This window comes from Quercus lobata, chromosome 9 (genome assembly GCF_001633185.2).
Source record: "Quercus lobata isolate SW786 chromosome 9, ValleyOak3.0 Primary Assembly, whole genome shotgun sequence".
Lineage (NCBI taxonomy): Eukaryota > Viridiplantae > Streptophyta > Magnoliopsida > Fagales > Fagaceae > Quercus > Quercus lobata.
The window spans coordinates 2,584,045-2,655,647 of record NC_044912.1 but is presented as its reverse complement, the minus strand read 5'-3'; the positions used below and the strand labels follow the sequence as shown (position 1 = coordinate 2,655,647).

General features: G+C 36.4%; 5 protein-coding genes and 2 pseudogenes across 9 annotated transcripts; 4 read left to right on the top strand and 3 right to left on the bottom strand.

Annotated features, from left to right (window-relative positions):
- Window positions 1-13,956: 13,956 nt before the first annotated feature.
- On the top strand, window positions 13,957-17,476 carry LOC115962114 (protein DMR6-LIKE OXYGENASE 2-like). Its single transcript, XM_031080998.1, has 4 exons — window positions 13,957-14,253; window positions 14,355-14,602; window positions 16,720-17,065; window positions 17,249-17,476. The coding sequence occupies exons 1-4, from the start codon at window positions 14,014-14,016 to the stop codon at window positions 17,474-17,476; spliced, it is 1,062 nt and encodes a 353-aa protein (XP_030936858.1). The 5' UTR covers window positions 13,957-14,013.
- Window positions 17,477-18,240: 764 nt separating this feature from the next.
- Window positions 18,241-26,597, top strand: LOC115962115 (annotated as a pseudogene).
- A 385-nt stretch (window positions 26,598-26,982) lies between these two features.
- LOC115959087 (metal tolerance protein 1-like) lies at window positions 26,983-30,072 on the bottom strand. Of its 5 annotated transcripts, none has more exons than XM_031077387.1 (2): window positions 30,002-30,072; window positions 26,983-28,517 (listed from the first exon to the last, which is right to left on the bottom strand). In XM_031077387.1, exon 2 carries the CDS (start codon window positions 28,515-28,517, stop codon window positions 27,228-27,230), a length of 1,290 nt encoding a protein of 429 aa, XP_030933247.1. In that variant the 5' UTR covers window positions 30,002-30,072; the 3' UTR covers window positions 26,983-27,227. The 5 variants fall into 5 exon arrangements, with proteins under 5 accessions (XP_030933247.1, XP_030933249.1, XP_030933244.1 ...); XM_031077389.1 differs by having other exon boundaries at window positions 30,009-30,066; XM_031077384.1 differs by lacking the exon at window positions 30,002-30,072 and adding an exon at window positions 29,896-29,928.
- A 5,263-nt stretch (window positions 30,073-35,335) lies between these two features.
- On the top strand, window positions 35,336-42,699 carry LOC115960044 (annotated as a pseudogene).
- Window positions 42,700-49,960: 7,261 nt separating this feature from the next.
- LOC115959100 (50S ribosomal protein L11, chloroplastic-like) lies at window positions 49,961-52,368 on the bottom strand. The gene is made up of 4 exons (XM_031077402.1): window positions 51,940-52,368; window positions 51,619-51,791; window positions 51,452-51,515; window positions 49,961-50,267 (listed from the first exon to the last, which is right to left on the bottom strand). The coding sequence occupies exons 1-4, from the start codon at window positions 52,196-52,198 to the stop codon at window positions 50,056-50,058; spliced, it is 708 nt and encodes a 235-aa protein (XP_030933262.1). The 5' UTR covers window positions 52,199-52,368; the 3' UTR covers window positions 49,961-50,055.
- Window positions 52,369-54,627: 2,259 nt separating this feature from the next.
- LOC115960499 (40S ribosomal protein S19-3-like) lies at window positions 54,628-57,703 on the bottom strand. The gene is made up of 4 exons (XM_031079430.1): window positions 57,545-57,703; window positions 56,108-56,198; window positions 55,763-55,946; window positions 54,628-54,969 (listed from the first exon to the last, which is right to left on the bottom strand). Exons 1-4 carry the CDS (start codon window positions 57,626-57,628, stop codon window positions 54,897-54,899), a joined length of 432 nt encoding a protein of 143 aa, XP_030935290.1. The 5' UTR covers window positions 57,629-57,703; the 3' UTR covers window positions 54,628-54,896.
- A 10,842-nt stretch (window positions 57,704-68,545) lies between these two features.
- On the top strand, window positions 68,546-69,844 carry LOC115962210. The gene has a single exon (XM_031081108.1). The coding sequence runs from the start codon at window positions 68,633-68,635 to the stop codon at window positions 69,809-69,811; it is 1,179 nt and encodes a 392-aa protein (XP_030936968.1). The 5' UTR covers window positions 68,546-68,632; the 3' UTR covers window positions 69,812-69,844.
- Window positions 69,845-71,603: the final 1,759 nt, after the last annotated feature.

The following is a 71,603-nucleotide window of genomic DNA, read 5'->3' as shown; positions in this document are numbered from 1 at the left end:
TCCAACATCTTGTAGAGTTATAATTCAATTGACTAACATTTGTGCAAAATTTTCAAAATTTTATGGGCAAACTTTTGGAATATTTGATGAAATGTTAGATTTAATGAGACAAAAATTTGACAAATATTGGGGAGATATTCCTTTGATTTTTGGAATGGCTATTATTCTTGATCCTAGATTTAAGATTGAAGAGTTGAATGTTTTTTTAGAAATAATTTATAATGATGAAGTTGAAAAAATTCAAAAGACCATACAATCATTTCAAAATTCAATGACACAATTATTTGATTATTATGGAAATGCTTATAAAAATTCTGAAATTGGTGCCCAAACACAAAACACAAGAAGCTCTTTGTCCTCTACTAGTTTTCTAGGTGACCAGGAAGAATAAAATGCTTATCACATGGTTAAAAGAAGAAGAGAACAAGCATCTTCAGTAACATCAGGTGGGTTATCGGAATTTCAACGTTATTTAAATCAACCTTTACTTGAAATTGATGAAGAAGGATCATTCGATTTATTGGGTTGGTGGAAAACAAATCAAAGTAAGTATCCCATACTTTCCATTATGGCTCGTGAAATATTTTCAGTTCCTATTTCCACGGTAGCATCGGAAGCATCTTTTTTTGCAGGTGGTAAAGTTGTATCTGACAAGAGATGTGGTCTTAGTCCCGAGACTGTTGAGGCACTTGTGTGCTTAAAGGATTTGAACTTAGCAGACACAAGACGACAAGAAGCAGAACAAGAAGCAAAATTAGCAGAGGCATTTAAGTGATTGAAGTTAGAAAGGCCCGAGTGGATGCCAAGAAGTCCACCACATGACCAACAATCCACCACTTCAAGATAATGCTTGGAAAATAGTTAAAAAATTTATGTAACAAGTTTTTCAATTTTTTTCTTAGATAAAATTTTTGATGTTTCAACACAAATAGATTGGGAATTGCAAATGATAGACAAGTGTGTGGGTGCCAACCTAGTTGGGATGTACACATTTTGTAGTGATGCAACTATTTTCAATCTAATATATTCATGAAAATTTCAATGTACTTATTTATTCTTATCAATACAAGTTAATTAATCTTATTTTAGTACCTTTTTAAGAGGTATGTCTTAGGATTTTTTTTAATAGAATCTTTTTAGTAGATTTAATTGTTCAATTTGATAGTTTGTAATAATATATAATTATAATTTTTTTGGTTAAATTTTTATAATCCCATTGAAGACCTATTAAAAATGCACATGGGTAGCCCATTAAACCCATCTCACTAGCCCAACCCGCTAAAGCCCAAGTGGACATTGCCCATGGGTAGGGCCATGGGCTAGGTTTTTTCATCCAGTCCGGCCCGACCCAGCCCATTGACTAGTCAACAGCCCATTAAGCCCAGCCCATTAGACCCATGGGCCAAGTAAAAACGGGTCAGGTCGGCCCAGCCCAACCCATTGACGAGGCCTACCTATTTATGATACAACCCAAAATTTACTCAACCCATCTAGTTGCCACCCCTACTCACAATATAATTGATACTTGATAATAGAGTGTGTACCTCAGTATCTACACATTCATAATGTAATGTTTCTACCCAAAAAAAAAAAATTACACATACATAATGTATAGATCTCACAAATGAGTAAGTTCCACGTGTTGTAACTGAGAAGTTACATTTATCGAAAAGCATGATAACTTTTTGTGCCCTTAAGCTTAAAAACCACCTTGGTCATTGGAAATGTTCTCTTAAAAATATTAATCCGAGATTGGAACTTTTCAAAAAGCCACTTAGACAATTGGTCAAAGCTTAGTTAAAGAAGTTCCTATAATATAATGTTACTCTCTCCGTCCCACTTTGTTTGTCTTGTTTGAAAAAGTCAAACTTTTTAAAGGAACATCATTTATTGTCTTGTCTACCTTTTAAAAATATATAAGTTTCCAAAATTACCCCTAAATAAATTTATCAAAAAATTGAATTAGTAAATTAGTAGGGGTATAATAGGAACATTAGTAAATTAATGACTTTTATTTTTAGAAATAGGACAATATTTTGGGACATTCCAAAATGAAATAGAGAACAAACAAATTGAAACAGAGAGAGTAATAAAATATATCAATAGCAACTTAACAAGACTTCCATTACGTTCATCGAAAAAAAAAAAAAAAAAAAAAAAACAAGACCTGGCTTACTCTGTTACTCATTTCTTTTTTTCTCCTACCCCACCCTTGAAAATAGTTTGCTCTTTCTAGCTGAATGCTGGTTAGTTGGACCTAAAATTCTGATTTTTACCTACCCCCTTTAGACATTGAATTTTTTTCCTTTTTTTAAAGAGAACTTTAGAGTTTAGACATTGAATTGAATAGTGATTTTTCAAAGGTAGATACTGATTTGAACCTTAAATATTAATTTAAAATAAAACCTTGAATAAGAAAATTTTAAAAATGAGGTGCATCAATCTTACCAAAAAGAAAATTAGATAAAAAAAAGTATATCAATTTTATAATATTATAGTGAATGAACAAGTTAGTTCAACTATTAAAACTTCTTATTATTAAATAAAAGATTTAAGATGAGAACGATCTTATCAAAAATCTTATAATAAGGTCAATACTTTACAAAAGAATCTTTTAAATATGTAATTTGGAGGAGATACTTATTATATTATTTGTGGTAGGCAAATTAGAGGGGTTATAAAAGAAAAAGTCTAGGATTACAAAAAATTTTATTACTTTTTGCCACCACGGTAATATAATAAAATGTAATTAATAAAGAAAAATAATAAATCTTTATATAAATAATGATTAACTACTCAAAAAAAACTGTAAACAAAAAACAAAGAATTGTAGAATAATTTGTCGTTATAGAATTTAAGGAAAAAGAAAATGGTATACGCGTGGGTGGGTGGGTGATGTCATGTAGATTAGGTCATGCAAAAGGGAATGGCCTTGTACGTCATCTCTTCTTAAAACACATGCCTAGTGACTACTGGCTACTGGCTAGTAGTAATCCAATTTAGATCCTTGTCGGAGTCTAACTCAGCCTCACTCATTATAATTACGTATATATCTTGTCATTGATGAAGGAGGGCCAGCCCATACCGTCTCCTCCGATTTATTCAAACGAAACGCACCGTCCAATTACTCCAGTCAACTCCTGACAACTATATATATATATATATATATATATATATATATATTTAAGGCTCTCTCAGGTCTCAATGGCAATCAATCTTTATAGCAGTGGGCAACACACGGAGTTATGCCGACATGATATGTGTCCGATTTTGCGGCGACTTCCGATCGTGTCAACTCCTCATAGTTTAGACTAAAAACACAATATTTTTATAATAAATCACAGGTAGTTAATTATTATTGGTTCAAATTTAAACTTAATATTAAAATTATTTTTTTACCCCAACAATAACAATCAGTAATAATCTGTCACTTAAAATTTGTTATAAAAATATTATAAAAATGTTGTGGACGTATCATTTTTCTAAAACCACTTCTTATATTATTTTTTTTTTTGTGCATTAGAACACATATGATATGAGATATATATGACTAGATTACCATATGACAGTACATAGAATATTGGATTTGGTTTCAATCACATCTTGTTTATACATTCTCCTCTCTCTCTTTTCTAGTAAAAGATTTCGGTTAATGTATGATCATTCCTTTTTTTTTTAATCCACTTTTTTATTTATTTTTTTTAAAAAAATAATTTACTAAAATATGCTCTTAAATGCCATAGTAAAACCTATAGTAAAAATATCTAAAATTCTTCAAATATTTAAAATAATTTGTAGATATAAAAAAAAAAAATCCTTTTTCTTTCTATATATATATATATATATAATTTCAAAGACATACGTCTAGAATTCATGTATTGGTTTTCTTGTTTATATTCTACAAAGAATATACCCAGAGAAAGTTTGCTTCATACTATAAAGATTAAGTCCAGTACCACAACTAGTTTTATAATTTTACTACAATTTTGTCACGTGACAACTTATAAGTGGTGAAATTATGAGTCCATTATTTTTTTTCCACCACTTATACCTCATCAGATAGACAGATTGTGGCAAAAGTTTTAAAAATGATTGTGGTAGTAGACTTACTCAATAATAAATTTAAATTGGCCGGCAAGGAACTTTAGGAACATATGCCAACGAGAGCTTGATCCAATAAAGAACTAATAAATAATACAAAACCACATGACTCCTTAATTAATTTAACGATTGCTAAATCATTCCACTCTTATATATCTAATAATCAAAATCTTCAAATGACAATACGTCTTAAGCTTTTAATAATTAATTTAAAGGCTTACTTTTTTAAAAAAAAATCAAGCTATTTACCCTATTTATTCATTGTCTTCTATACTTGCATTTGCAATTGTTTTTTTTTTGGATAAATTTTACTAAACTACCCTGAGATTTGGGTTAATACCACTCAAGTCCACAACTTTTAAAAAGTGACCAACTTGGTCCTTGAACACCATTAAGTCTCTAGACGCCGTTTAAACCCGTAGGTTGTTCTCAGTCTCTCGTCTCTCTTTCCACTTCTCTCATCCCCCTCACAAACCCTTATCTTCTCTCTCATCCCTCTCTGACTCTCTCTTCTCTCTCTCACCCACAACGGTAAGCGGCTGAAGACTTCCTCTCTTAACCTTTGGCCATGGCTGAACCCATGTTTTACTATTAAGATCTTGCACTCTCTCTCTCTCTCTCTCTCAAATCAGTGCCATGAAGACAGTTGGCTAAGGATTTTCGAGCTTCTCCTTACCACTATTGCTATTGTTCCTCGTTGAAGGCTCCGATTGAGTACTACCAACACTAGCTTTGGTGTTCCTCAGCAATATAAGAAAAAAGTTTGTATTTGTGCTTTTGTTTGGGTTTGGGTTTCTGTGCCAAACGTCAAATGTTTGGTGGAGACCCATGAGCTCTACCACTGCCACATGTGACAAATCACACCAACAAGGCCACCACTAGTGGTTGCATGTCTTTCTCCTCATTCTTCATTGGTTTGGGTTTTGGTGAATTTAGGATTGAGTTTTCTTATAGTAATGAGGATTTGATGATTTTTTTTTTTTTTTTTCATTTGGGTTTTAAATGAGGATTTTGGGTATGATCATTTGTGAATCTGTGGGTATTTTCTGATTTAAGTTTTGTATCAAAATGGGTCTAATATAGTGTTTTTTTTTTTTGGGTATGTATGATCATGAATTTGTGTTTGTAATTTGAGATTTTTGGGGGTTTCAAGTTTTATATGGCTGTGTGTATGTTTGTGTTCTATGACACGATGTAGCCATGTAGTGTGATTCTTACAAACTCAAAGATCTTAGCATGAGCTAGGCATTCAGTAAAGGAGAGAGAGCATGGGAGAGAAGAGGTAAGAGAGAGGAGACGCTAAGAATAATCAACGGGTTTAAACAGCGTCTAGGGACTAAATGGTGTTCAAGGACTAAGTTGGTCACTTTTTAAAAGTTGTGGACTTAACTGGTATTAGCCCAAACCTCAAGGTAGTTTAGTGTAATTTACCCTTTTTTTTTTGGTGCCAAAGATTTAGATTGTGTTTACATGCCCTGAACTTTGCGGAAAGCATAAATTGGCCATGTATGCCATTGTGATTTTAATTGTTAGTCCTACAATAATCCCACTTTTTGTATTCTTGAAAGGGAAAGGTTAAGGGGGGCCAAAGATTTAGATTGTGTTTATGTGCCCTAAACCTTAAGGAAAGCGTATATTGGCCATTTTTGCCACTGTGATTTTAATTCTCAATCCTACTCCAACCCCACTTTTTGTATTCTTGAAAGGGAAAGGTTAACGGGGGACCAAAGTTTAGATTGTGTTTACTTGTCCTAAACCTTATGAAAAGCATATATTGGTAATGTTTACCACTATGATATTAATTCTCAATCCTATCCCAACCCCACTTTTTGTAGTTTTGAAAGGGAAAGGTTAACAGGTATCATAAGATATTTATTAAGGATGATTTATTGTGAGATTCAGCTAATAAAAATTGGTATAAATTAATGAGGGGACTGAAAAAACCCCATCTTTTGTATTCTTGAAAGGGAAATATTAATGGGTATCATAAGACGTTTGTTAAGGATGATTTATTATAAGGTCCAACTAATAAAAAATTAGTATAAATTGATGAGGGCATTGAAATATTACTAAAATAGTAAGTGGAATTCAAAAAGTTAGTTTCATTGGCTCTACACCATATAAATCTAGTAAAAATTTTGATATAAAACAAAATTAATGTAACATAAAGTAAAGCTAGGAAAAATTTTGATATAAAACAAAATGATGTAACATAAAACAATTTCTTAATGCACCTTATCTTACGATGCCCCACTAATACTACCCTTTAGTTGGGTTTGATGGATGGGGATGTAGGTATTCTCTTTTCTTGCATTATTACGTAAGCATATCTTTTTAGTAAGTATTACATTTATTTGTAGAATCAACGAGTTTTTCATCATTCACACGGGAATCATAATAATATACATTCAATAAGTTTTGGAATATGACAGTTTTTACTTTTTATTTTTATTTTTTTTGTAATGGTTTTTATTTTTAATTTTTTTTTCCATTTGATAGATTTTTTTGTAATAGTTGATGTAAGGACTCAATTTATAACGATCCCAAATTGATGTTAGGTTCGAACGTTAATGGTCTAAACAATAAATTTGTATGGCATGGATATCAAAGAACTAGGTTAACTCTAAAAGAAAAACAATTAAACCTCACGTTTATAGATGGATTAGCACTGATACAACGATCAATTTCTCCTTGAAACAAGTTTTGTTCTTTAGTTCATAAGGTTTTCTTCTAAGTACTCTCTGTTTAGAAGTTCCGATCTTTTTTTTCAATGCATTCTTCCATGTTAGTTTCTGCCCTCTTGGTGTCATCTTCACCACCCACGTGTAGGTTGGGTTCGGGGGATCCCTTCTTGTCCTATCCAATACCTTCTAGAACCTCCAACTAGCAGCTGTAAGACTGCCTCATCACTGTTCAGGTATCACCTCCACATTAATGCGGCCAGAGAGTTGGTTGAGAGGCAATTAATGCGGAGGTAGCTGTTGTTAAAGATATTTGTTTACCTTTTCTTTCTTATCCTTGGTCTCATGTCCCACTTTTAGTGGTAACGTAGCTCCGAAGTGTGTTTGTAATAATGTGGTGCTCAGGTCGTCCTCGGACTCATATTGCCGAGAAAGATTTTGTCCTCGGACGAATACTGAACTCTTCTCACGTGATATCTACTCTTCTTTTCATTTAGCTACCCTTATAACCTGATATGAGCCTCCTTGGACAGTTTTACGTCCTCGGATGGGCCACAGGCCCAATTAACACGATTTTAATAATTTATTGATTAACTGGCCCCCACAGTTGACATAATTAAAATGATATTAGTAATTTCTTTATATAAGTGATGTTGGTCCAATGATAATTTATAACATCGATAACTATTAAAAAATTCCATCTCAAAAAAAAAAAAAAAAAAAACTATTAAAAAATTTGTGAAAATTATTATGGATCTTGTATTGTAGTAAACCATCAATTGTAAATACATTTTATGAAAATTTATCAACTCTTCATACATAAAAGATGAGTTTTGAAGAAAAATTGTATTCCAAATTTTGAAAGTATACAAGGTGACAAGTTTACTCTATAGTATATACATGTACAAACAAATATCCAAATAGCATCTTTCATTTATGTTATACTTGACAGCAATTTTTCTCATAATAAAATTGCTTTATTTTTGTCTATATAGTAATATTTTGAAAATTTTTATTTTTCTCTATAAATGACCAAATTGTCTATCAAAAATAGATAAAACTTTAATCTCAATAGAATAATGAAATTTTCAAAGAAAATTAAATTCAACATATGCCAATAAAAAAAAATAAAAAAAATTTCCTTGCCTTCATAGTCAATGGACTACACCATCAAGTCATTTTCTCTATAGATGACTAAATTGTCTATCAAAAACAAATAAAACATTTCAATGGAATTGTAGAAGCCCTATTTGTTACGATCCCAAGGCAGTACTAGGCTCGTACGAAAAGAGGCCCTCACAATATCATTTGTAGAGAGTGGGCTTCAAAGGTATGACCTTAGGCATAGATGATCTGCTTGGTAGTAGTTCCTATGGGAAATCCTGCATGGGCGGGTTTTTATTTCCCTAACTAAACCCCATCCCTTTTTTAGCCGAAGTTCCCCTCCCCCTTAGAGCTTTTTCTCCTCCTTTTATACTGGTGCCCCCTCCTCCTTTTTTGTGTCCACGTGTTGATTTTACTTTTTGGGTGCAGGCCTGTCCAGTCGACCTATACCTAGAGTGGTTGGGAGTTGCTGGAAAGGCGCATGGGCATGGGCATGGGCCTGTCAGACGCCGAATTACGTATTACTGTGTTGGCTGTTTTTTTCCCTGGCCCTGCCCCTACACTCATTTCGTTCCTCTCTTTGGGCATTTAGTGAAGTGCCGAGGAGGAGGCCGTCCTCGGCAATGGCTCTCCTCGGCTTGGGCCGCAGACCTTGAGATAAACTGGGCCTGGGCCGGGGCTACACTTTCTTTGGCCCCACAATAGCCCCTCAAAAGCCTGCTGCCCGACTTTTAGTTGGGGAGGAGGGTTTTGATAATGTTGGGCCTACATCATAGCCTACTCTGATTCTGCGCTCCATTAATATTTGCAACTTCCCTCTTACATGGGGACGTGTCAAACTAAGAAGCATTCCCTCACCTACTCATGCGGGGTCCTTTGACACCCCTATGCTCGAGGTGCTCCTTCACGAGGATCTTCAAATCCTACGGTCAAGAATGGCGTTGGAACTTGAGCCCACCGTTCCCTGTCTGTAGCCTTCTTTGGAACTCTACATACATTAAATACCTCCTCCTTTCCCTTTAAATAAGTAAGACAGTAGGTCACCCCTCTTACATACAAACCCATCAATCTTCTTCACAACCGTAACCCTTTAGCCATAATCACAGTCTCCATACTTAGCGTTCCCCACCTTTGGTGCAATATGCTTAAGGCATGTGTAGGGGTGAAGAAACTACCCCCTCCGCAGAGGCGCCAGACTCCTCCAAGGCTCAAGGCGATGTGGTCTGGACAAGGCGGACACAGACTCAAGGTGATGTTCCATTTTGGTAAGGTGGGGATGATATCTCCCTCTCTTTTAGCCAAAATCCGAAGCAGGTACTGGCCGCGTCAGATTCTTGACGCGTCAGAAGTAGGGTTTTCCGCCATCAGCGCCGTCTGCTTTGTCGCAGACGTGGTTCTACGGGGGCTCCTCCACCTCTGGCTCTCTGCACCGTTTCTTCAGATGGTGTTAGCCTGAGGTCAGGTTCCCTGCACCTTTTCTTCACCGGTGCAGGCCCCAAGTTGGGTTCTTTGGCTGCCTGAGTTATGAGCATGTAAAAGTGTCGAGGAATAGTTTCCTTAGACAACATCTTGGAACAGCAGTCAATCTCTCCTCTGCACTTTTTTCTTCGGCTTTTCTTCATTCTATTGTATCTTTTCTTTTTACTTGTGTAGTCGGCTTTTGTATAAGCTTATTTCAGCTTTTCATTGTACACTGTACTACTTCTTTGTCTTAATAAAAGATGAGTTTATTTCTTTCTAAATATCTTTCCTTTCGGCAGCAATTACTTTGCGAATGAATATTAAATATACGCTTGCCTTTGATGATACTTGAAGCAGAAAAATGCCTTAAAACAAACTCCTACTAGTTTAAACTTACTGACATTATCAAGTATAACAATGGTAATCCTCAATAAATTAAACTCTTGGAACTAACCGGGATAACGGCTAAGCGCTGCGCGATGCCTACTAGACAAATGTCCGAGAACGATAAACTCTAAATAATTCATCCGAGAGGGTAGCTGAGCAGTGAGGGACCTCAATCGTGTTTTTGATAGCATATTGCACTATATTGCATCAATCCCTTTGGTACTGAGGGTCCGAGGGTAGAATGGGGAATCCATTCAGTGTAGAGATTAACCCAACTGTTAATGGGGAGTTCTCCTCGGATAGATTCTGAGGCCCATGTAACGTAGTTTTTCTTTTAAGTAGTTGGTTTCCCCAGAGGCTTGGGTCCGAGGACCATACAAGGCCTTGGTTCTGTCCAAAACTTGTACTTTTGCGTCTAAGTAGTTGGTTTCCCCAGAGGCTTGGGTCCGAGGACCATGCAAGGCCTTGGTTCTGTCCAAAACTTGTACTTTTGCGTCTAAGTAATTGGTTTCCCTAGAGGCTTGGGTCCGAGGACCATACAAGGCCTTGGTTCTGTCCAAAACTTGTACTTTTACGTTTAAGTAGTTGGTTTCCCCAGAGGCTTGGGTCCGAGGACCACGCAAGGCCTTGGTTCTGTCCAAAACTTGTACTTTTACGTCTAAGTAGTTGGTTTCCCCAGAGGCTTGGGTCCGAGGACCACGCAAGGCCTTGGTTCTGTCCAAAACTTGTACTTTTGCGTCTAAGTAGTTGTTCTTGGGTCCGAGGACCACGAAGGCCTTGGTTCTGTCCAAAACTTGTTTTTGCGTCTAAGTAGTTGGTTTCCCCAGAGGCTTCCGAGGTTAGTTCCCAAAACTTGTAGGCGTCTACCCCACGGGTCCGAAGCAAGGCCTTGGTTCTGTCCAAAACTTGTACTTTTACGTCTAAGTAGTTGGTTTCCCCAGAGGCTTGGGTCCGAGGACCACGCAAGGCCTTGGTTCGGTCCAAAACTTGTACTTTTGCGTCTAAGTAGTTGGTTTCCCCAGAGGCTTGGGTCCGAGGACCACGCAAGGCCTTGGTTCTGTCCAAAACTTGTACTTTTGCGTCTAAGTAGTTGGTTTCCCCAGAGGCTTGGGTCCGAGGACCAGGCAAGACCTTAGTTCTGTCCAAAACTTGTACTTTTGCGTCTAAGTAGTTGGTTTCCCCAGAGGCTTGGGTCCGAGGACCACGCAAGGCCTTGGTTCTGTCCAAAACTTGTACTTTTGCGTCTAAGTAGTTGGTTTCCCCAGAGGCTTGGGTCCGAGGACCACGCAAGGCCTTGGTTCTGTCCAAAACTTGTACTTTTGCGTCTAAGTAGTTGGTTTCCCCAGAGGCTTGGGTCCGAGGACCACGCAAGGCCTTGGTTCTGTCCAAAACTTGTACTTTTGCGTCTAAGTAGTTGGTTTCCCCAGAGGCTTGGGTCCGAGGACCATGCAAGGCCTTGGTTCTGTCCAAAACTTGTACTTTTGCGTCTAAGTAGTTGGTTTCCCCAAAGGCTTGGGACCGAGAACCATGCAAGGCCTTGGTTCTATCCAAAACTTGTCTTTAAGGGAATGAAATTCTCGGCCGAGCCCCTTGAACCATCTACGTGGTTGACGCTATAAGTGTAGCCCCTAGTCAAGGATCATAGCCCCTATCGAAGCTTTACGCTAGAGCACTGTAAGTGGCTGGTAGAAACGACACGGGTATTGTCTTAAACCATCCTTTATGCCAAGACACAAACCTCCCCACAGACGGCGCCAATTGTAGGAGCCCTATTTATTACGATTCCAAGGCAGTACTGGGCTCGTACGAAAAGAGGCCCTCACAATATCATTTGTAGAGAGTGGGCTTCAAAGGTATGGCCTTAGGCATAGATGATCTGCTTGGTAGTAGTTCCTATGGGAAATCCTGCATGGGCGGGTTTTTATTTCCCTAACTAAACCCCTTCCCTTTTTTAGCCGAAGTTCCCCTCCCCCTTAGAGCTTTTTCTCCTCCTTTTATACTGGTGCCCCCTCCTCCTTTTTTGTGTCCACGTGTTGATTTTACTTTTAGGGTGCATGCCTGTCCAGTCGACCCATACCTAGAGTGGTTGGGAGTTGCTGGAAAGGCGCATGGGCATGGGCATGGGCCTGTCAGACGCCGAATTACGTATTACTGTGTTGGCTGCTTTTTTCCCTGGCCCTGCCCCTACACTCATTTCGTTCCTCTCTTTGGGCATTTAGTGAAGTGCCGAGGAGGAGGCCGTCCTCGACAATGGCTCTCCTCGGCTTGGGCCGCAGACCTTGAGATAAACTGAGCCTGGGCCGGGGCTACACTTTCTTTGGCCCCACAGGAATCAAAGTAAAACAACACGTATTTACCAAATAAAAATGCCATAATAATAATTTTTTTTTAAAAAAAAATAAAGAAGGTTCCTTACCTCTATAGTCAATGACCTAAATCATCAAATCTCTTTTGAGGGGAAGGGGATTTAAGGAAACCTCTTATTTTCGAGAACCCAAAATTTTAATGGATAAATTTGTAACAAATTTTGAGGCAACTCCCATAATTGCTTGCAAGAAAGAAATCAAGAATAATAAAATATGAAAATTGTTAATTTATTTCCCAGACTTATTGTTACTTAAACAACGTTCCCTTATGTGTTGATCAATCGTACCTCCATTAGTGTGATGGATGATTAAGCTAATTTAAAGAGTTGAAATAAGGTTGGTTTGGGTTAATTAAGTCTAAGGTTGGTTTGGATTTTTTTTTTTTCTAAAAAAAATTAAGATATTTATTTTTTTAAAATTTTTTATAGTTTATTTTTAATACAATTATACTTTTTGTTAGTAATATTCTACCCGAGTACAACTTGCTACCAATTCATCTAATTAAGTCCAAGTAGTTAATTAGTTGGATTCATTAATACCGATAAACAATGAATAAGCATAATAAGAACAACCACACAAACACACAAAGAAAAAAGAAAAAGAAGAGGAATTGTTCATGAAGTGAAAATCAAACCCCAAAAAATAAACACTGTGACCTAGCCCAATCTCGTCAAATCTACTATGAATAGATTGTGATACAATTGAGACTTACATGACCTCCAATACATATAACCTGACTTGTATATAAGCTCCCAGCTTCTTATTGCAACCGCTTCCTCATACTTTGTCTTCATAGTGATTTGTCATCTTAAGTTAAGATGTTGACCATTAAATCAAGCTCTCAGTTACTTTAAGGGCACTTGAAGATTTGTGGTAGTCTTTATGATTTCAATGTCTCGCTCCAACAACACAAACAATGATCTTTGTGTTTTGAGTGATTTGATTATTATCTCAATGGTTTTATCGATTTAGTGAGGGTTGGAAGACACACTAGGGTTAAACGGTGTTTTCATTCGATTCTAGATGCCATCTTCCTTCTCTAGAGATTATAATTAAGGTATGGTTTTAATACAAATAGGGTTTGAGCTAAAGATTTGCACAAATCTTACTTTGGAAGCAAAGCAGGGAAATTCCCATAATTAGATTTTGTTCAACTGGGTGTCTAACAAATATCTCAGTCGCGAGAGTTTTTGCTAGACTTTTACTTGATCAAAAATTGACTTATTCCATTGAATTTTGATTTTGCTCGACCCAAATTTCGATTTCCCTCAATCATATAGCTTGATTAGCGCTCTTTTTCCAGTTCCAATTGTCACATTTATTACCCAAAACTTGGTACATGTAAAACCCCAAAATACATAAAAATTTACCAACACTAAATAAATATCCTAATAGTTTTTACATCCCAAAAAGTTACCAACACGAACTAATAAATATCTCTTGTGATCTTTCGGTGCGAGCATGTGCAACGACCAGTAAGATCTAGAATTGAACAATCAGTACAAACAAATTAAATACGAACTTTTCGTATCAACGTGGCATCACTATGAACAGAGAGCAGAAAAAAAAAAAAAAAAAAAAAGACAGCAGAATCATCTATTTTCTTCAACCTTTCGATTTTCCCAAACATTATTAGTATTTTATAAATAAAACAAAAATAGAGATTCTCAAATTTACTGCAGAATAACCAGAAAAATTAGAAAACTATAAATTCATATAGTATGCCGTCACATGTTCTATGTCAGAATGTGATGTCATTGTTGATTGTGCGCGTTATATGTGTGTGCGACTGTGTATCAGTTAGTTTATATATAGGTTCACAATGTTCCCTCTCCAACTCACAAAATCAGCAAATTTGCATCATTATAGATAGCATTACCAATTGGCAATTGGCAATTAGCAATTAGCAAAACATGGCAGCCACCACCACCACCACCACCGCCACCAAAGTACTTCTAACCGACCTTGCTTCAAGTGTGAACCATGTTCCCTCAAACTACATTCGACCCATTTCCGACCGACCAAACCTCTCTGATGTTCAATCCTCGGATGCCTCCATTCCTCTTATTGATCTCCAAGGCTTACAAGGCCCCAGCCACTCCAACATTATCAAACAGATTGGCCAAGCTTGCCAACAAGAAGGTTTCTTTCAGGTACTTACTCTAATCCTTTGTTATTATTGTATTTGAACTTTGTTCTTACCTTAATATATATATATATATATATATATATATTCTGCTGAACTTTTTGTCAGATTAAAAACCATGGAATACCAGAGACACTGATTAGTACAATTATGGACATAGCAAGAGAATTTTTCCGATTGCCAGAGAGTGAGAGAATGAAGAGTTACTCAGATGACCCAACAAAAACCACCAGGCTTTCTACTAGTTTCAATGTAAAGACTGAGAAGGTATCAAACTGGAGGGATTTTTTAAGACTCCATTGTTATCCTCTTGAGCACTACGTGAAAGAATGGCCTTCGAATCCTCCTTCCTTTTGGTAAGGTGGATCACTCGGACTCATATGCGTCCTCGCGTTAATTATGTGTGCCTCTTACCATTACTTTACTTTTAGTTTATTAATCAATTTAAAACTTGGTTAAAACTTAAAAATATGATTTTGATCCTTCCCCACATATAGCCACAGGTTTCGGACTAGCTTATGTCTGAGCATCCCTCCATGATTGAATCCTTTTATCTCCTTCTTCTGTTATTTTCTTATTAAAAAAAAAAAAAACTTTTAATTTCGTACCTAAAGTATATATATTATATTAATTTAGTGTGGCCTTGCAAATTGGGACTGGTTGAAATTTTTTTTTTTGTTTTTACATTATTTTATTTTTTCAATTAATTTAGGATGGTTTGGTAGAGGAGTTTTAAGGAATGTTGTTTGTATTTTTATGAAATACATTTGAATAATAAAATGTGTGAAAATATATGTAATGTTGTGTAAAAATTAAAAATATGTTGTTTAACTACTCTACCAAATAGGGTCTTAAATTTTAACTTTTTAAACATATTTTTAGAATACATTTAATATAAAAGTTACCAAAAAAAAATTATATTTTTAATAAATACCATGCAAATAAATGAGTGAAAACAACTAATTCCTAACATGCATTTTGTTACTGCTTTTCACTTTTTGCTTTTTGTCTTTTTTTTTTCTTCCAATAATTTAAATTTTAGTTTTTTTGTTGATGTGAGAATAAGCTAGATTTTTTTCTTTTTGTTATACTTTAACATAAAACTTACTAAAAACTAGGATTGTAAAAAAAATATGTTTAGACCTGATTGACCGACTGGAACAGTTTTCTGACGTATCCAGTTTGGTTCTCCATTTAAAAAAAAAAAAAAAATCTGGGTTTTGATTTGGTATCAGATTTACAAAAAAATAGTCCAAACCAAGCAAACCAATTCTATATACATATTTTTTTTTCATATTATATTATATATATTTTTAAAAAAAAACCCAAATAATCTAACTTTCTCATTCTATTTTAATAAAATTGAACATATATTTGGGTTTTTAAAAATCAATTAGCTTCTTCTCAAAAAAAAAATAAAAATCAATTAGCTTTTTTTTTAAAAAAAAAAAACCCAAAATTATTAGCAAAAACCCGAAAAATTGGAAACCCAACAATACAGGCCCAAGATCAAAATTCGAACCTAATTGATCAGGACCAATTGGACTCGAACCAATTGAAACCGATCAATTGTCTGGTCATTTTTTTTTCAAGCTTTTCATAGACCGAACAGACAAATTTGGTTGCAAAAAATGCAAAAAAATTAGACTATGCCATTCCATTTTCACCCTTACCAAAAACTATATCTTTTAATAAATACAATGCAAATAAGATTATAAAAACAAGCAAAAACTAAATGTAGTTGTGATAAATATTTTGAAAACTTTTCAATGTCACCCTATAGTCCTTACCATACGATATCCCTTTATTTCCTACTGGTCCTTGTATTGTGAAAATGACACTATTTTTCTTTTTTCCTTTTTATTAATAATCCAACGAGACACGTTTTTTTTAGTAGAAGAACAAAACACGTTAAGTCACATAAATATAAATCCCCCAAAATTTTAAAACAGATAGCACTACCTACGTAACGCACACGCATGTAGTAGCACCACATGCGTAATCGGTGACTTCAATTTCTCTAATTTTGTCAAAAATACTGTGGCCACTGGCGAACACGGTACATCAACAATACAACGTTGGTGAAAAAATACCCGTCACATCAAAAATGGTCCTTTGCACAGTAAAATTAATAGAAATATTTTTCAAATGGCCACAAGGGTTATACAAGGCTAAAGAAGTAGTAGTGTACTGCAATGGTGCACCTTTTTTCGTGTATTAGAAGGAAAAATTTATAGTCCTAAAATTTTCGTGATTGATGGAAAAAAAAAATGGTATGTTCATGTAAAAGTGATACCACATCAAAGTTGTGGCACAAAAGTTGTGAAATAATTTATAATTCTAGAATTACTCTTATTATGATGACTATACTTTAATTGAAAGTTCGAAAGAATATTCCATAATGTGAAAAAAAACCCATTATATTTTTAGATTTTGATTACAACTGTTTATGTTGTTTTTTAATTTTATATAGGGAGGATGTGGCTGAGTATTGCACCAGTGTTAGAAGATTAGTGCTAAGGTTGCGAGAGGCCATATCAGAGAGCTTGGGCCTAGAAAGAGACTGCATTGAAAAGGCTTTAGGCAAGCAGGGTCAACAAATGGCATTGAATTATTATCCACCTTGTCCACAGCCAGAGCTTACTTATGGGTTGCCTGGTCATACTGATCCTAACTTAATCACAATTCTTCTTCAAGATGAAATCGCAATTCTTCTTCAAGATGATGTGCCTGGATTGCAGGTCTTAAGAGATGACAAATGGATTGCTGTCAATCCTATTCCCAATACCTTCATTGTCAACATTGGTGACCAAATGCAGGTACAATTACACCCTTAGCTACTTTCTAATTCTGTTGTTATTATTTTACTACATGTTTGATTGAACTTATTTTCATCTCAAAAAGGAATATATACTTTTTTAAAAGGATTTAATTAATCGAGTTATAATTGAGGTTTCTCGTAGTTACTTAAATAATAAATAAGAAACTTTTCATTGCATCAGGTACTTAGCAATGATCAATACAAAAGTGTGCTTCATCAAGCTGTTGTGAACTGCAACAAAGAGCGAATATTAATCCCAACATTCTACTGTCCATCAAATGATGTTATCGACGATGATTATATTGCAATCTATAGAAATTTTACATATGCAGAATATTCAGAGAAATTCTGGAACAGAGGACTTGCAACTGAACGTTGTTTAGACATGTTCAAAACATCTAGTGCTTAACCTATAATGTACAATTCCTAGAACATGCTTGTCCTTATTGTCATGTTGATTTAATTACTTAAATTTATCATTTCTTATTAGTTTTAAAATTTTAAAAATATGCGGTATTTATCATGTCATTGGTCTGATCTTTTGATTATTAAATGAAGTTGTAATAGCTCTCAAAAATGTATAAATTCCTTCTATCTTTCGTCTATTTGTTTGTTCAGTTTTAAAAGGTTGATCTTAAGTTCAGTTTTTAAACAATTTATATTTCTGGTGCAAATCTACTAAGTTGTACCTATGATGCATCTGAGTTATTAGTTCACCAAAGTTAAAATATCTGAGTCATTGACTAAAAGCTGAACTAATAATCAATATATCATGAGTTATTGCTTAAACTCAACCTTTTTTCTCACCTTACTAAGATAGCAAGTTGTGATTGAAGCAAGATTAGTCTAATATCTATTTCTCATAAGTTATCAATGATATCATTTTTATTATGCACTAACCAGTCAAATTAACTTAACTGTGAAAAACTTTGTATCCATGGACTTCTTGATATGTTATTCAATTGATTGTGATTTTCATCTTCGATTTGCCATCCAATAAGCCTTGTCACCACGTATTTTAATTAATTTTGAAGATTTAAAAAGAACCTGGTGCAAGTCAAGCGGCCCAAAGACAGCTTCATGGTAATCAATTAACAAAGTTACAGCGGTCTGGTTTTATCAAACAAGATCTTGCAGCTACCTAGCATACTCAACCTGGTTCACAAGTTCTGTTTGACACCAAAACCACATCATGAGCTCCAAGGAAAGCCAGATTGGTGCATCCACCAATGAAGAGGACAGTCTTTCCCAGTATGCAATGCGACTAGCAACTGCATCAGTGTTGCCCATGGTATTGAAAGCAGCAGTAGAGCTTGGTGTGCTTGAGATTTTGGATAGAGCTGGTCCTGGAGCACTTCTTTCTACTTCCCAAATAGCATCCCAGCTCCCCACTCACAGCAATCAAGACAAGTCTTTGCTTCTTGGTTATGCTCAAGCTTCTTGCTAGCCACGCTGTACTCACTTGCTCTATTGCCACCCATCAGCATGATGGCCAGGTTTCAAGGCTCTATGGTTAGGAACCTGTTTCCAAATATTTCATCAAAAACCAGGATGGAATTGGAGGATCACTTGCACCCTTGTTAGATTTGTTCCAGGACAAGGTCGAGATGAATACCTGGTATTACTATCTAAAGCTAACAATAGGCTAAAACTTTCCTTAAGTTTGTCATCAGTACCATCTTCTATTTAGTTCGTTGACTTTTACTTCAATAATCAAATTAGTCTTTAAATTTTAATTATTGTCAATTCAGTCCAACGTTTTATCAAAATAAATTAATCTAGTCCAAATATGCTAGTAAATGGAAGTGTTTAAATATTATTATTATTATTATTATTTTAAATAATATTCATCAAACAACAAGACCTATTCGTCGAGTCTTTTTTTCTCCACCTCTATAGTGGCTTTCTCTACCACCCCCGTGTGGGTGTCCCTCCACCTCCGTGTGGACTTCACTACCACCTCTGTGTGGGTAATTTCCATCTCTGAGTGGCCTCATCTCTACCCACACTTTGTGGGTCCTTCTACTTTTGTGCGCTTTGAGCTGATCTTGGTCGTTTTGTGGTCTCATCAACCCGGTTCGTGGGTTTCCTTGAACTCCCAGTGGGTTTGTTTCACAGCTAGCGGTGGTGTTGGTCCTCGGTGAGATCTATTCCGTCAGTAGCAAGCATTTCTTTTTCTTTCTCTGGCCAGTGGGTCTCGTTTCAGCGATTCACTCTCAATCAATGCCAACTCTACTCCATCCTTGACAACGTTTGCGTCTTTGGTGAGTTCTTATCATTCTGTTGGTTTTTCTCTGTTGCTATTAATGCTGGGTTCTTGGCGTTTTGGTATTATCTCTGATTTTGGTTTGGAGAAGCTCAGTAGATTGGATATTGTTGTCCTTTAATTGTGAGGGTGGGTTTTATATCAACTGCTGCTCTTGCTTTGGGTATGAAAACTCTAGTTTGGCTCATCATATCCCTTTAATTCCAATCCTGTTTCTTCACCTTGCCATGAGGACCTTAGCTTGGAACTATCGAGGTGCTGGCAGAGCCTCGACATTTAGAGCTCTAAAGGAGCTTATTCGTGAGTCAAATCCGGATATTGTTTTCCTCTCCGAAACCAAAATAAAATCTATAAGAATAAATAAGATTTGTAATAGATTGAAGTTTGTAGATTCTTGGTGTGTTGACGCTGATGGGTTGTCTGGGGGTCTAGCGATATTTTGGAGATCGGGTGTTGTAGGAGTGTGCAGAAAACCCACCGACCATCCAAACCCGACCCAACCCAACCCGACCCACCGGATTGGGTCGGTTTTTAAGGCTTGGTGGGTTGGGTTGGGTTACAAAAAAATTTTTTATGGCGGGTCGGGTTGGGTTTGGGGCATAAAATTACAAACCCGCCAAACCCAACCCGACCCACCCATATTTAATATATATTTAAAATATATATTATATTTAATAATTTTTTTAAATCAATTGTATATATTTAATAAATAAATATATATATATATATATTATATTTAATAATTTTTTAAAAAAAAATTTGTAGAGCAGCATTTCCTCAGTTCTTCCTACTAATACTAATTTAATATATATATATATATATATATATATATAATATATTATATAATTAATAAAATTTGTAAATAGCTAATTCTTCTTATCCTATATAAAAACCAATTAGTTTACACAAATCCTAATAAATTACTATTATTGTTTAGTCATTAGTGTTGTTTGCCTTTAAGGAATTACATTGATACTAATCTTTAGGATTTTTTAATATATTAGTGTATATACATTTTTTTTTACTCAATTTAATAATAATAATCATAAAAATTTGTCAAACCCATGGGTTCAACCCGACCCAACCCGACCCATGTGGGTTGGGTTGGGTTGGGTTGAACTTATATGACGGGTTGGGTTGGGTTGAAATATTTTTGACCCACCATGGTGGGTTAGGTCAAAAAATCCCCTCAACCCGACCCAACCCGACCCATGCACACTCCTAGGGTGTTGAATTAGAAGTGGTCTTTTCAAATAAAAACATGATAGTGGTGCTGGTTTATTCAGACCCCCCTAAAGCTCCTTGGCTTCTTTTTGCTATTTATGGTCCAATCCAAAGATCCAAAATGGGAAAATTCTAGGGTTTGTTGGAGAATATGGTGTCTTCTTTTTCAGGGCCTTGGGTTGCAATCGGAGATATGAATTGCATCAAACGTGCAAAAGAGAAACGTGGTGGATGTGCAGTGGCCGAGAGTTCTGTTTGTTATCTCAGAGATTTCATGGCTAATACAGGTGCTATTGATTTGGGTATTTCGAGTCCTTCCTTTACTTGGTCAAATAGGAGAGAAGGTTTGGCCAACATTAAAGAAAGATTAGACCAATGTTTATGTGATCAAGAGTGGCAATCCTTATTCCCAAAAGCAGGGATCAGACATTTATGTAGTTCTAACTCAGATCATAACCCGATTATGCTGGATACACTCCTAGACGATGATACTTTGACTCGGCCGTTTCGTTTTGAAGCGATGTGGACTAAGGAAGAGGAAAGTAGATCGGTAGTGGAAAATGCTTGGCAATGCAGGGTTGATGGCTCTCAAGACTTTAAATTAGTCAAAAAGTTAACTGTGACTAGCCATGAGCTAAAGCGCTGGAACAAAAGCACCTTTGGAAATTCAAAAGAAAAAATTAAGGGCCTCAAAGCCAAAATTGCTGAGGTTCAACAATTTCCCCCCACAAGAGAGAATTTGGAACTTGAAGCTTCCCTTAATTTAGAGCTTGACGAATGGCTAGATAGAGAAGACATAAGGTTACGTCAGATATCTAGGGAATTGTGGGTTAAAGAGGGTGACCGAAACTCAAGGTTTTTCCATCTCTCAACCATAATTAGAAAACGAAGAAACTGCATCTCAGAAATTAAGCTTGATGATGGTATTCAATAAGAAACTGGGGGGAAATTCAAAGCTATTTCTTGGAAAAGTTTTCCTCCCTTTTCTCATCTAGCCTCCCTCATTTCCCTTCAAACCTAGAGAATTTGATAGAGCCTTGTGTTACTGATCAAGAAAATTCGGAGCTATGCAAAATTCCCACTAGAGACGAGATCAAGAAGGTGGTGTTCGGGATGAAATCCCTCAAAGCCCCAGGTCCGGATAGCTTCCCAGCTCTCTTCTACAAGCATTATTGGGACACTGTGGGTGATCAAGTGATTCAAGCTACCCAAAGCTTCTTTCGTAATGGCTGGCTTTTGAAAGATCTCAACAAAACCTTCATCCACCTCATCCCTAAAAAGAAAGGGGCATACAATTTTAATCAATTTCGTCCTATTGGACTGTGTAATGTATGCTACAAAGTGATGTCCAAGATTTTAGTGAATAGACTAAGACGTCTTCTAAATAAAATGGTGGATCCTGCTCAAGTGGCCTTCATGCCTAATAGATGGATTAATGAAAATGTGGTCTTGGCCCATGAAATTGTTCACAGTTTCAAATATACAGGGAAGAAGAAGGGTTTCCTTGGAATCAAGCTTGATTTTGAAAAAGCTTATGATAGAATGGAATGGAATTTTTTGATGGTAGTCTTAAAAGCTTTTGGTTTCAGCTACAGCCTTGTTAATCTCATCCACCAGTGCCTCTCCTCAATTGAGTTCACTTTGCTTTTGAATGGGGGACTTGGTCCAAGTTTCTCCCCCTCAAAAGGGCTTAGGTAGGGGGACCCCCTGTCCCCATACTTATTTATTTTGGGCAATGAAGTTCTCATGAGATTGATAAACGGGGAAGTGTCTCAAAAGAATTTAACTGGATTTAAAGTTTCTAACACGGCACCACCCATCTCTAAGCTCTACTATGCGGATGACATTCTTTTATTTTGTAAAGCTAAGTCCTCTGAACTAGCCATTCTTAGAAGCTGTTTGGAGAAATTCTCCTCTTGGTCGGGTCAATCTATCAGTGTGGAAAAATCTGGCTGCTTCCCCTCTAAAGGTGTGAGCCGTCAATTTATGAATCAAGTTAAATGCTATTGGGGTCTCAATATATTGCCACAATATCTAGGTATTCCTCTCTTTCTATCAAAGAGCAAATCTCAGGATTTCAGTTATGTTAAAGAAAGATTGGACAGTAAACTCGAGGGATGGAAAAGTAAAAATTTGTCTTGGTGTGGCAGGGCAATTCTGATTAGATCGGTGGCCCAAGCCATCCCGACGTATTCTATGTCAGCTATTCTTCTTCCTAAAGGTCTCAGTGACCATTTAGATGCATCTATGCGCAGATTTTGGTGGAGACCCAAATCAAAGGCGGGTTCATATTGGTCTCCAATGTCTTGGTCTTCTCTTTGTTTGCCACAAAAGGAGGGTGGCTTGGGTTTTAGAAAATTCTAAGATTTCAACCAAGCTCTCCTCTCCAAACTTGGCTGGTGGATTCTATCCGGAAAGGATTGTCTTTGTATTAAGATTTTGACGGCAAAATACAAGATTCAGGATAATTGGCTGGCTTATCATTCTCCTAGCAATGCGTCCCCCTTTTGGAAAAGCATGATGGGCACAAAACACCTCATTGCAAAGGCAGCTTGCCTTTTAGTAGGTAATGGGAATTCCATTAGAACATGGATAGACCCATGGATTCCTGATCTCCCTGGTTTCATCCCTACCCCGAAAGTTGATGCAAATCCGGATATTGCTTTGGTAGCTTCTCAGCTCCTTACTCCAAACCAAAGTGGTTGGGATATGCCAAAGCTGAGTTTGCTATTTGAGGAGCATGTGGTTGAGCTTATCCAAAAAATTCCCATTCCTAGTTGCCCTATGGAAGATAGCTGGTCTTGGACTGCAACAAACTCTGGGTTTTTTTCAGTCAAATCTGCTTATTGGCTATGTAGGGATGGCTCTCCTCCCTCGAATTCCGACTTCATTAGAGGCCAGATTTGGAGATCCAAAATTCATGAGCACTTTAAGCTGCATCTATGGAGAATAGCTGCAAATGTTTTGCCTACCAAGGAGGTAATAAGTATGTTTAATGAAAATATGGATGGGAGCTGCCCTTTATGTAATTGAGCTTTGGAAACTTCTCTTCCTCTGTTCACGGTATGCACTTTTGCAAAATCCTTGTGGTTCCGAAGCCAATGGGGTGTAAGGATTGACTTATTGGCTTTTGGGTCAACATCTGATTTTGTCAACTTCCTCTTGTCCCCCCCTTTTTTGGTTAATCAATATTTGGGCCAGAAGGAAGAATTTTTGTTGTATGGTGCCATCCTCTGTGACATGGTATGGAAACAGAGAAATCAGGTCCTATTTGGAGACGACTCTCTAAATGTAGATGGGGTATCTATGAAGATCTCATGTCTCTTCTCTGAGCACAATATTCTCAAGGGCTCTACCACTTATCAGTAGGTTCCATCCTCTATTCAGACTTGGAGCCCTCCCCCAGGTGTGTCTTTTAAAATTAATGTCGACGCTGCCGTGGGGCCTCGCTTCTCTTCTATAGCCGTAGTGGCAAGAGACCAGAGAGGAGAGTTGGTATTTGCCAGTACTATGAAAGTGAATACCACCCTCTCTCTCTTGGCGGAAGCGGAGGCTATTAAGTGGGCTCTCTCTTTAACTCTTGCCATGGATAATGACTGCATTATTGTGGAATCGGATTGCCAATGCTGTGTGCATCTTCTCAATGACTTGGTCGAGCACCCCCCTTGGAGGTTTTGGTCCTTGTGCTCTGAATTGAGATCGTTTTTGTCTGTCTCAGATAAGGTTTTTGTGAAGTGGGTGCCTAGGCAGTGTAATATAGCAGCCCACACTTTAGCAAAATGGTCTCTTTCTTGTAATTTGTTTGGTCCTTTTGATTTTGGGAATTGCCCTGCTTGTTTCTCTTCCATCATTTTGGAAGAATCCAGGAGGGCCTTGTAGCTCTGTTTTTCCCTTTCTTTAATAAAGTTTCTGGTCCATCAAAAAAAACAAGACCTATTACATGGAGCATCTCATAAATGTTGTCATTTAAAAATTAATTTAAAAAATGTTTAAACAGCATTGCTTGTTAACAAATTTGTGGGGAAGGGTCAAATTGATTTATTTTCACAAAATGGAAGACTAAATTGATAAAAAATAAACATTATGAACTAATTTGACAATTGAAATAAAAGTCAAAGGACTAAATTGAATTTTTGCAAAATTTTAATGTTAGGTATAACTTTAAAAATGTGTTTGGATACCACTTATTTGTTAAAAACTGAAAACTTATTACTGAAAACACTGTAGCAAAATAAATTTTAAAAGTGTGAATAGTGCCGTGAGATCCAAGAATGCATTGGTATGCGCGTTTTTGTATTTTTGGCTAGGTCGTAAATAGTGTCGTGGGACCCAGCCAAAAACACAAACACTGGATTGCACACTGGAAACGTGCAATCCAAACGCACACTAAGTGCTTAACAAAAGGCTAAAACTTTTTTTATTATCATTATCATTTACCATCTTTTATTTTTTCTTTTTTTCATTTTGTAAAAATTGTCATGTTAAGTACCATCACAACAGGTACCATTTGAAAGATGCAGTTCTGGAAGGACTTCCATTTTACAGGGCTTATGGAATGAATGCAGTTGAGTACATTGGGAAGGATGACAAATTCCGTGGAATTTTTAAGGGCTCAATGAAAGATTTTAACCCATTAGTTATGAAGAAGATTCTTGAGAAATACAAGGGTTTTGAAGGTCTGAAATTGCTGGTGGATGTAGGAGGTGGTGATGGCACCATCCTTAACATGATCTTCTCCAAGTACCCTACCATTAAGGGTGTCAACTTTGACTTGGCCTCTGTTTTAGAAAAGTCACCCTCCTATCCTGGTATGAATTTCAATGTTTGGGTTTCATCAAATAACCATCTCCTTCTTTAATAGGAAAATGCTACTTCAGATCAAAATTTGATAGAAAATTGTGCATTTTTGTACTATAAGAGCTTGGGAACCTACTTGTGTCATGCTTTGATTTAAACCAAGCCTAAAGTGGATTAATATGGAGTATGGAGTCTATGGACTTCATGGTGTACCAAAGCTATTCAGTGAGTGACCCATAGATGTTCCTGCTTCATGGCAAGGCTAGCCCAAGACTAGACTTGTTCCATTTTAATACTAAGGGGTCATGTTAGGCTCTCAACCTTTAGTCAACATAAAAATAGAAAAATGGATTTGAAGTGTCAATTGAAACAATCAGGAGTCACTAGTATGGCATCTGCAATTTTGCTCTTAAATTAATTCACTTCCATAATTTTCTCTGTTAATTCCTGGGAGGTTACTTTTGCAGGCATCAAGCACGTTGCAGGAGACATGTTTGTAAACATTCCAAAAGGAGATGCCATTTTCATGAAGGTAATCAAATCTAACAAATATTGTCCATATCCCTCTCAATGACACCGGTTTTTGAAGGTTTTATTCCCCCCCATAAGCACTAGTTAATGATGTATAAACTGAGTAGATTCTGGACAACAAACATAGATTACTAATTCTTTGGTTGTAGATTCTGGACAGTTTTCAACTGACATTGTGATTTGTATGAGACAGTGGATAGTTCATGGTTGGGATGACAAATACTGCTTGAAGATACTAAAAAACTGCCATGAAGCACTACCAGACCAGGGGAAAGTGATACTAGTAGATATGGTGATTCCAGAAGCCCCTGCAACTACCGGTGCTGATAAAAGCTTGTTTCAGTTATATTTGTTCCTGATGAATATATACTCGGATGGTAAAGAAAGGACAGAAAGAGAATTCGAAAGTTTGGCAAAAGAAGCAGGATTTTCCAGCATTCAAGTAGCAGGTTGTGCTTATAATTTTTCCGTTGTGGAGTTGTACAAAAATATGTAACATTTAGTCATCACATGTTCTGCAATTGCGTCAGTAGACACATCAGTAAAATGTTCCCTAAAACAGGTCCAGTACAAGCAATAAAAATGCATAGAATATCTGCTGAGACTCTGTTACAAGCAAAAGTAGCAGGATTTTAGGGTATTCAAGTTGCATGTTGTGCTTATAATTTTCCAGTTGTGGAGTTCTACAATAATATGTAACATTTAGTCATGACATGTTCTGTTCTTGCACCAACAGAAGTCAGTAAAATGTTCCCTAAAGCATGTACCATATGAATGATAAAAATGCAGATAGAACCTCCCCTAAGACTCTTTGTCACTGGTGGATACTAGATAAGAATAAGATGATCATGCCACTGCATACTACAATACTAACCAGTATACAGGTATCTATTTAGTGATCCCCCGCTAAAGCCCCATTTCAGGGTTACAAACTTCAAATAAACAGCCTATTTTATTTATCCAAAAAAAATACAAAAAACAAAAAACAAAAAACAAAAAACAAAAAACAAAGCAGCAGGCCCACAACTTATTAGTTCTACTTTTGAACAATTCAAACCATTCATTTCAATAGCTCTTAATTTTGATGGCTATAGAAGAATAAAAAAGATCTATTTCAGCAACTGATAATAAAGGCAAATGTAGAGAGATTGAAATTGTTGCACGAAGAGATATACTAAATAGCAATTCTCCTCTCTGCAATGTACAGATACTAAAAGAACCAGCCATATAGCAGACACAATCTTGAATATATAGAAGGAAAATTTTTTTTGAAACTTTCAAGACATGTCCAAACCCACCAACTGCAACATGCTACCTATATCATCAATAACTCTCTCAGTATCTACTGGCGTTCTATCTGAATAGTCACGTGACTGATCTTGTACTCTCTCCTGATATAGTCTATAACTTTGTCCAGTACCATATCAGCATCAGCATCGGGCTTAATTATAACATGGCAAGCCAATAAGACTTTCCCTACGGTTATGGCCCAAATGTGCAGCTCATGGATAGCAACTACCTCATCCATCTCACAGAGACCTTTCTCAAGCTTTGTGGCATCTATTTCTCTGGGTGTGCTCTCCATCAAAACCTCCAGAATGTTCCGCAGCATCCTGATTGTTGTGACCAACACAATTGCAGAGAATACAAGGGTACATATCAGATCAATAATCTTCCATTCAGGGTTATACCATATAATTGCCCCACCAATCATCACCCCAACACTCTGAATGGAATCCCCAAGTACATGAAGATAAGCCCCCTGTACGTTAATATTCCATTGCTTCTTCTGTTTAGCTTCATCCTTTGGCTTCTTTTCACCTTCACAGCATTTCTTCAGTAGAGGCTCGGCATGATCAGCTTTGTGATCATGATGGTGTTCATGGTCATTTATGGAGTGCCCCTCGTCATGATGATCATGATGTTCAAAGTCCCCCTCATCATGATGATTGTGATGATGATGGCGATGATGGGTGGTAACAGTTAAACCATGGTTATGCAATTCATCAAGACCACCATGGATATGACCATGATCACCATGGCCATGATCATGTCCATGGCCATGACCATGACCATGACCATGATCGTGTCCCAACAAGAGAGCCATGGCAATATTAACCACCAAACCAAATGCAGAAACTACAAACATGAGAAAGCCCTGAACTTCACCAGTATCATTGATAATTCTAGCAATAGCTTCATAAACAAGGATCCCAGCAAGAAGCCATATCATCTGTATGGAAACAAGAGCACCCAATATTTCAATTCTGAAGAAACCGTATGACTGACGTGGTGTTGCCTCCCATCCTGATGCCCAAAGTGAGAATAAAGATATTGCAAATGCAGCCACATCGGACAATAGATGAGCTGCATCAGTCAAAATTGCAAGACTGTTGGCTTTAATACCTCCAACGACTTCCACACTCATGAAAATGATACACAGTACAACAGCAATCAAAAGTTTCCGCATAGATGCTGACCGTTCCTTGGCATCTTTGGAACTGGCTTTAGCATCTGAAAATCCACATGGTGCTTCCCCACAAATCTTACTCCCTGTGAAACTTGTTGCTGCAGCTTGCACATCTCCACACACTTCAATTATATGACCATGTTCAGAATTTTGCACTTCCATCTGTAACTAAACGAAAAATGACAAACATGAATTCCTTTTCGGATTTCGTTAAAGCACATGCAAGCCTATCATTTTGCTATATACAAGATAAAACAACATCATAAATCTAATGCATCATTGGATTACTTATTAGAGACCGTGCAGAACACTGCAGCAGAAACAAGCTTATGCAGTATGATAGGAATCCATCAATGGAACCAATAATTCCTTTTCAACTTTGCACGTGAACTTCAACAATGTAAACCTTTGAATTGTCCCATTATAGAAGCAACCAATAACGCCTAAGACAACATGTTTCCTCTGCTAATAGCTGGATGAAGGAATAGCTCTTGAATGGGTAGCGTATTTACTTTTCTTTCTTTTTTTTCACCACATTTTACTCCTTTTCTTTACTTCATTTTATTGTAATCAATCACCATAATAATTGCATTTACTAATAATTTAGTCCTGGATAGGACCAACAAATAAGCAAGTACAAACAGACATCCCTACAATATATTCAGAGCCCTACAACGCTATTGTATTGAAAGCAAACAACAGTTTCACTTATTTTTCATGTTGATTGAAAGGTGTTTTATGCAGCTCAAACATATCCATCATCCTATGATGAATCTGCTACAATCAATGACCCAGCATTATAATCCATTCCTAATACTAAGGTTAGAAAACTAATCAGCACAAGTTAAATCTTGAGCAAAACAAACTCTCAGAACAGTAAAATCAAAACTGACAGTGATTGCATATTACTAAACGAAACACAACACAACCAATTACTTAATTAATTTGTTCAAAATTCTCAAAAGGAGATTGGGGATCACATATTTTGCACTCTAAATTTTCACGCAGAACTCAATGATTTAAAACAAACAAAAACACCCATTATCCTATATCAAGAGGTATGAAAGATGCATAGAATAAATATTAATATGGGTCCATCCGCACTGTGTTATCAACTGACTGCATGTTTATCAAAAATAAATAAATAAACAACAGAAACAAAAATTAACCAATCACGGAAAGCTATTCTCAGCCAACAAGATCAATCCCACAAACAAATCAAGCATTGAACACACACATATATACATACCTCAACTATTCGAAGACCTCCAATTACAGTCAATTAATAAGACAAAACACAAAACCAGCCAAAACCCACTAATCCATAAACGAACTAATTCCAAATATCCCCCACAAGAATCCAAAAATCACGAAACTCATAACGCATATAAAAACTTCATATCACGTTAATTATCAAACAGCCCAAAAAGGCAAAGCAACATGCTTTTTCCTATCAATGCATTAAAGGCACAATTTTTTCTTCTAGAAAAGGATTTCAAAGAGTTATATATTATATTTAAAAAAAAAAAAAAAAACATACAGCCTCATGAATCATTATCTTGAAAACCCAAAAGGCATTGGATTCCAATGGATGCACTGAAATAAAACAGATAACTTTACAGAGAAAAAAAAGAAGAGAGAGATACCCTGAACCTTCAGTCTGCAAAAGCAAAAGATTGAAGCAACACAAAGCAGCTTTTGGGTAACGATTGGATGTGGGTGGTGGTGATGGTCCTCAGATTCTCAGAGTTTTGGAATGAAAAGAAAGCAAAGCTACTCCTAAACTACACTACGTTATTTGTGTATTTAAAAGACAAAGATAAAGACTACTACTCCAAGGCAAAACCTCAAGGGCTCAAACAGATATAGCCATATAGATTCTAGATTTATGTTCTGAGAGGAGTTTTGTTTGGTACCAAATCAATGTCAATTAAGGACTCTGCAATTTTACCTTTTCACCCTTTTCGGCTGCGAGCGGTACCTTTATTAGTCCTGAGCAATCATTAGAAGTGTCAATTTTAATACTAATAGAATAGTAAGTACCTTTTTTGTGTGATTAAATTACTACTAATAGAATATACTTTAACCACTTTTAGGTACAATTCGAGGTTATAATTTTATTTTTTATATAACATTATTATTTATTGTTGATTCTCAAAAATAAAATATTTATTTTTTATTAGGTCGGTGATTCTAGGAAGAACAAACTGTATTAATCCCACGACTTGAAAATTAGAAATATTTTATTAGAAAAAATAATTAATTTTTTTTACAGCTTTTTATATCTCCCATAAAAGTAGTGTTAAAATTTTTCTAATTTGGTTTGTTAACAATTACTCTAAGGGTATTTGTTAATATGACCCTAAATATTTTACTTTATATGTTGTTTAAGGAAAAAATTGCTTAATGAAATATTGAAAATGTTAAACTATAAACTATTTTATAAATTTTTTTGGTACTTGACACTAACAAATTAATACATACACCGATCTGGTGCATGATGAGTATTTACTATATATTTAGCTAGCATTAAAAATAATAATAAAAGAAGAAGAAGAAGAATAAGTAGTAAAAGCTTTAATAAGGAATTCTTATTTTTGAGCTTTGATTAGTTTACATCCAATAGTATTCATAGTTATATACTTATTTACATCATTTGTAAAATTTTGACATTCTTAAAAAGGTGAATACATAACTTTAAAAAATATAAACATCGTAAAACAATAATTTCTCATTTCTTTCTACTTGCACATACTACATGAGCATATTGGGAATTATCTCTTACTTTGAAGTGTTGCAATGCAATAGCCCTTCTAATTGTCAGTACAACTCACAATCCAAAAACATAAACTTGGCAATGTGACATTCCATATATGACTAAAATTACCCAATGTGCATCCACTATGCCAAACATAAATCATTCGCTTAAATTTAGAGAGAGACAAGAGATATGACGTGGTTTTATGCTTAAAGGTCCTAAAAAGTAATTCTCTTAGCATCACATAGTTTGCCACACACTTTGTCATAACAAGCATATGGACCATCATTGATACTTGGTGAAAAATAATCCAATCATCATTTGATATATGTGCAAATTACAATAAAGTGTGACAAAGTGTGTCCCTAGATTTTTTGATCATAAAAGCGTGTGACAAAGTGTTCTTATTTGTTGTTTTTTTTTCATAATAATTATAGGAAAAGTCTAGGACCATCAAATTTTTCATAACTTCTTGTCATAACTATAACGTAACAGAGTGTGATTGGTGAAGAAAAAATGATAAGTCTATATGTAAGTAATAGTTAATCACTCACAGTCTACTATATCAGAACTGTGGCAAAAAAAAATTGAAATAATTTGTGGTCCTAAAGGCTAGAACTACTCATAATATATCTCACTAGATATAATAAATGAGAGTTTTTGTCTTGTTTGTGGTGTAATAACACTCAGATGAGTCAAGAGTATTGTGGCGTACGCCTTCTGAAGTTTCCGTCGGATTAAATCTCTCCTCTTCCATTGAAATTATGGAAATAAAAATCAATTGAAGAGCTTAAACGACACGGTGTAGAGAGGGTATTTTGGCCGAAAGTCTTGGCTGGTCTTTTATACCTACAATAGGTCAGAATCCTAAGGAATATGAAGACAATTGAAAATTTGTCAAGGAATTAGAAAATTTTACGGCGAGAATGATGAAAAAACAAACAAATAAGCAGGATATTCCAGGAGCAACTCAAGAATCTTGTTACTTGGATGTGGTTCAAACTTTACTGGATATATATATGGAGAAAAATAATTTTAATATTTGACCAGAGAACTGTCCATGTTAACATTTCATTGTACAAAACGATTTTACTTCATAAATAAAATAACTATCGCTTTTATCAAACAATATATATATATATATACACACACCATGCTAAGTGTGTCCAGCCTTAATAATTAAATACTAATATAGTGCTAAACTTGAAAAGTATTTATATTTACGTGTATTTATTGACAAAAATAGTACACTGTAGTGGGTTACAACTTAAAAGTATGATTTCCATTAAGAAAAGGCTATCATTGTCATTCTCCCTAGTTGTGTCACATTTTCCATGTTTTCGCTGCCGTCCACTAAACTCCAAACCTCATAATTGGTATTGGTATTTGGTAGTAAAAATAAGTCAAGGTCTCCATTGACGCCCTGAAGATATTTTCTACGGATAATAATAATTTAGAACCCGACCATGGTTCCTTCGTCAGACCAAAAACGACTTGTCTTTTTTTAGCAGAATTGACCAAAACCTACTAGCACGCTCGGCCTTTTCCATGTTATGCGTAATCCATAGAAGGATGCATGTGTCATGTCTACATCAGCATCAAGACTGGTGCCTTCTCTCTGTCTCTACTCTCTAGCATGGGAAGCTGTCAACTTCAAAGCATAGCTGATTCTTTAGTCCTATGATTTCACTAAGCCCAAAATGGTAGAAACGTGTTCCATTTACATGAACTGGTTGGGATTCATACAAGTGTTGACAAAGTTTAGTGTCAAAATGTATCAAATTTGGATTGCATCAATAGAATTAAATTAGGATTTAATTTGGTGCAAAAATCAAAAGTCGTTCAAAGACAAAAAGGTTATGATTTATGATAAATTGCAAATCGTCAGTCTTTGTAAGTGCGTCCAAATGAAGCTGAGTTTTCGTCCGTGTCTCTGCAAATATAGTGAGATGGTTCCCTTGAGATGGTCACCAGTGTAGTGCCTACCACAACGCCTCCGATATCAAAATTAGTATAAGGAAGCCTTTAAAGAATAATACAGAATATCAAAGTAACTATGAGTGCTTTTTAGGTGTGTCTATGTACCTGGTTTGTCTCTGATCAAAGTATATATATACAGTTTCATGGTTCCTAGTTGTTGGAGGCCTTAATTGTGGCTTTAGTGCCCTTTTTGTAACGCCCCAGGGTTCAAGAATATGAGTTTTGATGAGGCCCCAATGGCCTGCCTACTATTTGATAACTAATCGAGGTATTAAATGCTCTAATTAATGGCTCTCATGTGTTCGTCCATGTCTCGTCGAGGTGGATGAGTATATTTGGCGAGATCGTCCAAGGAAGTTGAACTCGTCAGTCCCATCGGCTGCCCCCCAGGTTCTGTGGTCGTCATAATGTGCTATGATGACCATCAAAAGGTGAAAGGTTTTCTGACCTGGACATGGCTTTTGGGATTTCGCTCCACATTTAATGCGTGGTGGTGGCGCCACACCCATCGTGGCCACGTGGCGTATTCTGATTAGTGGAGTTAATGCTCCAATTGTGTAACTCTTGAATTTCCCGTTAGATTTCAGATTTTTTGCCTTGGTTTTAAAACTTCTCTTCTTTTCACTTTCCCTTTCACTTTCTCTAACTCTCAATCATTGCTCTGAGCCTTTTCTTCTCCAACCTTTCTCTGCGATTCTTCTCAGAGCTGGTGTGTGGCTGAGCTTTCTACATTTTTCTTTTGAGGTATGCTTTTCTTCCTTCTTTCTGCTTCTTTTTTCTTTTTGGCATAGATATAAACTATGATAAATTTCTGATTTTCTCTCCTTTTTTGTGTTTGTTTTTGGTTTTCAGGGTTCTTAGTATTCATCTATTTCCCTCTGTTTTCTTTTTAGTTTTCATGGTCAATAGCTCTGAGGTTAGGGTAGTGATAGAGATCAAGGCACCGCTTCGAAGGATCTCGTTCAAGTACCAATTGGGTCGGTTACAAGAGCACGCGCAAAGAAGTTTAAGGATGTACTCAACGGACGCATCCAAGAGTTATGGGCTCATGCAAACTCATGGAGGCCCGTCGAGCATGATCCACATGGGCAACAAAAAATCGTCACCTTGATTCAAGTTCTAGAAGGATCCGGTCAAGGCTAAGAGTTGGCATGAAATATTTTGGGTCTATGTAAAAAATGTTATTCTAGGTTTAGGTGATTTATTTCCTTGTTTTTAGGTGCATTTAATGCTTTTTAGGTCAAACTTTATTCCTAATATGGTTAGGTATCAATTAGGAGTTATTTTAGAATATATTTTCTTGTCTGTCAAGTTTTAAAGAGCCCTTAAATAGTCATTTAAGTCTGTAAACGTTTTTCATATATTTTTTGATAAAAACTTGTGAGGTTTATTCTCTTTGGTTCTTTGAAGAACTACTCGAACTTATCAGGAATTCCCGTGACGTTCATCTTGACTTATCAAACGGAGTTTCCACCACCGTTTGTGGCATCTTTCTTATACCGAGGTTCTTGTTTGTTATAAACAACGGGTCGAGGTCTCCTATTTGAATCTGTCCATAGAACGATCTTGGGTTCCTTTTCGTTGTTGGGTCTCGTTATTCTTGACGGGGTTCACATCATTTGGTATCAGAGCAAGGTTTCTAGTTCAGGTTTGCCTATCCTTTAACATATTTATCTCTTCTTAGCCGAATTTCCTTTACCCTATCTGTTCAATCTTTGTTTGTCTTGTTGATGTCTAAACTATTGGTCTGGTCTCACATCTCTTAGTTGTTTCGAAATCTTATTTCATTATTCTCTCATATAAAAAATAAAAAAATAAAAAATAAATAAAAGAGAGAGAGACTCGAAGAAGAAGACAAAAAGGAGTTTGAACCAAAAAAAAAAAAAAAATCACTATTCTGTGCTTCCAAAATTCCAAAACTGCCATATTCCTTCTAATTCTAATCTGAAAATTTCCATATTCCTTACGTTCAAATTTTAGATTCCTTGATTAGTTCTTGGTGAATTGTTACTGGAAATTTTGAGTTGTTTGTTTAGTTTCAAAAGAACTGAAAGAGAATTATCAAGTGGAAAAAGGCAAGAGTGGTGAGAACATCAGAGGGTAAAAGCCATATTATTTTGAGTGAAACACGAGTGGAGAGTGATCCACATTCTTGAGTGTAAACACGTAAGGGAGCGATTTGTGAGGTTCCTTTTTTTTTTTTTTTTTCTTTTTTTCTTCTAACCTTTGTTTTGTAGCAATCATGTCTCACGATAGTGGTAAGAGCATTGCCAAAGATGATACAAAATTGGCTGATCCGAAAGCGTTTTTGGAGGCCATGATGAGTGAGATAAGTCGTGTGATAAAGATGGAGATGACGCAGGTTCACGAACAGATAGATCAAATGGAGAATAAACGTGAGGAGCAACCACAAAACGGTCGTAATTTGCGTAGAAGGGAAAGAGTTCCACCGAGGGAGGAGGATGAAGAGCGTTATGGGTCTGGTTTTGATGAAGAAGAAGATTGGGATTCCATTGTTAGCAATAGGAGACCTGGAGGAAGATTTAGAGAAGTTAGGAATTGCGAAGATAACAACTTGGGTGGTATTAAGATGAAGATTCCGTCCTTTCAAGGTAGGTCTGATCCTGAGGCATATCTTCAGTGGGAGAAGAAGATGAAGTTCGTGTTTAATTGCCACAATTACTCCGAGGCAAATAAGGTAAAATTAGCTGTGATTGAATTTTCTGAATATGCTATTACTTGGTGGGATCAGCTTGTGATAAATAGGAGGCGGAATAAAGAACACCCAATAGACACATGGGAGGAGATGAAAGTAGTGATAAGAAAGCGATTCGTTCCAAGTTACTACTACCTAAAGTTGTACAAAAAGCTACAAGGTCTTAGACAAGGGAGTCGAAGCGTAGAGGACTACTACAAGGAGATGGAGATTGCTATGATCCGCGTTAATGTAGAGGAGGATCGGGAGGCTACAATGGCTAGATTTTTGCTTGGCTTAAACCGGGAGATCCATGATAAGGTAGAGATGCAGCATTATGTGGAATTGGAAGATATGGTGCATATGGCTATTAAAGTGAACAACAACTCAAGAGAGGGAATAGGACACGTGCAGACCATAACTCTAGTTCTACCTCTTGGAAATCGAGTCATGCTAAGCCGCTAGACAAGTCACAAATGCCCAAACTCGAGGCCAAATCCTCGACCACCAGCCACGTTCCTCAAGGTAAAACCGAAGCCTCTACCTCTAGGAATCGTGATATTAAATGTTTTAGATGTCAAGGCAAGGGCCACATAGCAAGTCAATGTCCAAACAAGTAAGTCATGGTGTTGCAAGCCAATGGTGAAATTGTGACCGATGATGAAGATTCCGACACCGACGACATGCCGCCATTAGAGGATGTTTCTGAAGAGGAGTATTTAGCCCCTGGCGCATTGACATTGGTGGCGAGGAGAGCATTGAGCTTGCAAGCAAAATGAGTTGATGAAATACAGCGGGAGAACATCTTTCACACTAGGTGCTACGTTAAAGACAAGGCATGTAGTGTGATTATTGATGGTGGTAGTTGTACTAATGTTGCAAGCACAATTATGGTGGAGAAATTAGGATTGCCCATGGTAAAACACCCTAGACCGTACAAGTTGCAATGGCTAAATGATAGTGGTGAGATCAGGGTGAACAAGCAAGTGTTAGTTGCATTTCAAATCGGTAAATACGAAGATGAAGTGTTGTGTGATGTAGTACCGATGCAAGCGGGACACTTATTGCTAGGGCGTCCATGGCAGTTCGATAGGTAAGTGAAGTATGATGGCTTTACGAACAAGTACTCTTTTGTACTTAATCAACGATCAATCACTCTTGTACCATTGACACCGCAGCAAGTATACGAGGATCAAGTAAGATTACAAAAGGAGAGTGATCAAAAGAAAGAGAGTGAGCAAAAGAAAAAGAGTGAAAATCAGAGAGGCCAAGAAAAATGAGGGAGAAAAAGAAAATCAAAGTTCGGCCCTTGAGAGAAAATCAAAGAGAAAACAAAAGAATTTCTATGCAAAAGTGAGTGAGATCAAGCGAGCAATGTTTTCAAATAAGCCGATGATTGTACTTTTGTTCAAAGAGGCACTTTTAAACACTAACGAACTTGACCTTACTTTGCTTAGTTCTATTAGTTCTCTTTTGCAGGAGTACGAGGATGTCTTCCCCGAGGAAACACCTCATGGGTTACCTCCAATCCGAGGGATTGAACATCAAATTGATTTTGTTCTCGGTGAAACCATTCCAAACCGACCAGCTTATAGGAGCAATCTCGAGGAGACAAAGGAGCTTCAACGGTAGGTAAGTGAATTGTTGGAGAAAGGGCACGTGAGGGAAAGCATGAGCCCATGTGCAGTTCTGGTCTTACTTGTACCTAAGAAGGATGGGACATGGAGAATGTGCGTTGATTGCTGAGCCATCAACAACATAACGGTAAAGTATCGTCATCCTATCCCACGCTTAGATGATATGTTAGATGAGCTGCATGGTTCTTGCATATTTTCTAAGATTGATTTAAAAAGTGGTTATCATCAAATTAGGATAAAAAAAGGAGATGAATGGAAAACCGCCTTTAAAACAAAATATGGTTTGTATGAATGGTTAGTTATGCCTTTTGGTTTGACTAATGTTCTGAGCACCTTTATGAGACTTATGAACCATGTTTTATGTGCATTTATAGGCAGATTTGTTGTTGTCTATTTTGATGATATACTCATTTATAGCAAAAACATAGACGATCATATAGTACATTTGAAATCCGTTTTAGATGTGCTAAGGAAAGAAAGCTTGTTTGCTAATTTAAAGAAGTGCACTTTTTTCACCAATAAGCTTGTATTTTTGGGATTTGTTGTTAGTGCACAAGGTATACAGGTTGATGAAGAGAAGGTACATGCAATCCAAGATTGGTCGAGTCCCACAAGTGTAGGTAATATTCGTAGTTTTCATGGACTTGCTAGTTTCTACCGGTGGTTCGTGAAGGACTTCAGTAGCTTAGCCGCACCGCTTACCGAAGTGATCAAGAAGAACATTGGATTTCGGTGGGGAAAATAACAAGAGAAGGCATTTCAATTAATTAAAGAGAAGCTGACTAACGCACATTTGTTGTCTTTGCTCAACTTTTCTAAAACATTTGAAATTGAATGTGATGCTTCAAGTATTGGTATAGGAGTCGTTCTTATACAAGAAGGACGACCAATTGCTTACTTCAGCGAGAAACTCAGCGGGGCAGCCTTAAACTACCCAACTTATGACAAGGAGTTGTATGCATTGGTTCGGGCTTTAGAGACGTGGCAACACTACCTATGGCCTAAGGAGTTCGTGATTCACACCGATCATGAGTCCTTGAAACACTTGAAGGGCCAACACAAGCTAAAAAAAAGGCATGCGCGATGGGTGGAGTTCATAGAGACGTTTCCATACGTCATTCAGTACAAGGAAGGTAAGAAGAATGTAGTCACCGATGCACTTTCTCGCAGGTATGCCTTACTCTCCACACTTGATGCAAAATTGCTTGGTTTTGAACATATTAAAGAATTATATGCTGAAGACCACGAATTTTGTGAGGAATATCGAGCTTGTGAGAAAACCGCCTCTGGTAAGTTCTTTAAACTTAATGGATTCCTATTTCGAGAAAATAAGTTATGTGTGCCTACTTGTTCTATGAGGGAGTTATTAGTGCAGGAATTACATGGTGGGGGATTAATGGGACATTTTGGAGTTGCAAAGACTTTAGCTATTTTGCAGGAACACTTCTATTGGCCTCACATGAAACGAGATGTCGAACGGATTTGTGGTAGATATGTCACATGTAGGCAAGCTAAATCCAAAGTGCAGCCCAACGGTTTGTATACTCCTTTACCAATTCCTAGTGAGCCTTGAATTGATATTTCAATGGATTTTGTGTTAGGATTGCCTAGGACTAAACGTGGAAGAGATTCAATTTTTATGGTCATGGATAGATTTTCTAAAATGACACATTTTATTCCATGTCACAAAACGGATGACGTTTCACATGTTGCTGATTTGTTCTTTAGAGAGATTGTGAGATTACATAGCATGCCTAGGACAATTGTTTCGGATAAAGATGCTAAGTTCTTGAGCTATTTTTGGAAGACTTTGTGGTGTAAGCTAGGTACTAAGTTATTGTTTTCCACTACTTGTCATCCACAAACTGATGGTCAAATTGAAATAGTAAATAGGACTTTGTCTACTTTATTGAGGGCAATCATTAGAAAGAACATCAAAACATGGGAAGAATGTTTACCACATGTTGAGTTTGCATATAATAGAGTTGTTCATTCTGCTACCAAATTTTCTCCATTTGAAATTGTGTATGGGTTTAATCCTTTAACTCCATTGGATTTATCTCCTTTACCTTTGACGGAGCACGTTAATTTAGATGGAAAAAAGAAAGCTGACTTTGTGAAGCAGATTCATGAGAAAGCAAGACTCAACATTAAGCGAAGAACGGAGCAATATGCCACAAAAGCCAACAACGGACGTCGCAAACTGGTTTTTGAACCCAGAGATTGGGTTTGGCTGTATATGAGAAAAGAAAGATTCCCAGCGAAAAGATGTTCCAAATTGCTCCTAAGAGGAGATGGTCCCTTCCAAGTCCTCGAGCGTATCAATAACAATGCTTACAAGCTAGATTTACCTGGTAAGTACGATGTAAGTGCCACTTTTAATGTTACTGATTTGAGTCCTTTTGATGTAGATGATGATTTGAGGGCAAATCCTTTTCAAGAGGAGGGGAATGATGGAGATCAAGACACCGCTTCAAAGGATCTCGTTCAAGTACCAATTGGGTCGGTTACAAAAGCACGAGTAAAGAAATTCAAGGATGTACTCAACGGACTCATCCAAGAGTTATGGGCTCAAGCAAACTCATGGAGGCCCATTGAGCATGATCCACGTGGGCAACAAAAAATCGTCACCTTGATTCAAGTTCTAGAAGGATCCAGTCAAGGCTAAGAGTTGGCATGAAATATTTTGGGTCTATGTAAAAAACGTTATTCTAGGTTTAGGTGATTTATTCCCTTGTTTTTAGGTGCATTTAATGCTTTTTAGGTCAAAATTTATTAATAATATGGTTAAGTATCAATTAGGAGTTATTTTAGAATATATTTTCTTGTCTGTCAAGTTTTAAGGAGCCCTTAAATAGTCATCTAAGTCTGTAAACGTTTTTCATATATTTTTTGATAAAAACTTGTGAGGTTTATTCTCTTTGGTTCATGAAAAACTACTCGAACTTATCGAGAATTCCTACGGCGTTCATCTCGACTTATCAAACGGAGTTTCCACCATCGTTTGTGGTGTCTTCCTTATACCGAGGTTCTTGTTTGTCATAAACAACAAGTCGAGGTCTCCTATTTGAATCTGTTCATAGAACGATCTTGGGTTCCCTTTCGTTGTTGGGTCTTGTTATTCTTGACGGGATTCACATTAGGTAGTATGCCCCTCGATTTCCTTTTTGTTTGCTCGTTTGGGGGCTTCCTTAGATACTTCCCGTGCTTTCTCCTCTTGGTTGGGAATTTTTTTTTTAGGGTAATGGTTTAGGTATTGCATTGGGTGAGTTATTTCTTGTGCTTAGTCAATCGATCAATTGATTTGAAGGTTTGGTGGGTGAGAGGGAGAGAATGTCTGGGGTTAGATCTAGTGATATCAAGACCGGGTTGTCTTCTAGCGACGACCCGGTGGAGGGGGATACCATTGTCTCTACCCCTCGAGAGGTTAGGGCTTTTCATGCCATTGAAGAGGTGTGTGGTTTGGACGGAGATACACTTTCTAGGTTTAAGGATAGATTCTAGTTCCCAGATAGGGTTAGGGTTCGTCTACCCCGTGAGGAGGAATGGGCTTGCCACTTCTTCCTTGGGGAGGTATGCTTCTAGGCTACCTTCATGTGTGGACTTAGGTTCCCCGTCCACTCATTTATTATAGAGCTTTTAGGCCGTTTTGGTATTGCATTCAAGCAACTTATGCCCAATTCGTGAAGGATAGTGGTCAGTTATATGGGGATATGGCTAGCTACTACGGATGGAGACATGATTAAAGTAGACGAGCCCGTCTACTTGTACCATTTAAAGGAGTCTAAGGAGCACGAGTATTATGAGCCGGTGCCTTGGGAGAGGAAGACTAGGATTGCCCAAGACTTACCTTCGTCCTTCAGATACTAGAAGTCTCGGTTCTTTTTTGTTTCCGAGGATGATTAGGAGACTCCCTCTAACGAGGTTTAGGGTGATCTCCCAAGGTTGCTCCGTCGGTAGAGAACCCCTCACTAACTCCTTTGTCCATTGTCTTATGTAATTAAGAGACGACCCAAGCTTAAAAGCTGGTACAAGAAACGCATTGAGAAGGGCATTGAGTACATGAGGACGATCGAGGATTTCGACAATCTAGTGGACCCGTGAACTCTTGTCTTTTATTGCCTTGGTCTAGAACCATCTGCCTTCGTCCTATGAAATATTGAGATTGAGGAAAAAAAGAGTAAGTGTTAGGCTCGTCCATGGTGATTCTTTTGCCTTTTTTTTTTTTTTTTTTTACAAGTGTTTTCCTCTTGCAGGAATGAGGACTAAGTTTAATCAAGACATGTATGCGAAAATGAGATCGAAGAAGAACGAGCCACTGTCCAATCTCGAGAAGAGGACAATGCGCATTACAGGGAAGGACCCCTCCGTTACTCCAGCTGCCTGCATTGCTCCAGTTGTCCCCGGTACTGAGACGATGAGGACAGCCTCTCCGGCCACTTCGGTTGAGGAGATCACTACTCCTATCTCCAAGAGGCCACACTTGACAGACAAAGGGAAGGAGAATGCTGATTCTCGTGCGTCTAGTATCTAGGATAATGCTGAACTTGTGGTGGAAAGGGCACATGAGGTTGTCACTACTGAGGACCTGAAGGTTTTCTCGGGTATGCCTTCCAACGAGGTGGTGGCTCGTCATGTCCACAGACTCGTTCAGGTAATGTAATTGTGCAATTTTAGTCCTTTCTTTCTCTTCTTCCTTTTTCCTTTTTTTTTTTTTTTTTTTTTTTTTTTTGTGTATCATCTTGAAGGCTCCAATTTTCTTTTTAGGTGTTGGGGGAGAGTCTTCACATCACAACGGAGTACCTCACTCAAGAAGCCAAGGTCGCGTCTGTGATGTCCAGGATGGAGGCTCTGGAGGCGGAGAACTCCGAGCTAAAGAAAGACCTACTTGTCACCATGGATGAGGTCAATACCTTTAAGGAAAAACCCAAGACCTTGAGTGACGACCTCAGAGTCGAGCAGCAGCTAACTCTAGAAAAAGACGAACAACTTTTGGCTGCCAAGGAGAAACTCAAAAATATTGCTGCTAAGGCCGTTAAGGCTTTCCAACAAACTGGAGAGTACAACACAATGCTCTTCAGTTGGTATTTTAAAGGTTTTAAGTTCTTGAGAAGGTACTTTGTCAAGCACCCCACCGGAGTGGATCTGAAGAATTTGGATCTGGAAGAGGTGGATAAAGAGATGGCCACTGATGAAGCCTCCCAGTCCTCAGCTCCTGAGGGAGATGCTCTTGAGAGTGCTCCTCCTAGTGGTGATGATGCCAACAATGCCTAAACCTGTCATTTTTCCTTTGTAATCTCTATCTTTTTTTCTTTTTAGGTGCCCAGTGTGTTTTGGGCTCTTTAATTCTGTTTTAAGAACAATATTCTAATTTGAGAACAACTTTACCTAGTGTTTATGGGCTTATAATGATAACACAATGCTGGTTGCTCGTTGTCTTTGGGCCTTTACTTGTGTTTGTAATTCTGTATTTACTTGTTTATATTCTTATCTCTATCTACTTTGCTTCTTCTTCATCAGTAGCTTGCATTGTTGGTACTTGGTTAAAATTTTTGTTGAGACTTGCACTCATTGAAGGAATATCGTCTCGTTGGTAACTTACATCTATCTAGGCGGAGTTTACTTAGCTAATTTTATGTTTGACTTACACCCACTTGTTATTTTTGACTTCATCAATAACATACATCCGTTTAGGCAAAATCTTATTACTTAACCAATTTTATGTTTGACTTACACCCATTTAAGGGATCTCGTCATTTTTGGCTTTGTCAGTAACTTAAATCCGTCTAGGCAGAATCTTGTTACTTAGCCAATTTTATGTTTGACTTACATCCATTTAAGGAATATTGTCATTTTTGGCTTCGTTAGTAACTTACATCCGTCTAGGCAGAATCTTATTACTTAACCAATTTTATGTTTGACTTACACCTATTAAAAGATCTTGTTATTTTTGGCTTCGTCAGTAACTTATATTCGTCTAAGCGGAAACTTGTTACATAGCCAATTTTATGTTTGACTTTTAAGTTGCTAGGTTCGCTTGCATTAAGACATTGGCTGAAAAGTTCTTTTATTGCTTTCAAGAATGAATACAATCATTTGTTACATCTATTGGTGGTACTTCTTCAAGTGCTCAATGTTCCATGGTTGTAGAAGCCTCTGCCCGTCTAAGGTCTCCAGGTGGTAACTGCCTTGTTTGGAGTAATGGACGACCCAGTACAGTTCTTCCCAGGTTGGGCCGAGTTTCCCTTAGGCAGGGTTCTTGGTTGTCGAAGTGACTTTACGTAGGACAAGGTCTCCTATGTCAAGTTGTCTGAGCTTCACTCTCTTGTTGTAATAATCGGTCATCTTTTGCTGGTACTTTGTCATCTTGTTAGAGGCTCCGTCTTTGACTTCGTCCAGGCAATCCAGGTTGACTCTTAATTGGTTGTCATTTGCTGTCCTCGTGGAACATCTCTCGTTTGATACTACTCATTCCCACTTTGATCGGGATTACTGCCTCAGTGCCGTAAGTGAGTCTGAAGGGGATTGCTCCTGTTAGGGTTCTTGCTGTGGTCTTGTAAACCCACAAGGCATTGGGCAATCCTTCTGGCCAGGCCCCCTTAGCGTCATCAAACCTGGCTTTGATAATCTTGAGTAGTGTTCGATTAGTTACCTCCGTCTGTCCATTTGCCAGTAGATGTCCCGCGGATGAGAACTGGTTCTTGATCCCCAGACTTGAACAAAATTCCCTAAAGCCCTGACAGTCGAATTGCTATCCATTATCTGATATGATCGTCTGTGGAATTCCGAACTTGCAAATTATGTTCTTCCATGGATTCTTGCTTCGGTGATAGTTACTAATGCCTTCGCTTCAACCCATTTTGTGAAGTAATCAATATTGACTAGTAGAAACTTTACTTGTCATTTACCTTAGGGCAACGAATCAACGACGTCGATTCCTCATTGTGCAAATGGCCAAGGGGAGGCTATCGTCGTCAGTCTCTCGGCTGGAAGGCATTAGACATTCCCAAACCTCTAGCACTTATTGCACTTCTTGACGAGCTCCCTTGTGTCTACTTGCATAGTAGGTCAGAAGTAACCTATTCTGACAACTTTACTTACCAAGGATCTGGGGCCTGCTTGGTCTCTGTAAACCCCTTCATGAATCTCGTCTAGAATATACTTGGCTTCCTCTTCATCTACGCACTTCAAGTAGGGCATGGAAAAGCCTTTCTTGTACAGGGTGTCATTCAGGATCGTGAATTTGGCTGCTCTCTTCCTAACCTTTTTGGCCTCCTTAACGTCTTGTGGGAGGTGTCCGTCTTGGAGGAATGATATGATCGAGGTCATCCAGCTACCTATGCTCTGGATTGCAAATGTAGAGAATTCTTTAATGCTAGGGCGCTTCTGAACTTCCATCTCCGAGCCCATGCTCGTTGATCCTTCTTCTGACGATGCTAGCTTCGCAATTTCGTCTGCTATCATGTTTTGGCTCTTGGGAATCTGCACAAATTCCACCCTATCAAACTCCTATGTCAAATGCTTCGTCAGTCTGTGGTATTTTTGCATTCTTTCGACCTTTGCTTCATACTCCTTCTTTATTTGCCCTATTACCAGCTTAGAATCGCTCTAGAGGAGCAAGTTTTTAGCTCCCAGAGCTTTTCCGACCCTTGGCCCCATCAATATTCCTTCGTACTCGGCTTCATTATTGATGACCGAGAATTTTAGTTGAACTCCATATTTAAGCATTTCTCCGTCTTGGGTGGTGATGATGACCCTTACTCCTCCCTTTTTTTGGGCTAACAAACTATCGGTTTATATCGTCCACTGCTCTGTCTCATTGGTAGGGCTATCCTCGTCTGGAAGAATGAACTCGGCAATGAAGTCTGCCAAAGCCTACGCCTTAATGGTTGTCCTAGGGTGTTACTCGATGTCGAACTGGCTAAGCTCGATCACCCATTGGACCATTCTCCCTGTTGCCTCGGGCTTGTTCATGGACTTCTTGATGGGTTGGTCTGTCATTACCAAGATAGGGTTCGCCTGAAAATAAGGTCACAGCTTGCGCGAAGCTACTATCAGCACAAACGTAATCTTCTCAATCCTTGGGTCCTTGGCTTCTGCCCCTTGGAAAGCTTGGCTGACGTAGTAAACTGTGAGTTTTTTTTTGTCCTTTTCTCGAACCAAGGCTGCACTCACAGCAATAGTTGAGACTGCCAGATACAAATACAAGTTCTTCCCCTTTTTGGACGTACTTAGAAGGGGTGGATTGCTTAGGTAGTGCTTGAGCTCTTGAAAAGCTATCTCACATTTATCAGTCCAAGCAAAAGCTTGCTTCAACGTCTTGAAGAAGGGTAAGTATTTATCCGTTGCTCTAAAGACAAACCTGTTAAGTGCTGCTTTCCTTCCTGTGAGCTTTTGAACTTCCTTGACGGTCTTTGGTGACGTCATATCGAGTATGGCTCGCATCTTTTCTGGGTTTGCCTCTATCCCCCTTTGGGACACCATGAACTCCAAGAACTTCCCCGAGGATACTCCAAACACACACTTACTGGGATTCAACTTCATTTGGTATTGCTTGAGTGTCTCGAACGTTTCTCTGAGGTCGTCCAGGTAAGCAAGCTCTTCTTTACTCTTGACGAGCATGTCATCCATATATACCTCCATATTTCTCCCGATCTGCTTGCTGAACATTTCACTAACCTCTAGTAGGTTGCTCATGCATTTTTCAATCTGAAGGGCATTACCTTATAGCAATAGAGCCCTTGGCTTATGATGAAAGCGGTTTTCTCCTGGTCTTCTTCAGTCATCTTTATCTGATTGTATCTCGAGAATGCATCCATGAACGTCAATAATTTATTCCCTGTTGTGGAATCTACTAGCTGGTCTATCCTTGGTAGAGGGAAACTGTCTTTTGGGCAGGCTTTGTTCAGGTCTGTGAAATCTATACACATCTTCCATTTTCCATTTGCTTTCTTTACTAGGACGACATTGGCGAGCCAATCTGGGTAGTAGACTTCTCGAATAAAACCTGCTGTCAGCAGCCTGTTAACCTCGTTTGTAATTGCTTGATTCCGTTTTGGAGCGAAAACCCATCGTCTCTGCTGGATGGGTTTCTTCACGGGGTCCACATTTAACTTGTGTTGGATAACCTTCGTCGATAAACTAGGCATATCCTCGTGACTCCATGCGAAGACGTCTAAGTTCTCTTTAAGGAACTGGACGAGTCTCGTCCTCATCTTGGGACTTTGTCGTCCCTATTCTAGTCGTCCTTGCTGTTTCTCCTTCAACCAGCTCCATTGTCTCTAGGGCTTTCAATTTATTTTCTTCCTTCTCCTCTATCATCCATGTATGGTTTTCTTTGCAGCTAGCACGGCCTGGTAGCATTCCCTAGCCAATACTTAATCTCTTTTTACCTCGCCCACACCGTTCTCTGTTGGAAACTTTACCTTCAAGCAGTAAGTGGACGTGGCTACTTTCCAACAGTTGAGCATGGGTCTCCCGATGATCACATTGTAAGATGAAGGACAGTCTACCACCAAGAAGTCCAATTGATGAGTTAGTTGCCTCGGGTGAGTCCCCACTATAACTGTCAGTGTTACTATGCCCTTGGGATACACCCTGTCTCCACTGTAGCTGACGAGGGGGAGTCAAATAGGTGAAACCTTCCTGGATCTAGCTTCAACTGCTAAAAAGCGGAGAGGTAGATGATGTCTACAGAGCTGCTATTGTCCACGAGGATTCTCCTGGTATTGAATCCTTCTATCGTGAGCATTATGACTAGGGGGTCGTCATGAGGCTGCTTCACTCCTCTAGCATCCTCTTCTGAGAAAAACATGTCACATCTATCCATCTTTACTTAAATGGGGGCATCCTATGGACACTATTCACCTGCCTCTAGCATGCTTTCCTGAGGGATTTGAATGACCTACCTGTGATCGTCTTTATCTCCCTAATCACACTTGGTGGGCGCTAGGACGTGTGATCCTCGTCACTAGGTGAATATTCGTGCTGGTTTTTGTTGTCACCTCTGAATCTACTAGATTCCCCCTTTTTCACATACTTCTGTAGTTTCCATTTCCGTATAAGCTCCTCTATTTGCTCCTTTAGGTCCCTGCAATCCTCTGTATAGTGGCCGTGATCCTTGTGGAACCGGTAGTACTTCTTTTTGTCATGCACGTTGGGTGACGAATGTAATGGCCTTGGCCATTTAAGGTAGTGCTCATCCTTAATCTACAACAAAATTTTGTCAACAGGCATAACTAAAGGAGTGAATTTTACCGTTCGAGGAGTTTTTTCGTCTTTCCTTTTACTCCCGTCACTAGTTCAATGATATGGATGCTCCCTTTTTCGTCCTCTGCAATTGTCCTACTTCTTTCCCTTGTCTCCTAGCTTTTCCATGTCCTTTATGCCGACTAACGCATCTTCAGCATTCATGTACTTCTGTACCTTTAGGAGCATCTCTGCCATCATCTTAGGAGGATTCTTCGCGAGTGAAACCATGAACTCTTTGGACTTCAACCTCGCTTTAAAGGTCGTCAACTACATCTTATCGTCAGCTTCGTCTACCTCTAAAGTCTCCCGAGTAAAGCGTTTTACGTATGACCTCAGGGTTTCTTTTTCCTCGTCTAATGGTGAGTAAATGGTCTACTGGCCTATTAGGGCGTTGTCCCCCGATGAAATGGTGCAAAAAGGCGTTGCTCAATTGCTCAAAGCTGTCGATAGACGATGTTGGTAACTTTGTGAACCACTCATTTGCAGCTCCTTTGAGAGGGGGAAGGAACGACACAGTATTTTGTCAGGAGGCTGTTAAAGGCCTAGTGTCATCTTAAAGGTGTTGAGGTGGTCCTAGGGGTCTTTAAGTCTGTCAAATGGCTCAAGCTGAGGCAATTGAAATTTTGATAGCAAAGGGCATTACAAGACTGTCGTGGTGAAGGGCGAATCTATTGCCCTGACCATTCTATCCAGGCTTCGGTCTATTTTCCCCTTAATGGCGTTCCTCAGCCCTTCCATCTCCTTTCTCATCTCCTGGAGAAGATCTGAGTTTTGTTCATCTAGGGTAGTTGGTCCTCGACGATTGCTCCTTTTATGGCTATCTCCCTCATCCTCTTGATTGGCTCTAGACCAGTTCTCCTCCTATTGAAGTCGTAGCCTCATTTCCTAATTCTGTCTAGTGAGCTCTTCGACGCTAGCCGCAAGAGCCTGGACTTGCAGAGCTAATGCTGCAAAATCCTGGTTGGACTCCATCTGAATGTAGAAATTAATTGGAAACTACACTTTCAAACTTAAGTACGAAAATGTCATCCCCACAGACGGTGCCAAACTAATGAAGTGCAAATCATCAGTCTTTGTAAGTGCATCTAGATGGGGCTGAGACCTCGTCCGTGTCTCTACAAAAATAGTGAGATGGCTCCCTCGAGATGGTCACCGATGTGGTGCCTGCCACAATGCCTCCAATGCCAAAGTTAGTATAAGAAAGCCTTTAAAGAATAACACAGAATATCAAAGTAACTATGAGTGCTTTTTAGGTGTGTCTATGTACCTGGTTTGTCTCTAATCAAAGTGTATATATACAACTTCATGGTTCCTAGCCATTGGAGGCCTTAATTGTGGCTTTAGTGCCCTTTTTGTAACGCCTCAGAGTTCATGAATATGGGTTTTGATGAGGCCCCAATGGCCTACCTACTGTTTGATAACTGATCAAGGCATTGAATGCTCTAATTAATGACTCTCCTGTGTTCGTCCGTGTCGCATCGAGGTGGACAAGTATATTTAGCGAGATCGTCTTGGGAAGTTGAACTCATCAATCCCATCAATTTACTCAAAGACGATGAGTTGATGATCTTTTTACCCACGTCTTTTCCATCGTAACAAATTTTTTAGTGACATGTGTTTCATCAAAAAATTAAACATCTACAATTTCAAAATATGGACACAAATTTAACCCAATTTGAATTTGAAATTAATGAAATATGACCATTTGAAGTTCAACACAAATGTGCAATCTCCAAGAGTTTGATTGACTCTTTACTCAATTCTCGTTCAAGCGAATTGCGACAATTTTATCTTTGATTTTCTCTTTTTGAATTTAACCATTTGTCTAAGATTTTTGAAGTTTCCACTTTTTTGCATTAGTCCAATTACTTCTCACAACCTTTAACTTTTACCATCCTTCTTTGTTGCTTGGAGGATATTCCTAGTCAATAAGGTAGGGGAAAATCGGAAAAAGAGTGGGTGGGGGAACCTTGGTGCATATTCCTCTCATTCTATTCTTAAAGTAAAAAATTATTGAATCCCAATTTGCACAACAGGCTGAAAAATCACTTCTAGTCCATCAATTAAAGCATCTGATTCTTTTTTACTCCTTGCCAAGCTATGAATAATGAACTTCAGGAAAACAGTAGGATTAGGGCTTGGTGGGAGCATATCCCTCATGAGAGATTGAGCAGTACTAGAATAATGGCGCTCTCCCTATCCGGTCAACTTCATTCAAGAAAAAGGAAAGTTTGAGTTTTCAGTCAAGAATTTTATGCCCAGAAGACCAAAATAGAAGGTATAGTTTAATAAAATCAAGAATTTATTGATCTTCTTACACAAATATGATTCCTAAATACAATTAAGAAAAAAAATCAAGCAAACAAAGAACAATGGGATCTACACAAGTTCCTCCTTCTTTTTGGGTTCAAGAACTGGAGGGTCAATATCAATTCCCATGTTAGCTGCAGTCCCTGCTATAATTCTCATTGCTGATTCAATAGTTGTGCAATTTAAGTCTGGCAGCTTCTCAGCGGCAATTGTGCGCAATTGCTCGATGGTGACCTTGCCTACTTTCTCCATCTTTGGGTCTTTAGAACCTTTCTCTACGCCTACATATCAATCAGCACAATAAGCTATCACTATTCAATAGTGGAATTTATACGAGGGAAGAAAATTCTCTAATTTTTTAAACCTAATAAAAAGTCACCATCAATAGTTTATTCATAACATCATAATAACAAGTCATTATAAAGTATAAACTTTCTATGCATGCCAGCAATACATATATCATCAGGAACCAGGGTAACCACCTTGAAGCTGAATTCTCTAGAAGACTAGAATTTTTCTCAACAAAATAGCAAGAACTATAGCACGTGGCATAGACAATCAAAACCAATACATAGTAGAAAAAGGAAAACTAGCCACCTAGCCTTAAGTTCTGTGTTGAGTTTGCGAAAAAGTCTAAGATGGTTTAATCAAAACTTATCACAACATATTTCATTCAACATCATAGCTATTAGAACACCCTCAGAGTCACATCTGCTCTTCTCCTGCAATTACTAATTAGTCACTCTGAGTTTCTTTGTAATTATACGAACTTACTTCTAATGTTTTCAACCATGGTACTGAAAATCAAACTTAGAAGGTTGATACAAGGACAAGAGCCAATGACAATATGACATCAGGATCGAGCACTTTTTCCACCTCAAATTAATTGTATAGAACACAATCAAATTATTCCAAACTCTCCCCTTTTAAAGTTCATCATCATATTTGTAGTTCATTAGGATTTAAGCATCTCAAAAGTTATGGTCTGGAACTGTCACGTGCTCGCTTGTTATGTTTGTAGATGAGTATTTCATTTAAGAGGCCTTTCAAAAAGCGTAGTCAACTTTCCGCACAATTTCTCCATTCTGAGTATTCTAATGAGCCTTTAGCAAGATAATAATGAATTCACTTTTCATCTAGCACAATCAGAGTCAATGCCAAAATCAAATCAAAGATGCTCCACTTTTTCAAATAAGTAAATTTTCCCATATGAAAACATCAGTGATGGAAAAATTCTAGTTTTCTAGATTCTACTTGTAAGCTATAACATTACATGTTGGATGTATTAAAACGAAGCTTGATTCAAGTAATAACCACTCAATAAGTTACTACATCAAATTGGTAATAGCCCTGAAACACACTGCTAAAATCCAGGAATTTAGGTGCTTAATTACATTCAGTAAATGCCAAACAAACGAAGGGTAAAACAATCAAACACATAATGGGCATTGTTAAAGAAGCACACCTGCGGCTTTTAAGAGCAGAACTGAAGCAGGGGGTGTCTTCAAAATGAAAGTAAAGCTTCTATCCTGGAAAAAAATAAAAAATAAAAAACAATGATAAGAAAAATACTAATAACACAAGCAAATTACAAAAGAAATAGAACCAAGGAATGGAATAAAAAGAACTTACATCATAGACAGTAATTTCAACAGGAATAACGTAACCAGGCTTGTCAGCTGTCCTGGCATTGTAGTCCTTACAGAAAGCCATGATATTCACACCCTTGGAACCCAGTGCCGGCCCCACTGGCGGCGCCGGTGTCGCCTTCCCTGCCTCTAGAGCCAGCTTTATCATTCCCACCACTGCAATTCATCACCACACAAATTAACCAACTTCTCAAACTCCTACAAATCCTCAATACGTTCGGATATTCCTATAATAAAAACAACATATTGAAATAATACTACAGTGGATAGTGTGAATTATGGTATCATTCTAAAAAAAACTTGCCTTTCTTGGATTTGCCACCGGGCTTAGGAGGAGCCATAGCGATGACAGAGAGACGCCTTGGAGTGGGAGAAACAAGTTTGTTGTTGAGGAAATGGAAAGCGTTGTTGGGGTTTGAAGAGAAGCTGGAAATGGAGATGGGTGAAGAGAAAAGAGAAGAAGAAAGCTTCCGAACATTGTTGTTGGTGTTGGAGGTGGAAGAAGAAGAAGAAAGGGTTGTTGGAGTAGTGAGATGAAGAGTGGAGAAGGAAGAAGACGCCATTGACTGAGTCTGTACCTATGGGTTCCGATTTGAGTCACCTCTCCTCTGCAGTCCACAGCTAGCTCTCAAAGTGGTTTTCTTTTTGGATAAAACTCAACCCCAGTACCAGTAACCATACTCCTCTCTCTTTGTCAATGAATCAAATGCCCATTTGGACGCTGTCGTTTTGCTTCCAACCTTTTGTTCTTAAACGCTGCCCGTTTTATATAAGAGTTCAAGTTACACCGTTTTTTAATAACCATCGTTTTAAAAGCCCAAAACGTCAAAAAAAAGAAGGGAAAAGTGTCTCATTCCTAGTTTTTACGGTTTTTATTGGACTGGTTGAGAGTTCGATTTTTGGGTGAATCAGCCCGTTCGATTTAATTTTTTAAACCACGTTAATAACTAGTCACAAACTTATGTAATGTGTAGGAAAATATAATATAACTAGTCGCTAATCCGTGCGATGCACGGGATAGTTAAACAAAATTTATACACATTCATTTTTATTGGTACAATCATTTGAAAACAATTCTAAATAATACCCAAATGTATACCGTGCATTGTAGATCTTGAATGCTATACTGTGCGTTTAGAGCTTCCTACATCTGGAGAGAGAGAGTTTGCAGAAACTAAAGAAAATCTCTCTATAACTTAAGAAACACAATATACTAAAATTAAAGAGAGAAAATTTTTGGAGGACAAAATATTATAGATAATTTAAAAGAATTTTGGTTTAATTCCTGAACACCGCAACTCCATAAAATTCATACTAATAATAATATTTTATGATAGCGCAGTTAGAATTTTGGTTCTTGAACACTGAATTGGAAATTGATTATATGAGTATTTAATGGTGAACAAAGTACTATGTATTAATTAATATATAAACAAAACTAACCTTGAATGCTACACCGTGCGTTTAGGGCTTCCTGCGTCTGGAGAGAGAGAGTTTGCAGAAACTGTGACTTTATATTTCTTAACTTGAGAGAGAGGTAAGGTTGCTAGGGTTTTGAGGAGTTATAATGTTTTTATTTTTATTTTTTTTAAATATTGTGCTGACGTGGAAAATTGTGCTGGAGAGAGAGAGTTTGCAGAAATCGTAACTTTATACTTCTTAACTTGAGAGAGAGGTAAGGTTGCTAGGGTTTTGAGGAGTTATGATATTTTTATTTTTATTTTTTAAATATTGTGCTGATGTGGAAAATTGTGGTGCCAGCAAAGGCTTCGGTTTTATATATATATAGATTACTTTTATAAGAATATAATATAAAATTTGTAAGTTAAATAGTGCATGTGCTACTTAAAAGTATTTTCTATTTTTATAAGTTTTATGTAATGAAATGTATATATATATATATATATTAAAAAGATTTAAATTACATAATTATAATATTGTTTTATAAAATATATCATAATCGGTTGACTAATTTGAATATATCCAAGAATTTTTTTTTTTTTTAAATGTACTCCTCATTCCATTGAACACATGTAATATGTTATTAAGTTTAAATTATTATACAAGTTTAGAATTGTAGCATTTTTTTTTCTTCTTTCCAAATACAGGCATAATGTATACTATTGAAACTTGAATTTTAAGGTAATATTGTGAATATTTATCATTTTTATTGCATTTTAGGTGTCCATATCTCTAATTTCTGGTACTTTTTTTTTTTTTTTGGTATTTTTAGCCAAAAACTAAATAGTTTGGCCCAAATAAAATAAAATTTCATACTTTTTAACCCAAAAATTTAGAAAAAAAATTGGGCCCAAAACTAAAAGGCAATCTACAAAAAATATTAATTTGAGGCCTAATTAGTCCAAAATAGATCAAAATGAACCAAAGTGGAACGAATAAACCAATATGAACTGAAATAAACTAGATGGATCAAACTGAACTAAAATGTCACTTAACAGAAGTGTAGCATTTAGCTTTTAAATATTATATAGATATAGATTATTGTTAGAGTAATCACTCACATTCACATATGGGTTATCTTCGGACTAAAAATTGCCTCCTCAAAAGGTCAATGTTTCTACTTTCTAGTTTAGCAGTAGCTCACTTTTAAAGTACACTCTACATTTCACCCTCTATTCTTTTATCACTCATATATATATATATATATATATATTATCTTCTTTTTTCACCACTGGACCGATATCAACCAGCTCCTACTATGTCAATGCATTATGCTTGAACTGTTACTCACAAACATCTAGTCCTGTTTCGAGTCCACGGTTGGGACCTAAATTCTGTTTCAAACAAAGCATTCCACAGTTTGCAAAACTCAGACCACGTAGCATAACACAAAAACCATCAAAATCAATCCAAAGTTCCAAACAACAGTCTCACAAAATCACCTAGCGAGTAGTTAGGGTGAGTGCATGGGTGTCTGCATGAGATGTGTAATCACATTTCTTAGGACAGGCACAATACCACTTAAAAGCAATGGAAGTCATTAAACATAAGTCATTTAATAAGAATGGTATCAAATAGTAGGTTTAGTGATTGAAGAACAAAGTCAAAAGACTCAAAACAACCAGTATAGTGAACCCTCATAGAAGCCACCTTCATAAAAATTATATAAAAAAAAAAAAAATCAAAGCCAAAGCAGAAAATTAAATAACAATGCCTTCTTATATCAAAACTTCCACTGAAAAAACTACATTCCAAAATTCTTAAGTATCTTTCAATCTTCAACAAGCCTGCATTAACCTCTCAATGGGCAAGTGCAATCCGTCCAGCAACTTGATCCAGATCTCGCCGGCCACTGGATGTGATTTTCCTCCCACTGGCAAACAAGAATAGAACAGTTCTAAGTATCAAGTATATGTGATGCTATATGTTGATGAAAAACAGTCATCACATGATGTCTCCAAAATTGACAAAGTAACATACTAACATATCAAAGAACCAATATGTGATTGAGTCATGTTAATAAAATTCATTCAGAATCCATTTTAGAACAAAAAAAGTTCTAAAAACTGATCCACAAACTAAGAACAGTGAGAACAGCAGAAACAAACTGAGATTCAATTTAGAAAGAATTCTTTCTTGTGTGACTATAAACCCAAGAAATAACTTCCTTAATTGCCAGGGGTAATTAAAAGCTGTTTTCTTAATGCTTAACTTTCATTGAGCAAGAAATTGAAGGAAAAGTTGCCATGTCTTTTTAAGACATATCCAATAAGGAATCCCCTTCTGCACAAAATTTTACATTTTTTTTTTTTTTTTAATATCAGCAATTGGGGGAGGGTGAATTTGAACCCGTGACATCTTTGAAACAACAAGAAGTGTCAGTTGAGCTACAAGGCTCTTGGCACAATATTACATTTATCAGCAAGGAAATAAAAAAAACTTCCTTGGATATATTTTATCTAGGTAAATGGAGCGTTAATTTTGATACTAAGAAAAGAACCATGTCAGAAGCCTTACTTTTTTCCAATGAATGATTGAGGTAATGTAGGAAAAAGAGCAGGGCAAAGGGAGTGTTGAAAAATTATATATTAAATTCGAAACAATGCCATCTAATCATTTTTTCCATTCTTTAATCTTGAACCCGAAATGATGCCAAAGATACTCACCTCTTTGAGTCGATCTCAACGATCTTCATCATCTCCAATTGCTGAAGTATGTGACGAGCAATAGATCCACTGCTTTTACAGAAATGGGGTGGGCGACTGCCATTCCTCTTGCTTCCTCCATAGATCCTTCTGAAGGCACCAACACCAAGACCCCCCCTCAAGTAGATCTTCCTTGCCATGGAAGCTACAGTTCAAATTAAGTTAAAAATAGAAACCAAGATGCAAAATTCTACTATATATGTATTTGTCCATGTGTGTACATGAGCCTTTATTTTGTTTTTGTTTTTGTTTTTTTTTTGGGGGGGGGGGGGGGTTTTAGGGAGAAAAGAAAGGAAGGAGACACACCGGCTCTAATGTAGTACCAATCCGGGTCATATGGAGCAAGCTCCTTAAATGTTGCAGTCTTGACAAGATCAGTCCATTCAGGGAGCTCGACCTATTAAAAAAAAAGGAGATGGAGAAAGGAAACATGAGAACACCACCACCACCACCCAATAATGTACAATTAAAATCTGGTGCATAGTCATGATTGATAAGTCAAGCAAGAAACTTCAGCATAAGAAAAGTAACCACAAAAGAGCCCGTACATCCATATCAATCAAACATCTCATGTCAATAGCAAGGATTATGGAGATAGCATTGTCACCATTCATGAAATCACAGAACAATCAACACCAAAGTTGTTAATACCATACCAAAGCTGCCACTAAACCAGTGCGAATACCCTCTGAAACGTACTAAGTAAATTACTGGCCTGTACTGGGCTACATATATAGAAATAACCCAAAACAGCACACCTGTATTAACTAGTACCAAAATATTTTTTTCCAGTGCAGTATTGACAACTTTGATCAGCACAGAGCAGATTCATATTTTGTCTCACAAAGGAAAAGGCAAATCTCAGAGTAGAAAGCTTCAGAAGTAATTATAATGGATAACCCATTAACTGAAGAATAGGAAAAGAATAGACATTGCCATAGTAGTTATATAACTTATAAAAAAAATTCAAAAAATTAACTTACATCACCTAAAGTTTGGGTATAATAAACAAATTTTGGGATTATACAACATATATGAGATGAGATTGCATAAGACAAATTTTGGCAGGACATTTTAAAAACCGCCATAAATGATTGCAACTTGTCAATTTTACAAAGCAAAAGAAACAAGCATAGCAGCAGGGCTCAAAACTGTTGCTCATATCTTGACTAAAAAAACCCTTAATTCCCATGAAAGCCCACATGCTCTTGACAAAAAAAAAGCCACAATAAAGCAAATTAAACACCTGACACAAATATGGGAACAAGCAAGACCCTGATGGCATATAAACACACACAAAACTCCATTCACAAAGCACATAATAACAAATTCGCAAACCTTTTTTTTTTTCCTCTTTTTTTTTTTTAACTTGTAGAATCCCTAATCGTTTCTAAGAAACTTGACATCAAAATTTCCCAGTACACGAACAGAGTATCTAAAGACATGACATGAGACAAACAAACCAATAATACAAAGCAGAATTGCATTTCCATATTATACAGAACTAATCAAAAATCAATAAAGTTTGTCAAATTTTGAGATTGCTTCACAAGTAAATCAAGATTCCAAAAAAGCTATCTTTGAGTCGAGTACAAAAAAGGGTACTTGGGTTTCGTTGAAATAACACGCTTTGTTTAGAAGTGTAAATTTGTAGGTTCACAGAACAAGAAATATAGAGATGTACATGTAAAAAAAGAGTTTACGTATAGAGAGAGAGAGAGAGAGAGAGAGAGAGAGAGAGACCCGGCCAGAGCGTTTGAGGTGAGCGGCGTAGGACTTGGCGAACTCGTGAGGGGAAACGTCTTTTACAGTTCTCGCTGCCTCCATCTTCTTCTTCTTCTGTTCTTGCTCTAGCTGATGCTTCTGCGGCGGAGTGAGTGCACGAGGTTTTGGGGAGAGCAGGACTAACGAGGTTTTGTGTAGAACAGACTCCCATGGTGATTCAAAATAGTAAGTTAGGAACGGTTTGAAAGAAATTAGAAAAGTAGCATCTCGAGTTTTTAAAACTTGAGATCCATATTAGAACTCGAGTGCTAAAGACTCGCGTCCCGAGTGGGAAAATGCCGCATAGATCTCGAGTCTTTAAGACTCGAGTTTTATGCAAAAAATTTCACCTATAGTGGCCTTTTTAAGCCTTACAGTGACGTTTTAAAGCCCTATAGCGGCGTTTTCCTGCAAAAAAATTTTGTAAGTACCAGGTTTAGGGTGCCCTATAGTGGCGTTTTTAATCTCCTATAGTGACGTTTTAAAGCCATATAGCGGCGTTTTTTGCAATTTATGGAAATCGAGTCTTTAAATCTCGATTTTCAGCGCAATTTTTTTTCTCCAAATCGAGACTTAAAAACTCGAGTTCCATCTGGAACTCGAGTTTTAGATACTCGAGATGTTATTTTTCAAAATTGTTTTGAAATATGACAATTAACTAAATTTTTTAATATTTATTGTTATTTTAAAAAAAAATTCCAGGACTAACCAAAATACCTATTTGCCCCAAATGTGCTCCTTAGTAAATCCCCCACTTTTTTTCTTTTTCTTTTTTTCTTTTTTCTTTTTTTATTATTTATTTATTTTAATTATAATAATAGGAGATTGGATTTGAAACTCAAACCTTTGGGTTAGAAAAATTAGGAGTTTTTTTTTTTTTTTTTTAATATATAGAAAGTTTCAACATATGAAGTCTCCTTTTAATGGTAGCTTTTTATCATTAGACTAAGAAGTCAATTAGTTTTTGATAAATGCAGGGATTGAACATCAGATCTCTTATTCAATCTCGAAGACTTTACCAGTTGAGTTAACTGAAACCTACAAAAAGATAAGAATTTAAGAAATGCTAATTGAGTTACAAAGTTATTGGCCAAACATAATGCTATGCTAACCAAATTGTAAATGTGTAATTGAAGCCTCACTCAATTTGGCTAAGAGAATAACATATTTAGATATATAAATATGGTACATTAGTGTGTGTATATATATATATGTGATAGTCCTAAAAAATATATATGTATATATATAATTAATAAATTTAATTAGAATCCAAATTCTTACTCTATTTATTGCAATCCCATGTTCAAATCTGTTTTTAAACTTCTACCCTAGCCCATTTGACTACAACAATAAAATAATATAAAAATTAACACCACAAGCACATAACTTTGAAATTTGAAGCATGAAAATTTAATAAATAATAATAATATACCAGAAGAGTGGCCCATTAGACAAGTTGTGAGCTTAAAGTCCATTCACAATTTTGTGCCAAGTGCCAACAAGCTCAAAGTCTGATAGTATTTCACAATTGTAAGATTTCAAAATAAACATTTTGTTGTACTACTAGTACCAAATAAATTTATTTCTCCTAAAAAAAACCATATGGACTGAAAAATATTTTTTTTAGATAGTTATAATATGCTGCTAACTCTGCAATTTAAATTGTTTTTCTCCTAGACTCCAAGTACTTTTTTTTTTTTTTTGGAGAGACAAAATCCCAAATACTTTATATATAGAGATGTGCCAATTTAAGCCGAAATATTGCAAATATTGCATAAGGGGTAAGTGTACTAGATTGGTGACCAATAGGAAAAAGATCAGCCAATACAATACAATATTAACATCTTTAATGCTAACTCTACTTAACCATAATAAAAGACATTCAATTTTCTTTTGGCTAAATTGCAACATGAAAAGGTCTTTCATTTTTTTTTTTTCTCTCTTTCTTTTAATATACGCCCTAGATACTAGCCTCTATCTTTCACATATATACTATGCTAGGAACATAAAGGCTTTAAGTCTAAGATACTACCTTGATGTAAAAGAAAAGCAATTACATTTCATTATTATATCTTCATTATTTTTATAAAAAAAAATAATGAAGATATAATAAAAATAATTTTTATTAATCTTCATTAAAAAAAAAAAAAGCCTCTATCTTTCACAACTCCATAAAAATAATTTTTATTATAATATCTTCATTATTTTTATCCTTTCTTTGCAATAGTTAAATCAAGCAAAGTTAATATCACCAAACACTCCCTCCCAAAATTTTAAAAAATAAAATTTAAAATTTCTTACTATCACAACAAATTCTAAGGACAAAGTAAAGTAGAATTCAGTATTTGCATTTCCACAACCAAAAGCTCAAGATCATTATAATCCAAAACAAACCAAATTATTAAAAATAATCTTTACATACATTTTTTTAGCCAAAAAAATAAAACCCCCAAAATTTCTCAGTATGGAGTATCATAATACACTGAGTCCACGCAAACACTATCTTTTAATTTCTCTTGCTATATATCTATCCATGGCTACATCTGCAAAATTCATCTCTCTTCTCTTCATCCCAATTCCTAACTCCCTCGCATTTAATTTTCTTTCCCAAACTCTCTACATGGCAAACCCACAAAAGAGTGGAAAAAATATCCAAACCCATCTCAGTAAAACCCACATAACACACATCGGATACCCACTACCTGAACTTAGTTAATTAGATAGATAGTTTTTTTTTTTTTTTTTTTGAATTGTTTAGTTGGATTCTTTTTAATACAAAGTAGCTAGCATTCCCAACTATTTTTCTTTTCCTTTGTAAAATACAAATATATATAAAACCAGAGATTAATTAGTTTCCAAGATTCCATTTCCTAAGGCGTCACTTCATCCAAATTTGGTCTGAGATATTCATTTTCAAAGATTAGTTCATTTTCATTTCATGGCAAAGATCACAGGATTTCCACTACTTCCAGTTGGGTATAGGTTTTCACCTGCAGACAATGAGTTGGTCCGCGACTAGTGTTTTATTATTGTTTGGTTTTTTTCTTTCTCCCTCAAGACAGTCTAATGTTACTCTTACCCATGTGTTGTATTTGGTCCATCTTTTCTTTCAATGAATCATTTATTCAGGAAAAAAATATGTTTATATCTATAGTGGTGTAGCCCAAAGGAGTGAAGTTTTTGGGCTAATTCCCCCAATTTATTTGTATTGTGAGTCTAGAATATCCAATAATAGGAGGCCCAAAAGATGGCGGTACAGCTTCTACGAAAAACATATAAGAGTTACCCTTTCATAAAATGTAACTAAAACATAACAATGTGACCAACCCCCTTTTACTTGTTATGATGGTAAAACTGACTCAGTAGAGCATGTGAGCCACTATACTTAACTCATGGCCCTCTATTTGTAGGACGACGGACTTATGTGTAAAGTGTTCCTGTCTAGCCTTGGACCCACGACAATGAGATGGTTCAATAGTCTGAAGAAAGGAGTCCAGTCCAGATTTCTTTAAAAGCCCAAAGGAGTGGAGTTTTTGGGCTAATTCCTACAATTTATATGTATTGTGGGTCAAGAATATCCAACAATAGGAGGCCCAAAAAATTGCGGTACAGCTTCTACGAAAAATAAATGAGAGTTAACCTTTCATAAAACGTAACTAAAACGTCACAATGTGGCCGACCCCCTTTTTAAAGAAAACTGGACTAGACTACTTTCTTCCCGGGAAGCTTTTCTCCTTACTACACTTGTGTCTCTCTCCCCAAATTTTTCCAACCTCTAACCCTCTACCCATCAGTCTCTATTTATAGACTTTCCTTAATTGGGTCGTCATGATGAGAGTTTCCCATGTTGGTGGGCCTCTTTGAGCTATATTCTTGACCAAATGGGACCCACTATTCGTGACAGACATGACTCTCTTAGAACTTGCACCAGGTGCCAAAAATTGCTCGGCATGCAGATTCTCCCGTCGGGAGCTCGAACCAGGCCCATATTAGGAGTAGGGTAGGTGCCCGATTAGTAAGCAACCAAGATGGGCCCATTTAGGAAACTGTCATGAGCTCGATGCAAACCAATAGCCATGGACCGTACAATATCATTTTTTTTTCTGCCTCTTTTTGTAGTGCGGCGTGAGGGATAGGAATTGATCAATATAGAAAGAGGAAGTGATAACAGTAGCCGTTTCTAGTGTCGCCCACTTAACTATTGTATTATTCATTTTTGGAGCTTGGTAACCATTGCTGGGTTTTCATGATTAGTATGGAGTTTCAATAACCGATTCTATTCTGCATGGAATGACATCTAATGATTCACGGGAAGGAAGGCCAACTCTATTTGAGTTTTTATATATATTCACCCATTCAATACTTTCATTAACTTGAAATAAGATTACACTGGGCTACATCGATTTGAATTTGATCAACAATTTTGGGCGGAGTATCTTCTACCCAAATATTACATTCATTCAGAAATTTGGCTTACCTAGCCAAGATGTGAGAAGCTTTGTTGCCATTCCTTCGAGTGTGAGACACCTCCCATGCATTGAATCTCTTCAGCCCCTCCCTAATTCCTTCCACATCCAAACTGATGGAACTCGGAGATACACTCTACTTTCCTAAAGACTTAACCACCAGCTGTGCATCGCATTCTATTATGATGTCGTTTAGTCTGAGGTCCCCGGCTAGCACCACGCCTTCCTCAACAGCTTTGGTCTCAATTTCTAATACTCCCAGGTCCCCAACTCTATTTGAGTTGTTGAGTTGCATAGGAAGGCACACAGGTTTAATATACCATATGTGAAAATACATGAAAGTGTTAACTCTCTAAGCAAAATATTTTTTTTTTATTCAAAGAAAAATAAATGATGTTGCTGTCTTGCTATATATAATGCTATATAATACATAAACTGATTCCATAGTAATGGTCGGCAAGGCAATTGTTTTAAGTACGGTTTTAAAAACTAGACCTGATCGACTGGTTCAACCAAAAACTGGACCTTAATTCGGTCCGATTATTATTAAAAACCGCAAAAAACTGGAAACCTCCAATTCAACCATCAAAACAGAAAATCGGTATGGTTAACCCGGTTTTAAGAAATTCTTCATAAAGACTTCTGCTGTTGTGTTTTTTTTTTTTTTTTAAAAATTAAAATTAAAAGAGAGATCTTGTTTCAAATTTAAGGAGAAGATAGATTTTTATTTTGAAAATGCTCCTAAGTCTGAAGTGGTGAAGCCTAAAATGGCCACAATGACCCCAAAAAAAGGCAAAAACATTAGATTTATTATCTTTGTGTCGAGGAAGAAGCCCAAAGATGAAGCTAATTTACAATTTTACAATGAGACGATATGTGCTTCAGTTGAAGCCTTTTTTTACTGCTCGTCTACTTCAGTTTGCTTCACTTGAGGCATTTTTTTGCTGCTCTTGCCTGCACATGCACATATTGACGAGAGAGGGAGAGAATATTGAAGAGAGAGAGAGAGAGAGAGATGAAAATTCAGCAAAAAGTGAGATAGGAAAAGTGGAAAACTATTAAGTACAAAACTATTGTTGAAAAGTGAAAACCAAATATGTGGATACAGGGACAGACCCAGGGGATGCCCAAAGGGGCCTGGCACCCCTAGCCGCCGCCCCCCCCCCCCCCCCCCCCCCCCCCCCCCCAAAAAAAAAAAAATTGGCCCCACTACCCAAAGAAAAAAAAAAATTTATATTGGTTATATATATTTTTTTTTCTAGAGTTGCGCCCCTCTTTCAAAAACTTAAATCCCATCCTTTTTAATTAGTCTAACACAACTAGCAACTACTCAACTCAAAAACTTAACAAAAACAAAACTTTAAAATAAAAAATAAAAATCCTAGTCAGCCTAGTATTAGAGTACTAGTATTAAGTATTTTAAATGCTAAATATTTAGTATTTAGAACATCAAAGACCGAAAACACTATTGTACGAGACATTTCAAATTCTATATTAAAGTAGAAAAAGTAATTTTTGGTTTGTGAAAATAAATTTCTTTTGCAATAGCTGATGCTCTTAAGAAATAGTATTATTTTGTGCATGTGTGTGTATTCTTTTTTTTTTTTTTTTGTCATTATTGGTAGATGATTGCATCTTAATGTGTTAAGAACAATGATTTCGTTTATTTATCTTGGTTGATAGTTTGTTAATACTATATGGATACCTATTTGGTTTATATATATATATATATATATATATATTTTGGCCCCCTAACTTGAAATCTTAGGTCCACTCTCATGTGGATGTAAAGATTTCAAAATTTGTGGTGGGTGGGATATCATATCAACGTTAGAGCATCATTATTAGTAGAGGCATATGGTTATAATGTTATTTTTGTCTTCTCAAACTACAAAATATTGTGAACATTGGTGGTGCCATAGCCAAAAAATTTTGGCTACATGCTACTGTAAATAGGTACTAGTACCTGTTTACTGTAGCAAAAAGCCAAATGCCTTTAATATATTTTTATTCTTTTCTCCACTTTTTTTTTTCTTTTTCTTTCAACTCATCTCTCTCTCTCTCTCTCTTGTTACTCCCATCACAGACCATATCAAATCTCCTCTCTCTCTCATCCCTCTCTACCTATCTTCGCTGACCCAAGCTTCGTCAACCCAAGCACCAAGCAACCAACCCAAGCCCCAAGCCGCCCATCTCTCTTCTCTCTTTACTGTGATTGAGTTTTTTTTTTTTTTTTTTTTTTTTTCATATGGGTTTGGTGGCTGTGGTGGTGGTTGATTTTGGCTATGGTAGTGGTGGTGGATGATTTTGGCAGTGGATTTGTGGATTTTGGTTGTGGTGATGGTGGATAATTTTGGCTTTAGCAATGGGTTTTGTGGATTTTAGCTATGGGTTTCATGGTTTGTGGCTGCTGTTGTGGTTGATGGGGTTGTGATTGTGGTTTTGTTTTTGTTTTTGTTTTCTTTTTTCTACATTGTGTTGTGGTTGCTAGAGTAGAGTGGTGGTTGTGGTGTTTGTTTTTATTATTTTATTATGTTGTTTATGTTATTTTATTGTGTTGAAAGTTAAAATAAAACTACTGATATTGGGTGTTTTATAAAGTGATATGGTAAAATAGATAAAGTAGCTTTTGGTAGAGTTAAATTGCTAAATTTATGACTCCACCAATGTGGATGCTCTAAGGGTAGGATATGTGGTGAGAAAAAAAATCAAGTAGGCAATGATATTGCTACTCATTGGTGCACTTACTTTTTGTTATTTGAAAAATTAAAAAATAACTAAAATATTTTGTAGTGGGCTTGTGGGTTGTGGCTGCCTATGTGTGTGTGTATATGTATATTTGTTTTTGCTTTGGTTGAATTTTGTCAAGTGATGTACAAAAGTTGGTAAGTTAATGTGTGTGTGTGTATATATATATATATGTTTTTGTTTTTGTTGAATTTTGTTAAGTGACGTACAAAAGTTGGTAAGTTAATGTTTAATGTTTTACTATTATTTAATTTTTTAGTTAAAATGATCAGTGACAAAACTATTTATTTATTTATTTTTATAATTATTTATTTTTTATTTATGGCATTATTGGTTCGACCATCAGTCCGACCCTGATCCGACCATAAAACTGATAACTACTCTCTATTCCGGTTTTTTGACCATACTGGTTTTTAAAACCATTAACTCATCTTTTAAATAGTTCAGTTGTCTGACTCCTTTGTTGTTGTTATTTTTATTATTAGTATTGTTTGATGTTTTTTACAACTAAAGTGTTGGTACTAAATGATTTATGGTGTATGTTCATTTTTAATTGGTTGAATGATCCGCAAAGTGGTATACAAGATGTTTAAAGAAGTGACCAAAAAATATCCATATTATGATTTTTTTTTTCATTCATATTACAAATTGTTAATATACATAGATGTGGTTTAGATAGCTAAAAAGCGTTTAGCATTTTGCATTTTCAGTGTTTACCCCTTCTTCTTCTTCTTCTTCTTCTTCTTCTTTTTTTTTTTTTAAGCTGTAATTGTTGATTTTTCTCCGTGAACAATGCATCCGTACACTGTTCACGGGACTCACAAATTTCACTTTTCAGCAACTTTTTCATTAAAAATAGGTCTTACAGTACTATTCACACGTTTAAAAATTATTTTACATCAATATTTTTAATTTTCAGTTTTCAACTTTCAACTATATCCAAACAGATTCATATTATGAATTTCGTGTACTCATCTTTTTTATTCATTTAATTACTTATATTAAAAAAAGAAAAAAAAATGTAAACAGTAGCTAACATACAAGAAACAAACAAAGGGCGGTCACGGGGCTAACAATTTTGTCACTGTCAAGTGTCAAGTACGAGTATTCCAAAGGAAATCATATGTGGATGATAACTCTTGTGATAAGCACATTTAATTTTTTAACCAAGATTAATATGTTTAAAAGGATAATTAAATTCATTGTCGTGTTTCTCAAAAAAAAAAATCATTGTTCCATGCTTTGTCACTGTCAACAGTGTCAAGTACAGCGTATTATTCATTGTTCTATGCTTTGCATTGCTTTTTCTAGGCGCTCAAGGACTTGTAAAGCATAATTGAATCCATTGGTTTTGGTCCTTTTGGACAATCAACATGGGGCTTTATATCTTCTTGGTTTTAATATTCTTAAATCGATAAGTTGTTATTCCCAGGACTTGGTTCCATGAGATCATCGCTCTTTTTTTTATTTTCTTTTGGGGATTCACTGCTCCTATATATACAAGTTGACATTTAACAAAAACCACTCTAAATAATAACTGTTTAGTTGCATGGAATGGAAGTAAGAAGGACAGAAAAAAAATAATAAAAAAATAAAAAAATTTGTTTAACCCATGTATTTTAAGGGAAAAAAATGTGTGATTTTGATTGGCTTTCTTTATTAAAAAAAAAAAAGTACATGCATGTTAGGTTTCAATAAATAAACAAATACTAAAACCTAATCCAAACCCACAAGCATGGGTATCGGCAAATAAAACATTTAGTGCATTTTTTTTTTTTTAAGAATCCTTTTGGTTCGGTGCAACTAAACTATAATGATTGAGAAGGGTGAACGCTCATAGACTCCTTAAACTTTGGAATAATTGACTGGACACTCTTCTAAACTTTTATTTCGGCCGATTTAGTACTGATGTGTCAAATTGTTACTTCCGTTAGTTCCGTTTAATAAATTTAAACGTATACAGTGTGGATGAGAGTAGTATTTGCAGGTTCAGTTTTGAGAGAGAAAAGCTGGGAGAGAGGATCAAACGAACTAGACCGCTTCATTCCTAGGCCCACCGAAGCCGGAATTTGGGGTTCAACTACTGCCGCTGCGTTCGGGGTTCTGCCGGATTTGGTTCAGTTTTCTCCCTTTAATGCAAGAGAGAGAAATCAAATTAAAACTTCTTTTTTTTTCCAACTGTTTCTTTCTGTAGATTCTTCGTCAAATTAGCAAGATTAAAAAAGAACCTTTTGCTAGTTCCACCATTCAAAATTGTTTCAAACTGCTGTTTATGCTGACTTTTAATATATGTACTTTTTCTACCTTTTTAGGATTTTTAAATTTGATGAACACCATCCACTGGGTGTGGTAAAGTCCTTCCTCTCTTGGTCAAAAGTGATGAATATAGAAAGCTAGTTTGGTTCCTTGGATATATTTGAGACTTTGAGTTGTACGAATTAAAATTTGGGAGAAAAAGAGTGGGTTACCAAGAAGTGTGTTTAGAGATGAATTGGAGACCATAATTTCTTCTGGGTTTCTTGATTCCATGGATTAAAAATAAAACAAAAAGAGAGAGACAAATATAGAGACCTGAATAAGCTAAGGAATTTGGGGTGTGGTTCTGGTAGGTTCACCTAGCTTGCTCCTCTAGTCCTCTCTCTCCTAGGTTTCTCTCTCTAAACTGAACCTACAAACACTTCGTTTTTTATTAAGAAAAAAAATTGTTGTCCACGCGTGATTGACGTTAGTTTTTTTTTTTTTTTTTTTAGTTTATTAAAGAACACTAACGTAAGTAGCAATTTGTCACAACAGTAAAGTTTTAGGTACTAAATTGGTCAAAATAAAAGTTTAAAGGTGTCAAGACAACTAATTTAAAATTCATAGGGGTGTTAGGATATTTTTCCCTAATTTGGGATAATATTTTTTTTATTTTAATTATATTTCTGTCTTGTAATTTGGAAAGGTCAATGCACGCTTAAAACTGTTATGTTAAGTTTTATTTTTCACAACAATAATGCTCTCCAGAGGGTCACCAAGATGAAGAAATATATGCGTGATACACTCAGGAGCGGTTTTAGGAATTTTTTTTTAGGGGATTATTAAGAAATTTAAATTTAATAATTTTTTTTGAATATATCAAGTAACAAAAAATGAAAGTATATGAAATTTTGAAACTTTTATGAGTTTTTATATTTTTAAATCATTACATGATAGTTCATTATCAGTTTTTATTATTCATTGTCAATGTGACTAGATGTGACCATTTTATTTTATTAAGTTTGTATAACAATTATTTATTTTTATGTAGTTGTCATTATTTTTATAGAAATATTTTAAACTAAAATGACAAAACATAACCCACTACACTATATTATTTATTAACCCACACATCTATATTTATCCATACATAAATATTATACTTATTTTTAGAATGATACATAAATATTATATCAAGTATCTACTTAACCAGTCAAACATTTGAATAATTGCTAACTTTACCCTTTTTTTTCTTCAATTATATACTAACATAAATAATATACTAAATATTTAATTGTTGTTTAGTTTTAGGTTGTACTGATTTATAATTAGGGTGTGCAAGATTTCAACCAATGTATGCAAAAATATTTTTAAGCATAAAATAAACTAATAAAAAATTATTTTTTATATATAAATTATTATATTTTTTGGAAGTCAGGGTGTTCGTTGAAGTCCAGACACTTTTTTTTTTTTTTTTTTTTGAATTACAGTTTTTAAACTTCTGTCTCTCTTGGAATGAATCCAAGAGTTCAAACCTTCACCTATATCAAATGAAGCAGCCAATCACCCTTTAATAGTAATCAATCTAATTGAGCAGGGAAAATGGAATGAAATCATGCTACAACAATTTTTTGAAGAAAACTCAATCCGGGCTATAAAGCAAATTCCCATCCCTAGAAGAGCAACTCCAGATACGTTGGTGTGGTTGGGAGAAACGTCAGGAAATTTTTCAGTGAAATCTTCCTACTTAACAGAGCACGGTGATAGATTTGATCAGAAGTATAACCAAGTTCGGAAGAAGTTATGGGAAAGTAAATTGCATGTAAGACTAAAAATGTTTCTGTGGAGGCTTGCAAATGGAGAACTACCCCTCAAAACCCGATTGGCAAATAGCATAGGGTGTGAGGATCTGTCTTGCGTGCTGTGTGGGGAAGCAGAGGAATCAGAGCTACATGTGTTCCGTGATTGTATAGCAATTAGAATGTTGTGGTTTGCCTCTGAGATTGGTTTGAGATGGGATCATTTTGAGGCTAATTCTGCTGTGGAGTTGGTACAGATGATTTTAAACCCTCCTGAGGAGTTAATAACTGAAGGTTTAAATCAAAATAAGTTCACTTTAATGGCAGCTGTAATTTGCTACGAAACATGGAGGATGCGAAAGCTGATGCTTTCTAAAAATGTAGAGTTTGACCCAATGGAATTCCCTTGGAGAATTAAGTCTGCTATGGAAAGCTTTTCTCCAAGAAAGGAAAATGATGGGCAATGTAAAGAAAGAGAGAAGGAAGAAGGGTGGTGTCCACCTCCAAGGGGCTGGATTAAGATCAATGTTGATTCTTCTTGGAGTGAAGGGAAGGCAAGTGTTGCTGGTTTGGCAAGAAACTGTAGAGGTGAAGTTTTGAAGGCATGGGCTGAACAGGTGGATGCTGATTCTGTGGCAATAGCTGAATGCTTGGCTATTGGACTAGCAATTCAAGCTGCAATTGAAGAAGGCTATGAGCAAGTAAAGATAGAAGGGGATGCAAAGATTGTTTTTGATACCATCTGCAACATTGGTCAATCGATATGCTGGGAGCTTCATCAGTATGTTGAAATGATTAGAAGTGTAGTTAAGGAGAGTGAGACTCCTAAATTTTGTTTTAACTGGGTTCCTAGGATTTTGAACAAAAGTGCTGATGCATTGGTTAAATGGGCCTCACGTTCATTTTTTTCTGGTAGTTTAGTTGCGGAGACTCTCCCAATTTCTGTTTCTGATGTTGTTGCTCTTGAGAAGGTCTCTTCTTGTTGTACTGTGTAATTCTGTTTTGTTGGTTTTAATGAATTTTATTTCAGCAAAAAAAAACCTTCATATCTCTCTCTCTCTCTCTCCACCACTTTTTTTTAATTACAATTTTTAAGCTAATAAATAATAATATCAATATCAAGTGAGTGATAGAAAGAGCTACACACCTACACCCACAGAGCTCTTGGCTTCGTTTCAATAGTTTCACATATTGCCTCTTAACTTCCTTTCTTCTGTATGTCATGAGATAGAGTTATTTTTTGGAAAATTAGGGATTTCCATTGTCTAGAGGTAGTTTTTCTTTGACTCATATTTTTCCCCCTAATGCTACCCAACACAAGAAGCTATTGACAGGGTCTGTTGTACAAGCATTTCTACTTGCAGTTAAAACAAATTTCCAAAAGTAAAGATTAGGTTAGTACACAAAATATTAATGTTAATTTAACAAAGTTTGTTGAATCGGATGTCAAGGGAAAAAAAAAAAATTTCCTTAAAATTTGGGGTGGAGTGTCATTTCTCCAAATCTCAAAGGAGGGGATTGTAATTACTCAAAAGGTTAATATATTCGTTTTTGACTCCCAAAAAAAAAAAAAACTATAACATTGTAGTAAATACTAAAAATAAAAATAAAAAATTGAAAGGGTCAATAAGGAAGGTAAAATGAACTAAAATACAAGGAGCAAGTTATATTTTCCCAATTAAAATAAAATACCAATAGGAACTTCTGAATAAAATGGAAATTTCAACTGAACTTCATCGTTGGTCACCATGAAGTTACATTGTCCTCTTCTATTGTTTTGTATTAAAAATAAATAAATAAATAAAAAGAAGAAGAAGATAAATGAAAGGATTAAGAAGAAAGTGGATGAATGAGCAATCAATGAATTAACTTGCAGTATGTTCCAGTTAGCTTAACTAGTAAAATTATGAGGATTGAATAAAAGATTTAGAATTCAATCTCCACGTATATAAAAAACCGATTGGTGTCTTGTTCTGATAATAAAGAGCATAATCATTAGAAGGGGCATTATAGGTTAAAACTCTAACAAAATAAATAAATTGATTTGCATGAAGCGCTAAGTTTGACCCTTTTTCCATGCTAAAAGACAAAAGAGAAATTAAAGGGCCTTTAAGACCAACTGGAAGACTATGGAACAGGAAATTATCTAATAAGAATTGAGTCCGGCTTTGTTTCAAGAGGGTTTCGACTTTCGAGCATTACAAATTTACAATCACTCCTATTGTGATCACAATTTCCAAATCTATAAGTCACATATTCTTCACTTTTATTATTTTCCTTTCGCTTTGTCCTTAAAATGAAAGATGAATTCTACACACACAATATTTTTACAACAAATCTTAAATGGCAGGCTGTTTCTTGTAAATTTTAATAATCTATCATCTAGAATTTACTGTGAAAATGTTATAAAAGTATTGTGGACCTAGCATTTCTCAAAATAAAAGAAGAATTTAGTCCAAAACACTTTCACATCAAATTATATTCTTCTTCCTTAAATACTCTCCTTATAATTTCTTCCTCTTCGGTTTTAATTGAATGCACTTGTTTTATTTATTTATCTATATATAGTTTGAGATTTACAAGTATATTTACATTAAATTATATTCCTCTTCCTTAATTTACTTTTCTTATAATTTCTTTCTATTCAGTTTTAATTGAATGCACTTTTTTCTTTATCCATATATAGTTTGAGATTTACAAGTATATTTACATTGATTTGCATGAGCACCCAAGGATCATCAGCATCATCACCATCTTCTTCTTAGGGAGGAGCCCCTGGACTTTTCA

Bases quoted from the DNA above. Each gene is read 5' to 3' on its own strand.
- LOC115960499 (XM_031079430.1), bottom strand. From the start codon at position 57,628: ATGGAGGCAGCGAGAACTGTAAAAGACGTTTCCCCTCACGAGTTCGCC. The intron at 56,199-57,544 runs GTCTCTCTCTCT...TTTTTTTAATAG, and splicing joins ACCTCAAACGCTCTGGCCGG to GTCGAGCTCCCTGAATGGAC. The intron at 54,970-55,762 runs GTGAGTATCTTT...CTTGTTTGCCAG, and splicing joins GTTGAGATCGACTCAAAGAG to TGGGAGGAAAATCACATCCA.
- LOC115962210 (XM_031081108.1), top strand. From the start codon at position 68,633: ATGCTACAACAATTTTTTGAAGAAAACTCAATCCGGGCTATAAAGCAA.
- LOC115962114 (XM_031080998.1), top strand. From the start codon at position 14,014: ATGGCAGCCACCACCACCACCACCACCGCCACCAAAGTACTTCTAACC. The intron at 14,254-14,354 runs GTACTTACTCTA...ACTTTTTGTCAG, and splicing joins AACAAGAAGGTTTCTTTCAG to ATTAAAAACCATGGAATACC. The intron at 17,066-17,248 runs GTACAATTACAC...TCATTGCATCAG, and splicing joins ACATTGGTGACCAAATGCAG to GTACTTAGCAATGATCAATA.
- LOC115959100 (XM_031077402.1), bottom strand. From the start codon at position 52,198: ATGGCGTCTTCTTCCTTCTCCACTCTTCATCTCACTACTCCAACAACC. The intron at 51,792-51,939 runs GCAAGTTTTTTT...GATGAATTGCAG, and splicing joins CGGTGGCAAATCCAAGAAAG to TGGTGGGAATGATAAAGCTG. The intron at 51,516-51,618 runs GTAAGTTCTTTT...ATTTTTTTCCAG, and splicing joins TTGAAATTACTGTCTATGAT to GATAGAAGCTTTACTTTCAT.